The sequence below is a fragment of the Clytia hemisphaerica genome, unplaced genomic scaffold (genome assembly GCF_902728285.1).
Source record: "Clytia hemisphaerica strain Z4C2 unplaced genomic scaffold, Clytia hemisphaerica genome assembly, whole genome shotgun sequence".
In the NCBI taxonomy this organism is placed as follows: Eukaryota; Metazoa; Cnidaria; class Hydrozoa; order Leptothecata; family Clytiidae; genus Clytia; species Clytia hemisphaerica.
In genome coordinates this window covers 12,169-84,257 of record NW_027103938.1, presented here as the reverse complement: position 1 = coordinate 84,257, position 72,089 = coordinate 12,169, and the positions used below count along the sequence as shown (strand labels likewise).

General features: G+C 35.6%; 3 protein-coding genes across 3 annotated transcripts in view; 2 read left to right on the top strand and 1 right to left on the bottom strand.

The window, feature by feature from the left end:
- The window catches only part of LOC136809848 (uncharacterized), a 5,059-nt gene extending 4,002 nt beyond the window's left edge, over positions 1-1,057 (bottom strand). The window contains exon 1 of the mRNA XM_067066403.1: positions 106-1,057. Within this exon, the coding sequence (XP_066922504.1) occupies positions 106-727 (622 nt within the window). The 5' untranslated portion in view covers positions 728-1,057. The remainder of the gene's footprint in view (positions 1-105) is intronic.
- Positions 1,058-4,618: 3,561 nt separating this feature from the next.
- On the top strand, positions 4,619-6,260 carry LOC136809846 (uncharacterized). Its single transcript, XM_067066402.1, has one exon. It carries the CDS (start codon positions 4,643-4,645, stop codon positions 5,993-5,995), a length of 1,353 nt encoding a protein of 450 aa, XP_066922503.1. The 5' UTR covers positions 4,619-4,642; the 3' UTR covers positions 5,996-6,260.
- Positions 6,261-44,282: 38,022 nt separating this feature from the next.
- LOC136809845 (E3 ubiquitin-protein ligase HECTD1-like) lies at positions 44,283-67,808 on the top strand. The gene is made up of 39 exons (XM_067066401.1): positions 44,283-44,570; positions 44,858-45,092; positions 45,194-45,421; positions 45,625-45,885; positions 47,368-47,635; positions 47,776-47,855; positions 48,088-48,186; positions 48,380-48,503; positions 48,696-49,105; positions 49,363-49,542; positions 49,880-50,372; positions 50,572-50,774; positions 51,101-51,241; positions 51,411-51,514; positions 51,834-51,942; positions 52,598-52,732; positions 53,024-53,169; positions 54,218-54,361; positions 54,731-54,811; positions 54,934-55,032; positions 55,349-55,521; positions 55,735-55,902; positions 56,045-57,749; positions 58,050-58,188; positions 58,929-59,085; positions 59,442-59,649; positions 61,156-61,222; positions 61,470-61,652; positions 61,886-62,072; positions 62,196-62,275; positions 62,811-62,938; positions 63,213-63,351; positions 63,737-63,796; positions 63,943-64,065; positions 64,250-64,788; positions 65,148-65,226; positions 66,182-66,275; positions 66,649-66,857; positions 67,108-67,808. The coding sequence occupies exons 1-39, from the start codon at positions 44,431-44,433 to the stop codon at positions 67,330-67,332; spliced, it is 8,343 nt and encodes a 2,780-aa protein (XP_066922502.1). The 5' UTR covers positions 44,283-44,430; the 3' UTR covers positions 67,333-67,808.
- The last annotated feature ends 4,281 nt before the right edge of the window (positions 67,809-72,089 follow it).

The window sequence follows — 72,089 nt, the reverse complement described above, 5'->3', positions numbered from 1 at the left end:
ATTTTAAAAGTTCTCAGACGACTCTCCAGTGGCGCATATCACGAATTAGTAGTAGACTGAACGCTAAAGATAGATTCCCAGAAAATAAAACAGCCACGTGGTTACCTTTTCTAAACCAATCATCTGGAGGGTCGACATAACTACTACAAATAGACCCCTCCATGATTACTTTTATTTCATACACACCAGGGTCCAAAATCAAAAAGGTGCTCTCGTAAAGACCTCCACCGAGATCGTAAACGAACGCTTCTAGCGAAGATGTCCCGTTTACGAAAACCCGAAACGAATCTCCACCAAAAGTTTTCGGCATATTGTTATTATCAAATGTTTTGATTTTGAAAGAACTATATTCGCCCGTTTCTCTGATTTTCCTATCAATAATTTTCGTAAAGCCAGGACATGTTCTTAAATTTTCATCATAAATATGAGTCCCAAATTTCAAACTTTTTGAACATTGTTCTAACATCTTCTTATAATCCAAGCGATAAATTCGCTCACGACACATCTGTACTAAGAAATCGTCATTTTCGTTTTGCTGTTCCTTTAATGACATTAGCGGTGTGTCAAGCTCACCAAAACTCAGATTTTGTTGTTCGTTAAAAGCCATACTTTGTCCATAAATAAAAGCATCTAATATACAATGTACACTTAATAAGATTAATTTCAGTATGAAATTCTTCATTTTTATACATTCTGTCCATTTCAAATGAAATATTCGAAGACTCATGAAAACATTTTCTTTTAAATCAGTTCGTAGAAACCACCTTTCCAAACTACTCTCAATTCGTTAAACCTTGTTTCTGCGAACGACCATTAAATAAATTTATCTCAATCAGCTGTATGCTGAAGATAAAATATTTCTTTCTTGAACCACTCAAGCGTAACGATAATTTATTTGATTGCCTTGATTTTGTCGCCGCTATATTATATAAATAATCCAAAAAAGTTAAGTTTATATATTAATTCCTTCTTCATAGAAAATCGAGCAAGGGGTGTGAAATCAAAATGTTAGCTTTAAATAGGCGTTTTCATAAATTATTTTGAGTGCAAGGTCTCAAGTTTTCAAGTGTTACTTTTTCAAATAAACTTTTTACGGACTCATCCGGGAATCAATTACCATAGCAATATTTTGAAAACGAGGTAAGCGTTGCTTGTGACGCAATTTATGGAAAGGTGTATCTTTGTTTTTAAAATATAAAGAGAATCTACAGCACTGTATACATTTACATAATGATAAAAATTCTAGAGAAAAAACAACAATGTTTAAGCCAGGTTTTAAGGATTGGATTTCATTTTTTAAGATTCAGCAAAATCCACAGAAATTGCAGTGGTTTTGAAGCAGTAAATAAAGAGCACAGGTTCTTTGTTAAAAAAAGCAGATGTAAAAAAATAGAAATCCTAGTGTTCTCAGAGGCAGTTTAAAACAAATTTAATCAGTATAAAAGTTAAATTTAAAAAAAAGTTGTTCTCTTGCTCGTTCAGTATTATTGTCGTTCTTGAGCGGTATAATTCCGTTAATCCCTTCTCTTTTTAGGGCCTACATTGCTAAAGTTGTTTTGAGCCTCCAAACTACAGCATTTTACCCCAAACATTTATCTTTGTCGTCGTTTCTTAAAATATCAATGATCTACTCTTGGACACACCGTCTGATTTGAATCTTGTCCAAACAAAAACCATACGCCACACAGACAGCCAGCAAAGCCAGTGTTGCCAGAAACAGCAATAAGAATGAGTGTACGGACAACTTGCTACTGTAAACCGTCTCAACGCGACACTGTGTCGGATGTTGTAAAACAGGGATATCGAAAATCAATTCCTTATTCTTTATAGTCATGCACTCAAACAACTCTTTAGCGTCACGTGACATTGTAGCCTCGTTTTGAAACGCCATTAGGATAGGCTGCTCAACTTCGTACTCTTTAACAACGTGTAAGGGTTGTTCTTTGGCAATCTGTTTCCCCATAAATCTCTGATAGACTGAATACACATCGCTGTTCATCAACGCTGCATCCGCCTCAGAATTTTCCACCTTTTTAAATAATTTCCTATACGTTCCTGCATGAATAACCGTTGCACCTAGGTAATCTCTTGCATACCTCTCAGCTGTAGTGTTTGGCTGGACTGCAATCCGTTTTTCGAAAATTTCTGGTGGACTATCCACTGACATATAAACATTGCCACACATCACGGCGATTAACAGTAACCCGATCGTAATCCAAACCCACATAATCAGTTTCCCGATAAACGTTTTCGGGTAAACATCACCATAACCAATAGTCGTCATGGTAACAAAACAACACCAAACTGCATCTTGTATACCACTTGCAAAATTTTCACTTATGTCATCGTTTTGTTGGTGTTCAGAAAACCAGATTAAGGAACCAAAAATCAATGCGAAAATTACTGAAAGAAATATCGGTTCAGCACAATTTGAGATGCCGTGTAATATTTTGGTGACAGCTAGAATAGATTTTCGTGGCATTAAAAGAGCCAACTTTTCACTTGTGGTGTACCTGAATGTCGTTAAATTTTTCAACTGCAAATCAATCCATTCATCTGATTTATCCATGAAAAGAACTCCCCATATTTGCAGCAATGGTCGATCACAATCGATTCGGTACTGTGGTACTGGCTGTTGTAGTTTGCTCAGTCGATCAGGAGCAAAGACAACATCGTGAAATCTTTGATGTCCGATACCCACTTTGATGTATTCGATAAATTTTCTTGTTCTTAAATCCTGAGAATTTGTACTGATGTTTTGATGTAGACTTGAAGTATGCTTCCCTCTACTACTACAATTGTTTGCCGTATTGTAACTCGGTCGCCGGCAATGTAGAGCTGCCAATTTGAAACTATCTGCTATGGTACCTTTTATAATCACTTTTCCGCGTTTGACGTTGAGCGAGAAGAATGGATCTACGTTCCAATAGAAAAATTGGATGATTGGAGCTTGATCGGCTGCCGTAGGTTTGTTTTGTTTGAGCAATAGAAGTGGTGTAAAGTACAGGGCTGCTACAAACTTCATTCTTTAACTTCTGGTTCTGCTTCTTTCTGAAAATCAAACAAACCTCTGTCGCTCCAATGTAACATGAAAAAAACGATCAAGAACTTCATAATCTACTCGAATAACATTTTACTGAAACTTTTCCATCATCAAGCTTTTGTTTTAGCCCATCCCTATTTCACAGTTAAATTAAAAGAAAAACCATCAGGTGACCTTTCAGTTCGAATTACCTTAAGTTTAATCGATTATTTCGGCTTAAAAACTCGTAAATAAAAAGGCTGTTCAAATAGAAATAGAAATATATTTTAAAGCAAACAATGTAGGTTTTTCCGCTCATAGATTTCATTTCTGAAAGTCAATTTTACAGTAATTTACCGTAAGGTTCAAGCCGGGTTCGTAAATTATTGATTGATTTACTTCTTATTTTCTTTATTAATGTTATCACAACATGCAAGGGGGATAAATAACGGTTTCTTAACAAGTTTTTAATTCATTTTATTGTCTCCCATGGGACTATGTATTTTATTATCACAGCAAATTGGATTCTAAAAAATTAAAGATTCGTTGAAAATTTTGTTCCACAAATTTGAATTTGACTAAATTGGCTTGATAAATTGTAGAGGAGAAATTTATATGAAACTGAAAATTTCTAAATCCGATTTGTTTGAAGAAGATGAGATAAGAGATCGATATCTTTTTCATGTTTTGATCGAAATCACTTGGTTTATTTCATCCTTCAGAGAGAGAGAGAGAGAGAGAGAGAGAGAGAGAGAGAGAGAGAGAAAAGTCCATCTCATGATGATGAATTTATCGAATTTTTCGATCTCATTATGAGGCTATTTTATTCTCTCAATAGCTAAATTGGTCAACTTTCCAATCTCATTTTCTTTGAATCTTCATCTTCTGTCTCCATTTCCCTTTTAATACAAAGCTTTTCATATTCAAAACAATCTCAAAGTTAAACGTTCTCCCAGATGAAGTATGTATGTGTCCTCAAATCTGTTACTTTCTACCCGTACAAGGAGTAGTTAGTTGGTTTTTGTTTGCAGGAAGGTTTTAGCTGGTCAGAATTCATTTGATTGGCATAAACCCTTTCGGTTAAGGAATACACCTTTTCGACCGTAGCCGCCAATTGCTGCGAGGGCATTTATCTGTTTTACCACCCTAAAACCGTTCCAGTCTTTTTTTCCGCACCTGAAGACAATAGAAAGAAGTGTAAAAAAAGGATAAGATCGAGTTTAGGGTGGTAGATTAAATGATAAAGTGCACGCGCCTGACCGCGCGACTATGGGTGAAAAGTTCCTTGTATGTATTAATGAAGCATTTTCATAATACATCTATCAACCTTTTACACACAGGAGATTGGGTCTGAGTTTATCAAGATTCAAATGTTTGTATCTGTCAGTAATGCTAGACATTTGAGGCGATTCAATGCTGGTTAACTTGAATGAAAGTGAAATCGAATTAAAATAGATTAGAACTGAGAGTCGAGTCGAGTAAATAACACTAAATGTAAAACTCGTAAGTTATAACAATTACTTTCCATTTTTTCACGTTCAAACTTTAAATGATGATAATGATATAAAATTCAATTCAATTTCTTGTTTCAGAATTCAAAATATAAAATTTATTGCAAAAATGAAGCGGATTGTATGTTTTTTACTCAGTTGTTCTATTTCAATGGTGTATGCTAACGTGACAAGAACAGTAACCTCGATGCAAACTCCTCCCAATATTCTTAAAGAACCAGTCTACAGTATCATGTACTGGAACATACCACCGCTTATCTACCAAGACAAAAATACTGGACAAGCAGTTGGTATTATTCCGGAGATTTTTACAGAATTGCAATCACAATGTCTTGGTGAAAACGCAACTACCGGACAACAGTTTGCCCGGTATACGAGAATGCCGGACGAGGAAGCTGTTGTAGAACATATGGTCAATGAGACTTCAACTGCAGGGAAATTTTGGGGGCCCATTTTGACCAGAGCAACTGTCAAAGACGAAATTTCTGAAACTCTGTCCGAAAAAGGTCTAGTACCAAATCAGATTTTACAAATGGATGAATTAGCGATTATTGTGAATGAGAATCGTTTGTATTTGAGCAGTAAGGTGTCGAGTGCTCTTGTAGAGATGAGTTCTATGTATGCTTTCTTCGTCTCTACCTGTTTCATGGCTGGTCTTTTGTTTTGGCTTTTGGAAAAATCAAGAGATGAAGAACTCTCCTTTTGTCAGGGAATCATCCAAAGTATTTGGTGGGCTTTCGTTACTATGACAACAGTTGGTTATGGTGACGTCATCCCAAAGTCACGTGTCGGACGCTTGTTTGCTGTGGTGTGGATGTATTACGCGTTGATGGTGTTTTCTATTCTCATGGGAATGATCACAAGTCACGTGTTCGATGATACGCTATTTACTATCTACCAAAAGGATGTTGCTGTGTTGCAAGATTCGTATGAAGCGCAGTTTGGGAATAAGACTTTTTCAACGCGGAATCATCTTTTTAAGACATATGACGATTTGCTGACGTCAGTACAGTATGATGATGAAATTTTCGCTGGATTAATGCCCATTGATATTGCAGCATACGCGCATACCGATTTACATCGTCGAAAATTGCGGGCGGTCGCTAAATACACCCTACCCATCAACGTGTTTCTGATTGGTGAACGAGATTCACCTGTCAATCAAAGTGAATCAGAAATCGATCAAATCCGAGCCAAATGTGATAACTATGCACTCAATTATATTTATAAGTTGGAAATCCATGCTAGGTATGCGTCTAATATTTATCTAGAGGTTCTGATCGTGCATAAGTTTGGGGAAATGTTCACACTGGAGCATTTGTACATGGTTTTGGTCATGATAGGTTTCATGTTGATCGGAGGGATATATAGTTATGTTCGACATCGAAGACAAGAAAGAGGAAGTGGAGAGGAGAATGAAGTGTGCATGGCTGTTGTTGACTTCAATGAGAACAGGATGTAATGCGATGGAGATTTTATGATGTGTGACAGGTGGCCCCTTGTTCGTTCCACTTAAAAGTAACCCTTCTTACATATTTTAACATATCACGACGTTAAGATGTTCGCTAAATAGATTCAGTAAGACATTTGAAACAACCTCCATGTCTGGTCCTATTTTCTGAAAATGTATATCGCCAGAAAACAACTCCTCCATGCTTGATCTCACTTAATTGATATCAATGACACAATTTGAACATTTTCGTTACTACAAATTGTGAATTCCACCTCCATATTTTAATAGAAATATGTTGAATTAACGTTATGCTGTGTCATTCTGATATTGCGTATTTAATGCCTGCATACACTTAATGACCTGGTAAAATGCTTTTAAGGCAACTAAGGCAAAGCCTTGATTCCGAATTTTAATTCATATAATGAAAATTTGAATTTCCTAAAGTGTTGTTAATGTGCTCATAAGTTTATTGTGCTTAAAGTTTTGAATGTGCAGAGGCTATAGCTAAGATATAGTCGACGGTTAGAGATGAATCTTCCATTTCAAACTCTCTAGGTCCGAATGTCCTGACATGGGAAATGAAGCTACTTAATTCAAATCCAGATCAAATGATCCGTGTGGTTTTATACAAGATTTCTCAGTGCGGGGCAAATCTAGAGCCTTCACTTTTTCTTGCTTGAGAAAGGTTAAAGTTTCAATTCTAGCCCCTTCGGGGCTTCAAACTCAATGAAATCTTCAACCCTTTCTGGGGTAAAGAAGCAAAAATGAGATTTGCGCTTTTTACCTTTTTCGCACCTTTTTGTATTCTGGCGGTAAATGTTACCATTAATCCAGCGATTGTATGAAAATCGCACGGCCGCTTAACTAATTCAGAAAATAACTAATACCCTATATAGGAGAATCCTCCCTAGCCTTCGATCATATTTTATTTGGTACAGGCTCAAAATTATTTTTGTCATTTCTAAAATCAGTTTGTCCTTAAACTGTTCTTGAGTTTTGGACGCGAAGAGGCTTGTGTTGTCCGAACTCGGCCTTGAAGCTAGGAAGGGAAACGATTTTGTCATCTCTAATTTCAAAGAGGCGATAGGTTTTAATTTGAATGCGGAAATTCATACACCCCTGTATCAGTGACCGGTCAGATCCGTGTCTTCCCAATCACTGGATTAGCCTATGCTCTTCTTCCCGATATATGCCCACTTTTTCTTTTAGAACTGAGAATGTAAGCAGATACTGGAAAACGCCATTCTTTAGCTTGAAATTAAATAGAAAATCAAACCACACTCTCAGATGCTTAAAAGTGAAAGCTTTGTCCCTGCCCCGGTGAAAATCGAGGAAGTTGTCACCCGGTGAAATTTTACTGTTTTCAAAACCAACCCGGTGGATTTTGAAACGCCACCGGGTCACTGAGACAGGGATGTATTCGATAGTTTTGTTGACAAACTTCTAGCCTAGAAATCTAAGCTACTTTGACTCAGTCACTAGGATAAATCTGATGGTAAGTTGTGACTGAATAACTAACATTATTCCAAGGCAAACTTAAAATCCATAAATATAAAAGATCTTTAAAGCGCCGAAAACGCTTTACTGCCACAGGCCGTGTGTCCTAGCCTTGTGAATACGGGTTAAAATAAGCTAACAAACTTCTACATATATAATTAATAAAGTGACTAAAATTTTGGTTGGACTAGCAGTACACGCTTTTTTAAAAGAATGGTTTTTTTCGAATTTCATCATGTATATTCTTAACTTTTTTGGAGAAAATCATTCTGAGATATTCTTACGGTATTCTGAGGTTATGATCGAAATCCAACCTAAATTTAACATGTAATACACATGTGAAGCATAAAATGGAATTTATATGAAAGTATTAAGCCCCACAGAGATATAATTAGAAATTTACAGCTGATAGTGATCCAAAAATGGCATTCTTAAGTGTTTTTGCCAAATCCCATGATGGTTTTATTCTTAACATATTCTTAATTTTTTGGCCATCTTGAATATTCTTATAAAAAGAAAAGCGTGTACTGTACAAAAAAACTAAAAAATCGTTTTGTTTTTAATGTCGAGATGTCACTTTTGTATGATAAGTAGTTTTGATGACGTCACGACAGTTCAGAAAACGTCATTTGACAATTTAATGATTTTTTGTTGATGTCAGGAAATTTGAAACAAACAAATCTGTTGTAATCAGCTTTTGTGATTTTTTTTCGTCATAATGATATGGAATAGAAGTTTTTTTACAGGACAGCAGTTGTTGGTGTCCATCAACAAACTTCGAAAATAACCATAAACTCATTCAGTAAATATATAATTTCTAATTTCCAGGTAAGGGGGTAGAAACAGTTAAAGATTTTGCGAAAAAAGTCTAGAGACTTGAAAGATCGTCCCTTTTGTTTTACTTCTTCCTTTTGTTATATTCTTGGCCAAATTTCTATTTCTTCATCTGTTATCCAATGTCTATAACTTTGTTTGAACAAATTGGCCTACAGTACACGTTTTTTTATAAGAACATCCAAATTTTTTGAAGCCTTCAGATGTTCTTATCTTTTTGAGTTTTAAGTCTAAAATTGTTCTCAACATGTTGTTATTTTCACCATTTTGTGAGTATTTTTGTCCATTTTTTTAAGAAATCGGGTGTTTTAGAGTCATCAAAGCCTTAAAATGTTCTTAACTTGTTCTTGATATTCTGGCCATCGAAGCTTTATGATTTTATATATTTTGTTCCTAAAAAAAACATGTAGAGTGTGATTTTCAAAATCAAATTCAGCTAGTATGAACAGAGTCACATTGTTGAACGAACAGTATGTATGCTTACTTTGTACGTCTTTCAAGTAAGTAACAAGCAACAAATTATAAAACCTAATTCGCAATTGACTGATAAAATCATTATAAAAGATGATCTAAAAATAAATGACAGGGCTAAAAATAGGATAGTTTCGTAATCATCGACTTTAAAGTCAAAACTAAGTTAATTTCAAGATTAAAAAGTTTTAAAAGGGGAGTCAGAATATTTAAGCTACCATTTTTAATCTATAGGTCTTCATGTTCTAATCATCGGCTGAAGGGTATCAATTTTTGCCAAAAGAAAAGTTCCACCGGGATTTATCGGTCTGCAGAGACAGGGGTGTTATTGTGTCTTTGTTCAAAGCAATATAATGTCATTGCTAAACCTAGTAGAAGGATGTTGCACTTTGTAAAATGACTTGACATATTTTGCAATAAAGTGCTGTTAAATAAGTTCTATACAAGAGAGTGGTGCAAACCCTGACATATTACATCATTACGTTATTCTTAGCACCCTTACTAACTAAACAAGAGAAATGGCGAAATCATTTCATTTCTTTTCACCACAGATTTTTTTCCTCGAAACTGAAAGAAAGAAACGACAAGAAAAAAACAATCGATTCAGGGAATCTCCTTCTTATTCTCCATTTAAGGAAGTTGTCGGTATTCATAAAGGAATCCTCATTAAAGTATGATAATTGATCACTTTTCTCTTTGTTGTGAGTTTCCCCCATCAACAAGCAATGTTCTCTTTGCCCACCTATTTTTTTAGGATATCTAAAACATGCCCCCTCATCGAAAACAAAGTTAATTTCGAAGAAAAAATAAGTTTACTTGCTGTTTTTTCCTGTTAGGTAGGAAAAATCCCAAACTGATTTTCTCTGAATTTCCCCTTGGTAATTTTTTAGGGAAGAAAAAAAGTTCATCACCCTTGCTGTGAAACAAACAAGGGGAAATTTTAGGTGAATTCTCTTTTTCGAGGTTTTTCTCAGGTTCTGGTATCATTTTTAAAAGCCGCAAAAAGAAATTTAGTCAGGGAAATCTTTCAAAAGAGAGAAAAAAGTCCAGAAAAATAACAACAAGTTTCTTGGTTGAGTGCGTTCCCTACTCGTTTATCTTCGTCATTAAAATGAAAAGTAGCTTCTCAAAAATTTCTTTCTGTGTCTGTACTGTCAAATTCTTACGAAAGGTTTTTTTAACTAGTGATTTATTTCCTTGCCAAGGCGCTTTCACTCTAAAGCCTTCAGAGATTATATACATGTTTGTTTTCAATGGATTAAGAATAGCCTACATCCTACTTTAAAAAAGCTCAGGCTAAAAGTAGAAGTTAGATGTGAGGTCACGATAACTTCTCAGAGCTCTAAATAACGAATAATCTACCCACATGTTTTCTCCAAGTGAAAATACTAAACAATAATATTTATCTGGCAGATTTTTGGCAACTAATTGGTCACTTTTGATAACTCCCCTGTCTCATTGATCTTGATCAGAAGTTCAGAAATCAAATTTAACTGTGTACCCCTTTATTCCTTTCTAGCAACATAAAAAGATAATATGGCTTTCTTATTATATTGTCCTTGTCAAGCAAGCGAGTGCCTTTTTGTCTTTATTATTGTGGTATTACTTAATTAGTTCCGCATCTCTTAAATCGATTGATCAAAATTTCCTTCTTCTTGATTGACTGAAACATGTTTTTTATTGAGTTCCGTCGTGAATAACGCCCCGCGGGGTTAAAATTTTCTTCCATACGCTTGCGAAGACAAGGCTTGTGTCGAAAATCCCCAACATCATCAACATCATCCCCAATTCTTTTTTTTGTTATATTTTTTCTGAGAAATTCTGATAAATGATATGAGAACCCGGTGCAATTCATCGTCTATTACACGTTTTTTTTTTTATTAGAACACCTAAAATTTGGCTGAGCCTGGATGTGCTTATTTTTTTAGCAATTTTCAGCCTAAAATGTTCTTAAATGCGTTCTTAATTTTTCAGACTACTCTAAATCGACAATATCATGCAAAATAAAGAGCACTTAAAATTTGGACAATATTTGACTCTCGATTTTAGAAAATCCATCCCTAAGTTCGGTTAAAACTGCTTGAAAAGAGGAAAAAATTGTAGTTTCTTGTCATTATTTTCCAAACTGAGGCTTTGCATGTTCTTGCGATGTTCTTAATTTTTCGACGAATTTAAGCCTGAATGTTCTTATAAACTGGGTTCTAATAAAAAAAAAACGTGTAAAACCCTAAAACTTTGGAATTCGACACCACTTTTCACTGCACCCCTGTATGGTGTAATCTCCATACAGTTAAATCAAACTGCTGAGAAAAGGGTTAAGTATCCACTTTATTCTGGGTTTATGGGGTCACTTTACTCTACTTGGTTGAATCGCCTTTTGAAAGGTCTCGCTATTTTACACAAAAGTCGCTGTATAATAACAGCATTTTTGGTCAGTATTTGGATTGAGTACGCTGAGTATGTTGAACTTTTCGAATCTGCGTTAATTGCTTTTCCATTTTACAGTTCAACCATAAGCACTGACTACCTATTCAAGTTTAAAGCCGGAAAAGTTCGAAAAAAGGAGGCCCAAATTTCTATGACAGTTGAATATTCTGTCTTATATTTTAGTCGGTCAGCTAGACAGATTTTTCGGCTCCGGAGAGGGAGTAAGCCTATGGTGGTTTTTTGGCATCCTTAGATATCCTAGTTATGGAAAAAGTTGGTCGGCCTGTTCAAATCGGTAGCTTTTTATGAATTTCAGGGTCAAATATAACATTGGTTGATCAAAAATATTTGAAAATTTTTCGCAATTTTTGGGGGTCGGGCAAACTTGTGAATGGCATAACTCTTGATCAAATAGTGCTAATTACTTCAAATTTGAAGGAAATCTTCATTTTATAATGTGGAATTGGAGTGTAAAAAAGAGAATTTAAAAAGAAGCCTTTGGGACCCTTGACTGGCCCCAGAAGGCCGACTCTGGTCAAAAAATGAAATTTTCGAGTGTTGATCAATTCGTTGGGGGTACACCCACATCAGAACACTGAATGATATTGAAAACACGTTGAAATAGTATACAATAAGGTACTAAAGTATAATAAAGTGAAAAAAATGACAATCTTGTCCCTAAATTGAATTGTTTGCTTTTTGCCCCTTTTTGTGCTATTGGCTAATCACTACGGCCCGTTGTGTCGATGATGTTTCAAATTTTAAAACTTAAGATTGCATGTTACTACATGTTAGGATAAGTGACCCAATTAGTATGATCTTTTCAATTAACGATTCCATAGTATTATAATTGGTATAAAGAGCAAGAAAATTGAAGATGATTAGCTAAAGGTTAATGAGCTGTAGCACAGACAATACTGCATACTTCGTGTAGGTAATACTCTACTAGCCTCTGCCAGTCTCAAAGATATTGGAAACATAATTTTCAGCCTACATGAGATAAAGCGCAGTTTGTTTTGACAGCTTTTTACTTCTTTTACGCAAGTTGACAGGGAAATTATTGAAGACTAAAATAATACACCGTAGCTTTTTGGCTGAGGAATAATGAAAAAAGTCTAGCATTTCACCGTGAATTATGGAAAGATAGGAAATTGTCTCCATGAATTCGCGGAAAAAGGCCGCCGTGATTTTTCCTGTGAACATTATTGTCTTTTTATGCTTCGATGTAATTTGGGATTCTGCAAAGGTCCTGTTCGATAGGACATGCCATTCATTACAATTTGAATTAATCCGTAGTACTACCTTCCAGGTTGAACTAACTCCGAATTTCCAAGAGCATACACGTTTTTTTTATATAAGGAACACGTTTATAAGGAACTCGAGGCTCACTGCTCAAAATGGTCCAAAAAATAAGGAATTGTTTAGGAACTGCTCAGGCTGAGAAAAAGAAAACAAGTTTTAAGGAACAGTAAGAGATGGTTATCCAAACTTGGCAGCTATGTAAATAAGGAACTCGACAAGGAACTTTGAGGCTGAAATTCTCTGTAAAAATAAGGAACTCCAGGCTCAGAGCAAAGTTAAGGTTCCTTATAAAAAAAAACGTGTATAGTTATCAGTGACTTCCTAATACTGAAGCAAAACTTGTGTTTTCAACGATAATCCTTGGAGAATTCTCGTTATCTTTTGTAGAAGTAATTTTGAGATTGATTTTTCTCTAAAAAATATCCCAATATGGATTATTAGATGACGTAAGCATGCTTGCTTGTTTTCAAAAACAAAATTGAAAATTGTGCCAAACATCAAATATGGACTGAAAGGAATGTGTTTTAATTTTCCCGTTATAAATTCATCGCACCTGCTTATTTTGGGATGCTATGTTGGGACAAATATCACCGTTTAAAGATCAGCAAGTAGTGTTAGATCTAAATTTTCAAGGGCCGAACAATGTTAATCTGAAAACCGTTATTCTTTGCAAGCAAGGTCTAGAGCAAGATATTTTGGTGTCCTTTGATATCACAAATACTAAAAAACAAGTGTTTATTGCACTGAACTTTATAATTCTCCCCATTTCATCTTGCGTCAACATGTTTTCGTTTCTTTTTCTCGCTCAAAAACATGTTTTTGTTCCTTTCAGTGCAACAATATACTATAATGGTATGATCTCCACATTTCAACACTCTATAACTTAATCTCGTCTTATGTAACAATCTGACCCGTTTGACGTGCATTGTAGTAAATATTTCGGTGGGGAAAGGGGAAATGTTAGAGGCTATTTATTTGACAAGTTTGATCGCCTTTTGGATGGAAAGGGGCAGGCCTACTTTCTTCTGCCAGCTTCGTTGGCTCACTCTATATTTTGAACGCTACGTCATGTGGGCCATATTTCACCATGATCGCTAGCTAAGACATGCCTTGTTGTTTAAAATGTTATGTACTCTGTTTCTTTCCTCCGCTGGTTATTTTCCGTCGAGTTTGACTTAAGATTTATGTGGTAATTTGATGAATGTATTTGAGATTCTGGTGATAAATTCATTTGATTTCGATTAAGAAAATCTATACTTTCGGAAAGTTGTTCATTTTTCCTTTTCTGTGATATGTAATATTGCCAGCCTAAAACCTGCGAATAAGAATTTTGCGGAACCTTAACGTGTTAAATTCCATTAAACTTAAATCATTGTATAACCTTTTAGATTTAGATCCATAGTTTGCTTTTTGATTGATATTGTTGACATCTCCCTTAAAAATAGAACAGAATGACAATAGTACAGTTTAAGTGCTCTCATCAACATTCTAAATATACTGCATATATTTTGGCTTTACTTTCACTCTCTCAAGACTCTCAAGCCCTGTCACATTGAAACTTTATCGTACCAAATTATAGCATTTTGCGAGAATATCGTATTCTGGCTTTTTTTAATACACTTGTTTCGAATTATCTCTATTTATGGTTCTGTGTAATTTGCACGAAAAGATTTCATTATGATTGGATGATATGCTAATTTGCACAGTTTTTAGCCAATTAGAGTTTTTTTTTTCGAAAACTAATTCGAAAACCATGTAAAGTACTACAAACCTTTCATTCTATTTATGCAAAAAAATTATCTACGATCTTGTCATATCACTCATGAAAATATTTGTCAATACTGAGGTTAAGCATACCAGGATAATCACGACGACAGACGAAAAATGTAATAGGCTAGTGAAAATACGAAATTTGATTTGTTGACCCTCACTAGCCTGTTAAATTTTCGTTCGTCTTCGTGATTTTACCGATTTACTTAATTTCACTGATGAGGCCAAGAGTCGAGATATGATCACCCAGTAAAGTACCCACTATGTTCAAAATCGAGCGTCAGTTGATTTTAATGGACGGCAAGATCTGTCTGATCTGATCGTCTGCTTTCAATCCATTTTTTTTTCACGGGACTCAAATTGTTGTCTTTTCTTGAATTTTATTTTTCATCATTTGAAACCCTTTACAGATTCATACCATCTGCTGAGTAAATACTGGAAGATTTTGGAAATCATTCTACTGTAAACCTTATCAGAAACCTTTTTTATATCATCGCCATGTTGGACATGATAGACATTCAAATGAAAAATACAACAAACACTTCGACGCTTGAACTTGATTTCAATCAAACATAATGTAACAATCCCCCTTAGATATCCGGTATTGATTGCAGGGCGTCTGTAAACTGTTTATCTGTCATCTATTTTATCATAGCGGTATGCTAGCATGAAAGGATTGATATGGGCTTTATGGGAAATGAAAAGGGTGATTCCTTTATTTCCTTTCCGAAGTAGACACTTAGTAGACAACGGCGAAAGAAAAAAATTAATTCGAAATACTTGAAGTTGAGAATATTACAATTGGCAATTAATAAAAATCACAGATTGCAGAATATCCTACCTTCAAATGCTTCAACGAAAGAAAACCTTCTCTTCTTATAAAGCTATAGTAACTTCAACATCAAGTCTTGCTTTAGTTTCATCAAGAAGTGATTCAACACTTTTTGAATTCCCAAAATAGTTGATACTGCCTTTTGATAACTCTCGAATTTAAAGAATTTTCTAAGAATGCTTATTTCACCACCAGGAGAACTGCTAGGAGACAATCTCGGCAAGTTCAAGAGAATCTCGGTAGTGACAATATCTACTGAACGAGGAAGGATGAGACGGTGTATATGTTGTAGGCTTGCTTTATCTAAAGACCTGATTCAGTTCCTCTAACAAGGAAGTAATGTAAAATTAACAATTCAACTTAAATGAGATCAATTATGTGAGTCATTTCTGAATGTAGTTCCAATTATGATTGATCTAAAACCTTTTTATTCCTTGGTTTTATAGTCACAGACCCTTCGCTGATTAGTTTATGCTTTGAGTAATTGAGACGTAGGATTAATTGACTGACCTTTTCTATACTGGTATTAAAGAGACTCGTGGATGTAATAATGATATGGAGTTGCTCAATTTTTGATCAGAGCCTTCCTTGACTCTGGTGGTTCGATGTAGTTTTCCAATTATCTTTATTCTAATTGGTCCGATTGTGGATTGCAAGTAAAACAAAATCCACTCAACGCCTATGGATTTATAGACATATGACACGTTCTAGCCGGGATGTAATATACTAGTAACACAGATTACCCGTTATATCCTATGTTCATTCTTGACAATTAGCCTCCGTCTCAGAACGCGGTCAGAAAATTTTGCGGATAATTTCACAGCGAAAATGCATCCAGTGAAATGTGAGTAATGTATCATGATTCAAGTCGACTGACATAATTATACATATAATACATGTTACAAGTTCTGCGTAGGGATTCTCAAGCTCGGCTATAATAAAACTATTACATGTTAGTAGCAGACCCGACTGACCAATGTTATGTAGCAGGTTGAAACATGAGTTTCTGCTGGAAAGATGCAGTTTGTTTTCAAGTTAAATCTTCAAAATAAAACAAACTGTATGGGTTTCTTTACTTCCAAACAACCTACCAATAGTTTTGGAACACTCCATAATAAAGGAAGATGGCTCTTCTTGTGGATTGGCTTTCTGATACCCCATATAAACACGATGTGACATGAAAGTGAAGAGACATGATTTGTTGGTTTTTGTTTGATTTGTTGACTCATATATCTCATGGCAAATGGGATAGCAAATGACTTTTCATGTATTGCTTGGCTCTACATATGATACCTCTAACTTTGAACACCTCCATAATGTTGAAAAAAGCATTTTACGAGATAAGTTTCAATTATAATTTTCATCATTATTCATGGAAATTTTTAATCGACAGATTTGGCTTGGCGTCAGTTTTGTTTGGTTGATGTTTGGTATAATGATCATTAAAAGCAATGAAATGCCACACAGTCACTCTACACATGATGCCTCCAGCCATGATTGGTATCAGAATGTTGGAAAAAAACATTTTACGAGAAATTGTTGATAGAAATTATATTGACTTATTTTTACAATTTTGGCGGTGTGGGTTTAGTTGGTTGATAATGTTTACACTGTGGGATGGTTTCCAAAAAACTGTTATATTGATTGTTGTTTGTTGGAATTGATTACCAAAAAAAAGAGAACCTTTTTTTGATAAATACTTTATTTTTTTCATGAATCGAAAAAACCGTGTGGATGGTTGACATCTTTCTCTAGTCTTGTAAACCAATGCAGTGTCTGTTTTCAAATTTTGAAAGCTCTTTACCTACTGAATTGAAGCTCTGACTAGCTCTGTTTTTAAAACTTTGAGCCATGATTTTTTCTTTGCTGCTATTAAAGATAGATTTTTAAATTGTCGTAGTGTAAATTTATGGTAAAATTTTAGTTTTTGAGTTTAGTTCATCTACAGTAGTATTTTTTCAGTAATCCTTTCTTGTAAATATAGTAACATTTAACCAGACTCATTGCCCTCATTATTTTCAAATTTGTATTTTTTTAGGACTGATAAGTACATATTTTTAAATACCAAAACAAAGCAAACAACATGCCAGTTCTTTCTGGACAAATATATATGTATACTTTATTGTGTGCTTTGATTTCTATTTTAATCAACCCTCTCAACTGCTGATCTTTCAACTATCATTTAGGAGTATAGAATGGGCTTCCATAGTACCATTTTCTCTAAGTATTTTGTGCAAATTTTCAACAAAGTAGACTTCTTGACTGTCCTTGTCCCTTATGTTAAAGTTGTTCTGATGGAGGACATTGCTATTTTTGGTAGCTTTCACATATCAATAAGGAGCTTTGGTGTAAATGTTTTTTTCTGATGAAATCATACTAATCGGAAACTATTAGGCCTTTATGAACTTTCTAGAACAATAATCTTGCTCCAATCTTGAGAAACACTGGAAAAATAGGTTAGCATTCCCTGCCATAATTTCACAGATTTCCTCTGCTTTCTGCCTGAAAACGCTGTCGTATAGCCGAAAACGAAAGTGAAACTGTGAAAACGTCCGCAAATTCGGGCCCAGTCCTCTTCCGAGACGGAGGCTAATTCATGACGCAATTTTTCACATAGAAACACTCAAAACATCGGGAGTTTATACTACCATAGCTAAAAAACTGAACCGGTAAAAAGATTACGTCATTAATATCAGGAATTGCTGTCACAAGCATAAGCGTACTTTGCTAGCGCTATCCGTTACTTCTAAATCAAACGAGAGTTGTCATTCAAGCAAGCTGATCCATCTATGTACCTTACACGTTTACCAATTACAAAGATGTTAGCTTGTTCTAACGACGACGCGCGCAACCGCAATAGAGAAATCAATGTCGAGTGTCTATTTCAACCGCACTTCATGTTGATAACCAACTGAATACACTGTTTGTCATCTAATGTTAAGATCATAACATAACTAATACTAATGTCCTTTACATGATAATAACAGCACTAGCTCATCCTGTCAATCTGTTCAAATACATTTTTGATTGTTATCATTGATAACGTAACTGTGTATTTATTGTACACGAATTTTAACTTCATCATTCAAACTAACAATTCGAACTCAAACGGGAAGTCTGATTGCTTCAAATTACAAAGAGTTTTTACGAAGATTTTCTCTTGACAGGAACTGAGAATTTGTTCGAATTATAGATAGATTCGAATAATAGAAGCTCGAATTAGCGCATTTAAATCCTTCATATTCACACTAGTACTTAGAGTTGAACACCCCTGTTTCAGTGGTCCGGTGAATATTTTCAAATCATAATCAAGGATTAAAAGGACTAGACTGAATGTTAATGGGAATGGAAAATCTCTTGTTCGGAATTTAAATTTTAGCCTTCTTAGCTAAATAATCCAGTGGAAATTCACTGCAGTCACTGTGATCCAAACTAGAACCCAGCTACCTCGATTCGCTTTATTAAAATTCAGCGCTTGAAAGGTTTTATCGCGCCCATCAGTAAAATCAAAAAGTGGTGCAAGTGGCTCTTGGATTTGGTCTAAGTTTAAAGTTTAAGACATTGACAGATTTTTCCGGCGTATGAAAATGTTATCAAAAGGGACTGAAAAATTGCCCTCACTGATTTGGCCCGTACGTCAGTTAGGTACAGTTACAAGGAAAATTTATTTGAGTTAGCAAGCTATCGCAAAGTTCCCTACTGACATAATCGTTCCGCCTTTCATGTTAAATTTAGGGAATCTTCAAACAGCGGGGCCCCTACGGGTCAGTGAGATGGGTTGAAACTTGACAGCTTCTGATTATGAAATGTAATTCTTTCGTAGAGACCGGTCGAGACGGATGGAATCGTACACCAGATACTATGATGTCAAATTCTAAGAATATCGTTCGAAAAGTCACAAGACAAATGGGGTTTTACCAAATGAATATCAACAGTAGTGATCATCTTGTTGGTGAGAAATTTTTCCATCGTTGTAATTAGGGGTATTCCCTCTCCAATGATGATTTATTGATGATGATGCTCCACAGTGACTGTGAATTCTCAAGTAAATACCAGAAGAACATTATGATTGGTTATACCTTTGGTGTATTTCATTGGGTAGCTCGTTTCTCGATGATTCAATAGCAACTTTATTGACATTTATCGACAAAAAAAATTGAAAAAAGTTCCTTAATTGTACTGAACTTACATCAATTAGCCCCATATTATCCCCATATTATATTTGTGGAATCTGGAGTTTGAGCCTGTTGAATCATTTGCATTTGTTCTAGTTATATGGAACGACCCAATGATGACATCATTATAATTTGTAAAGCTCTTAACAAGTCAACGCTAAACACAAAATGATAGCCATGGTGATTGACAGTGAATGTTCTTGACGACATGCTGGCCTGTTGACATCATCACATGGCTTGACTTGTGACTTCTGATCAAATAAGGTCATCAGCTAGGTGAGGGCTCTAGTCCTAGTACTAGTTGCTGCTGCTTCAGTAATATTGTCTTTATTACTTTAGCAATTTTCAAAATAGTCACGCACATGCCACTTAGGACTATCTAGACGATCTAGAAAGCTAAGACGGGGATCGCTAGCATGAAATGATAGGAAGTAGGTCATTTTGAATTTTAAAGCATTTTATCAAATTGTTAAGATATTAAAATGTCTGAAATGTACACATATGATTGAAAACAAAATACCGAAACAAACTTTTCTCACGTCAACTTAATAAATGACAACCTCTATGTGCGAGTTGCTAGATGACAGCTTTTTTTATATTGTTGATATTACACTGGTCCTGAGATTTCTCAATCATGTCAAACACTGTATCCCTCTGAAGTTATTTATAAGCGATGTCGTGCTCCTCGTCCCTTAAGGGAGATAGGAAAGATACTCAAGGAAATTATTTTAGTCAGCGTGAAACATAGTTGCACATATATGAGAGAAGGTACGCGGACTGACAATTATGAAAATTATGAAATTCAAGTTATAAAATTCAACTTTTTGCATGTATGAAATATATCTAAGAGCTAAAGAAACTCTCTATACATGAATTATGTTTATCAGCAGCGCGGTGGCAGAGGGTAGGGGGCATTGCTCCTTTACACCTTAGTTAGATAATGGCAGCTTTCGGCCAAAAAGAGAAAATACCCCACAATTTTTTCAAAGATATTTATTATTCATAGGGGCCTAAATCAAAATCTTCTAAAATTGTCTCCCCAGATTACGCGAAAATTAGTCGACCCACCTACCACGCTACTGGTGTTTATGAGCACTCTTCGGAAATGATTTAACCTTGATTGATAATCCACGTGATGGAGATGATCAGTCTTCCCCTATCCAGTCCGTTCGTTCCTGTTTACTACATTAAATTATTTTCTGTTTTGTATTTTTAAATTATTCATCAAAGATTTTTATATTTTTTGTATAAGCTGGTAATTTTAGGTTTTGTAAATTCCAAGTTTCTAGCATTGTACTATGATAGAGAATACTGAGTGATGATGGTATTATAAATGCACCTTTTTCCCCCATTCCCTCTTGTTTCATTTGGTTTGCCAATGCTATTGAAGTAAGATCATACAATAAACTCAGGTGCCTAATAAGCAATACACAGGTTGCGCAATACACAGGTCGCAAAATTAAAGTCTAAAGACAAACCACGCTTTTACTTACTATTTTTATGTGCATGTTACATGACATTTATTTCTGATTGGTTCAAATTATTGACACTAATAAAGTTATCAGCTCTAAGTTGACCAAGTAACATGGGAATAAAATCACGTGAACTATTTCGAGTAATCACATGTTTTGACTGCATTGATATCATTTTTCAACCCGTTTTTTCAACATTTTATTGTGGGCTCTTGAGACAGGGGTGTGTTTTTTTTCTCTGAGCAAGAGCTTCTTGAAATTGGTAATACCTGAATGAACGTTTTCTTTGATAATTTTGAAACAAGTGTGCCTTCTTTCTTTGAACACCCCTGTCTCGCAGCCCTGGTTGAACTTCTTCCCATACACTATAGAAATCTCAATGGGGATAGAAAATCTATTGTTCTTAGGTCAAAAAATCTAGTGGGGACGGTTTTGGAGTGCAATTTTTTTCCATTGAATTTTCAAATTGGGATGAAAACAAAGTCATTTTTCCAGTGGGGCTGAAATCGTAGGGTATTTTTCACCCCAGGGACGAAATTTTAGCCAAGTTTTCCAGTGGATAGGGGGTCGCACCGAGTCTGTGATACAGGGGTGTCTCTGACTATGTGCAATGAGAAAAGGTAAAGCCAATTCAATAGAGGATCATAGAGGGCTTTCTTACTCAGTGACGATAAAAAATTTCAATGGTTGCTCATTCCCGCAAAATCTATGGTTAAAAATTTCGATGGTTTAAAATCATTATGGAATTTCAAAAAGAAACCATAGAGTATTTTTCAACTAGGGATGATCTTTAAGGTATAGATATATTTCACGCTTTCCACTACAGTGGAAAGTCTTGTGTATTTCCCCCAAGGGGGGGGGGGTAACTTAGGCAAAAGGAGGGTATGTGTACTATTTATGAAAAATCGAGTTTTTCCTTTATTTCAGTCCCTCTAAGGATCAGTTTTAGTCCCTCCAAGGGCCTTACTGCCAAAAGTTGGGTGACACATACCTGTCATCTCGCAAACATAGTACCTAGTACTTTTCAAATGTCACTTGAAAGACAAGATAAAGTTGCCCCTAAAAATGAGCGGTGGTACATGATGCAAAGATTTCTTCAAGCAGAATTTTGATTGCTGTTTTGCTGTTAGCCTTTTACGTTGAATAGTTTAGCAATTCGAAAGTTGATTACAAAATGCTTAATTAGTTAGAATGATGTTAATAACTTTAATTACCTAATTTACAATTACATTTTATAATTGATTTTCTTTTAACTTTATTTGTAAGAACAATAAAATTTTTTTATCCGTACTGTTAAACTAATCAGGACCAAAAGCCTTAGAATCATTAAAGTTGCGTACCTAAACCTTGCATTTCTTTTTACTAACTAAACCTGAACACAACGAGTTTGAAATTTTGGCACTGACCTAAATCCATCAATTAATCAAAACTTATTTTTTATGACACACATCACCAATATTGCTTTTGTATCACAACTGTGAAAATTGTTCAGAATGAAGTGTTTTTAATGTCTAGGACTACTGTAAACTTTAAGCTCTTAAAGTTAGTATCTCTGGTTTTTCATGAAAAGTCAAAATCAAATTAGAGATATGTTTATATTCAGAGCTATCATATCTCATTGTCATTTTGAGGCCTATTATTTTTTGTTCTTAGACTTCTTACGTTTAAAACAATAGAAAAAAAAAATTCGCGATGACGTCAGCATGTTACGTTACTACAAGAATGTATTACTTTTCGAAGTGTAATATCTTGTTGCATGATACAATCATATACAATAATATGTATCATGTTAGAATCTTGCTTATAAGTGCTTTGTAAAACCTAACGCTCTCAATGTCCTTAATACTTGTCGACTTTTTTAAAAATGTTTCCAGCCTACCTATGTATCTCAAACAGTAAATGGCTGGCTGTTTAAACTTATTTGTAAAGTTTCATGCTACTGTTTGAAAAAAAACCTTTGAATTTCCCAATAAACTCAAATTTCAAATCAGATGATATAATTTACAACTCAGCAGGCCAATGAGAAGTAGACAAAACTTTTTTATAGGAGTTCTATACGATTTCTTTTGCGCTTTGAGAGTTTTAAGCCTCAGTTTGAATGAGAATACTTTTACTAATATTAAGATGACACGAGTCTACTGTCTTATTAATTGTCTTTTTATAGGATGAATTGATTTGTGTTAAATAAAATAATTTTTCTGTGATTAAAGAAAAAATCTCCAACAGAAAAAAGCAACAATCTATTAAAATGTCAATGTCCTGTTCAAAAAAATCAGTAAACCTTAAGGTCAAATATTGTCTGGTAATTTTAGAAAAACAAAACAGTAACATCCATGTTGTTTACGTTTTAGTATATGAAATTCGAATAAATCTCCAAAAAAAGATTGAAATATGGAAATGAGGAGGACATTGAAAAAAATTAAAGCACAGGATCATTTTTTGACTCTTTTTATATGGTTTTAAGGGTATTAACGTTCAAAACAACATCAAGTTTTGTTTTTCAAAATACAGGAGGAATAACTAAAAAATAAATAATTTTTCACCCAAAGAAAAAATATATTGAAAAAAATTTAGGGTTTGTTGTTAACGTAATTATAATAAACAAATACATGAATTATTGAGATGCCGCCAATTATGCAGTAATATTCGATTTGTTAATAATACCTAATGCTTACAAACAAACATGTCAAAAATATTATATTCAGGGTAATTTTGTTTGAATAAAAAAAAATCTGACTTCGGTTTGATGCAGGTAATTAAGTATTAAAATCAACAAATCTTCACAGGAGTTGCAAATAATCTTTTCAGGAAATGACAATTTAAAGATTGTTTACAAAATATCTTTTCAAATTGGTAGAAATTCAGAGGGAACAAAAGTTTATTAAAACAGTATCACTGTCTTTTTTTATTATATCTTTTTCAAAACGAAAAGAGTTCTATTTCGACAAGTTATGCAGTTAATTACTTTTTTTCTCTATTTTGATAAAAAAACATTTTTTTCGAGTTATGATCAATAAAAATGCTATTTACATACATATTCATTGGTTCAAAAAAAATAATAGTAAAAAGAATAACATTTGAAATGTTAGATATTTTAAGAAGTTTTAGATGATGATATTTCATATAATATAAAAATAAACACCAAAGGTTTTTCATTTTTTTGTTTAAAAAACTCAACTATTGTTGGATTAATATTATATTTTATTAACAGCCTTTTTAAACGATTTTTTCTCTATCCCAACATTTCGGATAAAAAATCTATTTATACCTATCTTTAACAATAAATGGCTGTTCAGAGATTTTGAAAACTAGGAACTAGAAAAGCAGGTGAAAAATTCTGTTACAATAAAACTTAAAAAGCATAATTATAAATGAAAAAAAAAACGAAATGTTTTATTAAAGCTCTATATTCAGATAGTAGGAACAACTTTACAACAAAATGTATTGATAACCCTATAGAGACAAAATGATAGAATTCATAGATAATTTTTTTTCAAAAAGTAAAGTCACCTTATTTCACTCTTTAAAAAAAACTTGTGAATAACAAGACTAATAATAAATGTCTTGCAAAACTTTTGCAGCCCAGAAAAAGAAAACTTTTACAGTCTTAAAAAGACTTTGGTGATTTTTGAATGTTTATTTATTTATGTTAAGAAAACAATCAGAATTTTTAACTCTAAAAGTATTATTTTGATATTTATAATTCATAAAAAACTACACTATGAAAAAGATTTTAAAACTAAAACTGACATTCCCAATGGAATAAAATATAATTAATTTAAAATATGAAAACCTCCAGTTCTTGGAATTTCCTAAATAAAACTAAAAAAGTAATGGCTATAATAATAAATTAACAATTTATTTACAGTAACTAATTAATCCAAAAATAAACAAATTTCAACCAAAATTTTCTTGATTATAAGCTGTATGGAAACTCAAGAATTAAAGAGTCTTTTTAAAGTCTGTTTAAAATTCTCAAGACTTAGAGAAGCATTACTTGTAAAACTAAAGCAATATTGAAATGCATTTGGAAAGTGCAGGTTTATTTGTCTGTTTTTATTTGCATTCATTGGGTTTTCGAAGGCACCTTTTTGGAGTTTCAACAAAAATTCTAAAAATCATCCACTAAAAATAATTGCAATATATACACAATAATTTTTCAATTGCCAAAGATCTAATTATCTAATAAATTACAAATTTTGTCTAAGAAAGCTTCAAATTTAACTACGAGCAAGTTGTTTCTGTCTGTCTGTAACTATCAACACCGATGAAATTTTGAAATAGTTCTTTGTAAATATTGTCAAACTCGATTGTGAATGAGCCAACATCATAATTAGGATTATAGGCCGGTAAATCTGATGACAATTCATCAACAGAGTCTAGGAATGTATCACCAAAATCTATCGCAGTGCAAGTTCCGTCGACAGTTCCACTTGATTTCATTATGTCCTTATTCAAACATTTGTTATTATTTATTGAGTCTTCATTGCAAGGTGAGTTTTCACATTTGCTACTACTATCACCATGTCCATGTGCGGAAACCTTTTTGAAAAAGTCCTCCACTTGCTCGGGATCATCCCAGAGCGCTTTCGACGAAAGTTCTTTATTATTGATCATGGTACATGTATCAAAACATGACTCCATTTCTTCTTCTTCGGTTCCATCATTGAAATCAAATTCATCAATATCATAATTGTCTAATTTCATTTTCTTATTGGAAGGTTCAAGAAAATCATCTTCTTCACTACATTCACGTTCTCTCCTCCATTCAGATCTAATTCGAGTTAGAGCAGCCTCTAACAGGGCTTCAGTTCTCATACAACATGGCTCTCCTTTGTTTTTATTCAGTGATTTCTTCCTCTGAGCAGTCTTCAAAAAACGTTCCCTGCTCATTGCTTTTCCTTGAGTGCTGGTGTTTGCTGACATACCGGTACAGCACATTTTATTTTCCAAAACAATAATTTGTGATCAATAATTACTTGCTACCACTTTGTAACAAATATTTTATCTTGATGATCAGTTTATTTTCTTTACATTACTTTAATTAGTAAATGATATATTAATATGATTTTGTAAAGATTTTGAAATAAGTTATAATCTTTATTTAGCAGCTTCTTAGGTTCAGATCACATAAAAAATGAATGGGTCAAAATTAATCGAGCTTCACTTCAAAAAGTTTTTTAAATCAGCTCTTAACATACTAAAACAATTATTGATACCGATTGCTGTATCTTATTCTTAGTGAGTAGGGCCAATGAATAACAGCATAAAAAGAAAAGAAAATTTATTATACTAACCTGATTGGTTTAAGATAGTCACGTGGTACAAAATGTAAACAACCGAGAATTGTCGGAGATTATATTTTTACTTAATCCAGGGAATCCCCTTTCCCTTTTTCTCTCGTTGCCTCTTGCAAGATTGTGAAATGATGATAGATATCAGGGGGGATCGGGTTCAATAATCCGAAATGATAAGCCGTCGTCGAACATAGAGGTCATCGTCGCCGCGCATAGAGGCCGTGGTCGGACATAGAGGTCGTTGCCGGACATAGAGGTCGTGGTCGGACATAGAAGTCGTCGTCGTTCATAGAGGTCTCAGCCCAATTTTTTTTGGTCTTTATTTTATAAGTTCTGGTCTGGAAATTTGAAAACACAGTCTTCAAAATAACACCTTATCGTCTTCGATAACATAGAGGTCTTGGCCGGACATAGAGGTCGTCGTCGAACATAGAGGTCTTGGCCGGACATAGAGGTCGTCGTCGAACATAGAGGTCTTGGCCGGACATAGAGGTCTTGGCCGGACATAGAGGTCGTCGTCGAACATAGAGGTCTTGGCCGGGCATAGAGGTCGTCGTCGAACATAGAGGTCTTGGCCGGACATAGAGGTCTTGGCCGGACATAGGGACATAGAGGTCGTCGTCGAACATAGAATTCGCCGGGGCGGTTCGCATCAACGAAGGCGGTTTATCTGGCGGGGTGGTTCTTGCTCAGGGTGGTTTTTGCGAAGCGAATATTACCCAGTTTCCCGTGGCGCGGTCAGAGATCCTTGGAAATTCTTGGGGGGGAAAAATTTCAAAATGGTAGCTAAAATGTAAACAAATCGGTAGCGACAGCCAAATACAAAAGCGAAAGTAAATAAAAAATATAGGAAGGTAGAAAGAGCGCGAAGAAGTTAGTTGAAAATGTATCTAAATTTACCAAAGAAGAAGCATTAGAGTGGTTAAAAGACATTGGTCTTTCTTCAACAGGTTCCAAAGATGAGCTGATCAATCGAATCAAACGTTTTATTCGCTACCCAAAACTTGTAAAAAAGCTGAAGAATAAAGCTAAGAGACATTACAAGCTTTCGTCCAGTTTGAACCCTTTGGAAATTCCTCCTTTCTACTGCAAAGTGGTCCAGTAATCATGATTCATATCCAAACATCACCAGTGAACAATTCAAATCTTATGCTTCGCAAAAATCAGAAGGAAGTCAAGGGCAGCAGATGAAGGCAGTTAGAATGTTTTAAAGTAGGAAGATAGTTTCAGTAAGGACAATCCAAGGACTTGAAGAAGGTGATTGGTTTGTAAAAGCCATTATCTTGGTTCTTACTTCGCGCTCGATGGCAATTTCAAGACATCGAGTAAGAAGCATTAGCGAGCGTCGAGCTTGCTTGGCTAAAAACGAAGCGAAGAACCAACAGAAATGCCTACAATAACTTATATTGAAAAAACAATCATCACCCCATTCATTGATCATTGATTAATTTCCAAAACATCTGAAATCTTCCAGACGACTTTAGAGTCTGGCTGGACAGAATAAAAATCAGAATGGCCACTTATCTGCGTCATCCAGTCTATCAAAAAAGCTCTAAGTGACCTCCAGGCTAATGATCCCGTTGTTCGACGGCGACTTCTATGTCCGGCCAAGACCTCTATGTTCGACGACGACCTCTATGTCCGGCCAAGACCTCTATGTTCGACGACGACCTCTATGTCCGGCCGCCAAGACCTCTATGTTCCGGCCAAGACCCTCTATGTTCGACGACGACCTCTGTGTCCGGCCAAGACCTCTATGTTCGACGACCCTCTATGTCCGGCCAAGACCTCTATGTTATCGAAGAAGACGACGTTCTGCCGTGACTTTGCTATACACAAATACGATAAGGTGTTATTTTGAAGACTGTGTTGTCAAATTTCCAGACCAGAACTTATAAAATAAAGACCGAAAAAAATTGGGCTGAGACCTCTATGAACGACGACGACTTCTATGTCCGACCACGACCTCTATGTCCGGCGACGACCTCTATGTCCGACCACGGCCTCTATGCGCGGCGACGACGACCTCTATGTTCGACGACGGCTTATCATTTCGGATTATTGAACCCGATCCCCCCTGATAGATAGATTGTGTGACTGTGAGTGTGTATGTAAAAAACGAAGAAAATTTTTTTTTAAATTAGTGAAAAAAGGTGTGTACAAACCGGTATACTCGTGTGTCTTGTCAATGGCCTCTTATTACTTGACCCCGGGGGCATCTGGCATCTGGCCCACGTCGAGCCCACGTCATGTGCCGCGCTTAACCTTAAGGGTGGGGTTTTTCAGCATCCCAAAATGCACTGTAAGGGTGTGTTTCTGTGAGATTGCACTGCAAGGGTCGAATTTTAAAACAAATTCAAAATAATTGTTTAAAAAAAAGATTTTGAAAAGCAGATTTTGCGCGACACACACATACCGTCGTTTCTAAATCGAAAGCCCCGCTCCCCCCCCCCGGTACTTGACTTGAAACTATACTTCGTACTTCAGACAGCCAAGACAGCACCCAAGAGACTAAGAGACTGCTCGTCTAACGAGGCCCCCCGGGGGGGGGGTACTAGGGTTGCGAGCTGTCCGAGCTGACAGGGGGTGCCGCCCGACTTTCGACCTTTGGACCCTTACCGCGCCGGGACGAAAAAGGAGAAAACAAAGGAAAATTTTGGGAATTTTAAGCCCTTAGCGGGACAAATTTGACCAAATTTGACCAAATTTTGATCCGTCAGGGGCATTGAGTTTAAAGCCCGATGGGATAGATAGCGAGTTCAATCTCAAAACTAACCTTTCTCAGGCAAGAAAAAGTGAAGCCTTAAAAAATGCGCCGCATTTTTGACGGTAAATTTTAGTTTCAATCTGTCATTTGTGTAAAAACCATGCGAGCAACCTCGTTCCCTGTGTATTATCAGCTTTTTGATGTTTACTTGATAGGCGCTAGATAATACCCTGGCATCATTAGCTGGTTTTCGAACGCGTAAGATTACGTAATTCAAAAACAAAATGTCATATTTCATTCGTTCCTCTCCTGGTTTGAAACCATTGCGTATTGAAGTGTAACTTTGTAACGTCAGATTTTCTTATGACGTATTGTTTTGCGAAGTTCCCCCTCTGAGAAGGGGAACTCGCATCAGCCAACACCAGGGTATTCTGCGAGGTTGCCAGGCGAGCCGCTCAAATGCTGCGCAACTTCTTAAACAACTTAAAATCCCCCCCCCCCGGGCGCATAACTAACTGATTTGCGTGATCCTGGATGTTTCTTATTCAAGCCATTGATAGTCTCTACTGTTGGTGGTAGCACTCCTTTTGAAGATTTTGATGTTTTCGTCGCATCTTTGCGAATCGATTGACTGTGTTGTTGCAGATGCCGCTGTATACTTTTAGCTTCTTTCAGGAGTACAAGCCTCCTGTTACCATCTTTCCAAAGTTGCATTCTTCTTTTGATGTGATCCCGGGGATTTCCAAAGTCCCGCTAAGGGTCGGAAAAATCAGAAAACCAAATTTCAGTTTTACTAAGGGTTAGGAGAAATATGAAAATTTCAACTTTTTACCGCCTGAAAGATCAAAATTTGGTCAGAATTGGTCAGAAGGGTCGTAAAATTCACAAAATGTTCCTTTGTTTTCTCCTTTTTAGTCCCCCGGCGGTAAGTAAGGGTCCGCCGAGCGAGGGTCGAAAGTCGGGCGGCGCACATCACATCGTGGGTGTGTGTACTGCAAGTGTCCGGCCACACTATATGCGGTATAGTGGGAAAGCGGAATTCCGTGATTTTTGACGGCTGAGAATATTTTCTGCCGATGTCAGCGTTATTTCACTTTGTGTTTTTGGCAAGGTTTACTTTCTCGTTTTTTGTCATGTCATCTGGTCATGCCAAATTCAAAATTCCTTCATCACATCAGCCTTTCACAGAAGCAATACACTTGATTATGATTGGATAAGTTTTTGAAAAGCTAGGAGCAGGTGGTAGGTAAGCAGGATTATTATTACTTTACTTTTGATACTTTTTTGATTACAGTATATGGCCCCCAAAACGGAGACGGCCCCCAAAACGGAGGTTTTCATTAAAATGAAGATTCTGACTTGTAGATTTATCAGAATTAAACGATTTTTGTTTATTTTGAAAGAATGATGGTTATACTAAAAAATGAGCATGTTTTTGATGGTCTGAGACAGATTCAAAATAACATATTTGCGTCTAAAGGAAATATTTTAACACCAAAATTAGATAAAAATTGCTTATAACTCACTCTAGCTCCTTGGATATTGAAAATAAGTTATGAAAACGGGGTATAGGAAACTTTCTACACCTAATGCCGTTCAGAAAATGCAAATACATCTGTGACTTTAGAGGCTGGGTAAAAGATATATATAGCATCTTGAAGGTCAACCAGTATTTTGGAGCCCTAGAATCAGCATTGTCCATTGACAAAACCGAAATTTCTAAATATGAGAAAAAGCAAAAAATCTTGGAATTCTATTCCTACCACTTTGAGTTAATAGTTTATAACAAAAAATTAACATTATATATAAAAATTTTCGCTGAATCAGCAAAAACGGCAAATTCTGTCATTTTTTTGCAAAATATCAGTTAGGGAAACCATCCAGGATCCTGCCATTCTATAAACCAGCAAAAACTAAATGACACTTGTAAACTTTTAAGTTTCTTACCATTTCCCATCGAAAACAACCAAAAACATTGCTACTTCCCAAAGCTGGAGACCAAAACAAATCATCTTCCAAGATTATGGCGCCCTTTTAGATCTATTGTTATGGCCATCTAAAATGGTGGAAAGAGTTGCGGAAAGACAGGGGCGCCCGCTAGCTCCGAGGGTGGCAACGCCAAAACGCCCAATACGATCTTCCAACAAAAGGCGAGTTATTTACCGCGCGAGTTACGTCATACACTCCACCGCAGCACACAACAAACGGTGTTTCAGTGAATATCAATAATTATAAGAATATCTCATGTGCTTAAATTCAGTAAACTTTGAGTTCTTCATTGAAGATTAAGAAGATAAGAAGATAAAAAATGCGCTGGATAATTTTCATTGTAACAGTTTGGTCAATCATAGCTGAAAGTTTGAAAAAGTTTTTCCGACGCAAAAAAAAATTTCAGCCAATTAAAAGCACATTGTGCTTTATTTACTGTGTTTGCTACATCGTCTAGGCTAGAAAAAGTGAGAAAAGACACGAACGCCTTATTTTAATGAGTGTTGTTATGATTTTTTTTATTGCGGCCGCGTACAGGAACTCGCCAAATGTTCCTAACTGAATATAGGAGAAAAATATCTTTATTAATATTTTCAGTTTCAGTTAAGCTTTTTTTCTAAAATTTTCACAGCTTATTCCATACATGACTGGAACTATTTTCAAAAGAGATTTGTTTTCAAAAACTTAATTAAGACGTTGTTAAATCAAAATTGTCATTTTGAAAATTTCTAATTTTTCAGTTTGGACTTTGCAATATCGAAAATCTTGAAATATTTCATAAAAATCATAAATTTTACATCCATTGGGTCGTAAATTTAAGGGAAAACACAAATATGTTCATAGTTTTTCCCCCTATTACCACTGGGCTTAATAATTTGATTTTAACTACACCTCCGTTTTGGGGGCCCCAAACCTGCATTTTGACAACCAGGGGTATACTGTAAAAATTTTATCAAATAAATTTATGCCCAAAACCCTCTAAATCATATTTCAAAACTATGGTCAAAATTTTGTATTCATATCTCAAAGATATCTCGAGAAATCGCTAAAATTTCAAACCTCCGTTTTGGGGGCCATTAGAAAAAAGCTACCTATCTTTAAGCGATTGAAAAATATTGTTGAAATTGAAAATTTTGAAAAAGAATTTCCAGGAAATAAAGTAGAGATGTTTAAAGGTTTTCATGCAGCAAAAATTTTTGTAAAATCTCTTTTCCCCCGCCGTTTTGGGGGCCACATACTGTATATTAAATTTACCATGCCATGGCAATCAAAATTTTCATCAGAATAAAAAAGTGAAGGTTTGATTTGAGGCTGCTAAGAATAAGACACCTTCACCCTACCAACTTCCAGTCCTAACCACATACCGATAAAAAAACAAGTATTGGGACGAAAATCTTTTCAGCCAATTTCTTTCTGATTTCGTCCACAAACTCCACTGGTCTGGAAGCATACAATTTCACTTGCTTCACCTTTGTGCACAAATTTGCTACTTTAAAAGTACTCTTAGGTTCCAAATAAACGGGTGGGGGGGGGTGAGGTTGGAAAATTTTCTAAATTTTAATAAAAGGGGGGACCTAATTGCCGGGGAGGTTGGAAATTGTAACCCAAAAATAAGGTGAAAATAGGCTAAAATCAGGCTATTTAGAGCAAAATAAGGGGCCTTCTCTTTGACAGCTGAAAATATTCTTAGAGATTAATAAATGGGGGGGGGTCCTAATAAGGTCCGAGGGGGTTGGAAAATTTTGGAAAAATTAACAAGCAGGGGGGGGGGCGTTTATTTGGGGAACAAACAGTTTCAGAAATTTTAAAGGGGGGTTTTGTGACATTTTTTGACTTTCTTATTTGATCCACATTTTTTTTAATAATTTTTTGTCAAGGTGGGTTACATTTTTCAAATAACTTTAGAAAGAGAGCCTGATTGTTGAGCTTTCCAATGATATAATTATTAAATTTTTTTTGGTAACTAGGTATGATTTTATTTGAGTTTTTCACAGGTAAAGTGTTGTGGGTTACAATAGCATGTGGGTTACAACACGGCCTGGTTTGTATTACATGTTGTACATTATAGGAACAAGATATTTGGAAAAAAATTGCTGGTATTGTTAGAGAATGCCTCAAATATGATTTAAACAAGTTTTGTGGGTAACATTCTTCCAAATAGAAGCAAGAAATGCGGGTTACATTTCTGAATAAGGGATCCATTGGTTTCACATTGGGCCATTCCAGAAAAAAAGAATTACCCCCTAATGGATGACATCAATTTTTGAAATAAATTTTGGCACGGAATTCCAGGCAAACTTTAAAGAGAAAGTATCGGAATTCCATGAATTTAATTTTGCATTAAAGTATTGGAATTCCATGATTTTTTTAGGTTACAGTAACGGAATTCCAGGGTTTTGATAGGTAATTTGTAAATTTGTTACGGAAATTCCGGACTTTCTTGAAAGCAATTTGCTACGGAAATTCCATGTCGTCCATTGGGGGGGGGGTTACGAATAAAAACTGGAATGACCCATTGATATTTGAGCGTAATTTTTTGTACAGACATTTTCCAACCTATTCATAGCTTCCTCAAATAAAAAAAATTGCTCTTTGTCAAAGTTTGTGGGTTACATTTTCGACTTCATCTTATAATATATTAGTTGTGTTTGCCAAACGTCTTCCTTGCTTATATAGTCAACTCAAGGTAATCGTTACGCACTCCTAATTCTTACGCACTTTTTGAATCGCCAATATTTCAAGATATACTTGGTTTCTAACCTTGAAGTAAAATTATTATGAAAGCCAAAACATTTCCCTACCTTTTGTACCAATAATTTGTTTCAGTTTTGATTTCGCGCTCGCCAAAATTCGCTTCAAAGAAAATGTGCTGTGGCGATACCATTTTGATATTTTAGAAGGATGAAGTAACTTTTGAACTGAGGAGATCTGGGTACAAGATAGCGCGCAAATGGTTGTTGCTAAGAAGCAGCCTATTCAAGTACGTTTTATCCCACCAAATGTTTTTTCTTGAATGTTCAGTGATAAATAACAAGAACCGCGAATCAATTAGGTGCGTAAAATTTACGAGGGTAGCCCAATCATTACGCACTTTTCAAGTTACCATTCAAGCTTAAAGTTGCCAATACAATGTTTCAAGTAATATCTTTTCAACACAGTTTAATAGCCAATTGGTTTTCTTAACAGTTTTCCAATCCACGGAATCGATAGGGAAAAATGCGGAATAATTGCAGATTTGGCACCTAATCATTACACAGTTGAAAAATGTTGTTTGATGAATTTTGGCTTATCGAAGATAGCTTATATGAATGAAAAAGGTTGGAAAATGCTTTAGCTATCTAAAAAGAGCTCAACTAGCCTTTAATCGCAAGAATTAGCATGCGCGGAATCGATAGGGAAAAATGCGGGATAATTGCAGATTTGGCACCTAATCATTACACAGTTGAAAAATGTTGTTTGATGAATTTTGGCTTATCGAAGATAGCTTATATGAATGAAAAAGGTTGGAAATGCTTTAGCTATCTAAAAAGAGCTCAACTAGCCTTTAATCGCAAGAATTAGCAGCGAAATCAACCTTTCTCTGAAAAGTGCGTAACGATTACCTGAGTTGACTATAATACATAACTACTAAGAAATTTTTGTACAAATTGTTCTAGAAACAGTTCTTAGAAATAGTGTTTACCTTAAGCAAATGCATTTTATCTTTTAGAGAATTAAGGCAAGAATTGTGGGTAACTTATCCCTTTTAATACACTGAAGCTAAGTTTTGAATGCTTTGCCAGTGACCTAATTTTTTTATTTTTTTATTTTTTTCTCCAAATTGTTTTTTAGTGTTCTTTTTCTCTCCAAGTAAAATATTGAATTAAATGAAGACATATATAATAATGTTTCGTTGAAGAATTGTGGGTTACATTCAAGGTTACAAAGTTACCTTTCTTCATATTCTTATCACAGAGGACATTGTATTGCATAGCGTTTTTAGAAATAAGAATGTTTAGAATTTTTTTGAAGGAGTTTTTACTAAACTTTTGAGAAAGTTTTGTTTTACAAATGAATCAGTAGTGAGAAAGGTTTTGTGGGTTACAGTCCAACAGTGGAACAGTTGTTTTCAATTCTTGTTGCCGAAGACATTGCATTGTAGTTTTAACATTTGTTACAAAAACATTTCCTTTTTTTAACCATTCTTCTGTGTAACCCACAAAAGTTGCTCAGAAGATAGTGTTGTATGAATATTATGAGCATTATTATTATTATGATGAAAAAGCTAGAAAGAAAGATATCAGGCTTTTAGAAACCTGTCCTTTTGATAATTTTCATTAATTACCAATTCATCCTTTATGCTATGATGGTTTTCATCGAATTTAGGCTCTGGCTGATGTAAATCTTGTAACCCACACTATTTATAATGAAAAGTTCTTATTTATAATGAAAAGTTCTTATTTTTAGTTAAAGTTTTGTACAGTTGTTATTAGGGTTTCTAGGTTATTGAAAGAGTTATAGATTTCTATTTCATGAAATAAAATGACACAGGGTTACATCCTGTAAAATCTTCTTTTTTAAGGCGTGTAACCCATAAAAATTGCTCGGAAGTAATTTTAACTTATATATGATGAAATTAAAACCACCGTAGAATAACCCCAGTGAGTTTCAACAACATTGAACAATGTAACCCACACTTATCTAAGATTTTCAATAACACATATACAATAAATATTACTCGAGTTTGACCCACAATATTTGCCAAGAACGTTATCCGATTACTTTCCTTTTCCTTACTGATGTCCGTCAAGCTATTTTGAACTAATTCTATATAATTGTTAAAATGAATCTTGTTTTCAAAAACTTGTGGGTTACGTTAATGAAGAGGACTTATATTTTAATGTAACCCACAAAATTTGACTTAAAACAAAAATAAAAGTTACCCACACTGTTAAGCACATTGTAACCCACCTTTCTACAAATTTTTATCAATTTTCGACAGATATTGCAATTTTCCTAATTCTAAGAAAAATAGAAACTTTTTTTAATGTTACACTATTTTTGAACCTGTTCGATAAAGAGTACAGTTTTGAATTAGCTTTGATAAAAAAACCATTTTTTTCATTGGCCAGCGTGCTGCCGTTTCTTTCGAAATGTTGCGACTTCATCGCATCTCAGGCAAAAACGGGTTTATTTACCTCCAGAGACCAAACAGTAGAGAGCATCAAAATAATGCGCGCGCATTAGTTTCACGAAATACAGGAAAGGTGTATTCAATAGACCTTTTCGCCTTTTCATCCGCCATATTGAACTGTACAGGGCTCGAAATAACGGTCGGACATCGGACATTGTCCGACCCAAATGGCTTCATGTCTGACCCAAAAATCATAATTTTCAAGCTAAAGCAACCCTGATCGGACATTTTGTCCGACCCACTTGAAATCGTTATTTCGAGCCTTGACTGTATGCAAAAATTATGGTGGCTGAATTGCCTTGGTGAAATTCCCTTAGAAAGTATGCAAAACATATGCAAAAAGAAAGTATTTAATATAAAACTTACATGCATAAAAATTGGCATTATATTAAAGTGTAATCTTGTCGAAGAAAGATTAAATTTGCTTCTTTTGAAAACTAGAAATAATCAAATTCGCTCATCTCTTAGAACAAGCACTTCAAAAGACCATAACATTAGATATAAACTCCAGCTGAAAAATCACCTGCGAAGGTACAAAAAAATCCTTATTAGACTGACGGTAAATTAAATCCCCTGGGAATAGAACCGCTAAACGATCAAATCAAAACATTGATCTGAACCCGCTGAATGTGTGACGTCATAATTACTGCTTTCAGTTTGCATGTTTTGAAAGTTTGATATGTGTACTCCGTTTTGGTGGAATTTTTAATGGTATGAAAATAGAATACCGTGAGTGGTCCTAAATCCGACAGCCCTGCCTAAATTCGACCCCCCAAATAACTGCTATGAAAAAAGTGCTATGTTTACAAACATTCCCTCTCCAAGTTGAACAATAAAGTATTGCAAGGACTCTCTAAATAAAACATCTATAAAACAAGATGACTATAATGTCAAGATGTCAATTAATGTGATTAAAAAGTTGTAAAAATGATTACCTCTATGAATCCGTTGCTCGTGTTTAAAACATTAACAATTTTGTAATAAAAAATTACGTTTTGTTTATTTAAGAAGCAATTATATATTGTTAAATTTGGTTCAATTGGTTCAGTGTATCAAATCTTTCAGTTTAGTTGACACTTTGGTATCTTCATTGCGTCACAGCAAAAGTTTTGTTTTTACTGTCAACTGCTCCAACTTGGGACTATCTTACGCAACATGGGACGGCCATTCCACCACCATTTCACCGAACCTCCAAAGTTCTCTTTCGCACCAAGTAGTCGAAATATGAAAAATCCGTAGTGGAAAACGCGCGAATGTGAGCGTTTGACATCACTTGCGCGGCAAGTTACACACTCACTATTTGTTAATCTCATCGGGCGGTAGGCGGTTAGGCGGCGGGCGTTCTCTAATTCTCCATTTGGCATCCAGTCATTTTAAATGAAAACAAAAGTTAAAAAGGGCGCGCTATCAGTGAAAGTTATTGTGACATGTTTTGACAGAAAGTAACTATGATTGATGAACTTGCTAGAGTTATCAAAACGAATTTGTTGTCAAAGAGATTTAACAGTAAATGAAAATACAGGCCAGATATCAACAAGTCCCATGTTGCGTACACTCGTCCTAAGTTGGAGCAGTTGACGGTATTTTAGTTTGTATCTTTGGATTATCTTTGGAGCTTGTATCCCATTGGATTTAGGCAAAGCTGTCGGGTTTAGGACCACTCACGATATGTAATTGTCTTTAAGAACAAATTTCTAGAAGGCTTTTGATTAAAAAATGGCGTTTGTGTCTTTTCGGACTTTTTTTAGCCTAGACGATTTAGCAAACATAGTAAGTGTACGCACACTACACTGCTAACCCATTATCCGTCGCTCGGGGACATTTGCCATTGTTTAGTCGTTGTTCATCGACGGTAGACGTCGAAACCCCGTTGTTACCCGTCGATGATCAACGGATACAAAGTTCACTTTTTGCAATCAACACTAAATCGATGGGTTAGTGTTGGTGAACAACGGTCTTTCTCAAAGCTTTTCTTAGTCTGTCGTTCACCCGTTGTTCGAGCGTTGGTGAACAACGCTATTCTCGATGCTTTTCCCCTCTGTCGTTCACCTGTTGATTGAGCGTCGGTGAACAACGGCTATTCTCAAAGCTTTTCTCAGTCTGTCGTTCACCCGTTGTTCGAGCGTCAGTGAACAACGGTCTTTTTTAAAATGATTTTTAGCGTTGTTCACTCGTTGTTTGTGGTGCCGATGAACAACGGGCAATTTAAAATTTTTTCCCCACCGTTGTTCATCCGTTGTTTGAATGTTGGTGAGCAACGGGACTTTCTATGTTAATTTTTTCACATTATTCAATCGTTGTTTGACTGTTGGTGATGAAAGGGTTTTTCCAAAACTCCTTCGTTCGTCAAAAATATTCGAAAATAATCGAGTTTTTTTGTTTCTCTACATTTCATGAAGTGGTTGAAACTTAATCTTCATAAAACTCAAAATTATTATATGGATATATCATTTGGAGTGCAAGACTTCCAGGACTTGGGATGATCATCTACAAGATTTTAAATAATTCAATAGTAAAATGAAAAAGTAGTAGAAGGAATTTCGTAAAATTTGTACCCAATGAGGCAAAATTTTTAAATCAGAAAACATATGCCTAGACTAAATCTTTTTCTACTCATTATTCGCTTCTTTTGAGTACTAAATGAATTTCTAAAAATTATTTGTAACCTTACAATCATTTTGACCATGCGTTAATCCCCTTGAGTTTCGCTGACTTCAGCATGGGTATTGTGTATAAAATTCCCGTTCGAGAGTTTTTCTCTATGTTTTTGAGTTTTAAAAACGCTAACGCTAAAGCAAGGTGTCTAGCTCGTTTGAATTGTTGGTTAATGGTGGTTTAAATGACCAAAATTAGATGATGTTTGATTCTCTCTTTTATTTGAATTTGCGTATTTCATTACATAATATTCGATACTTTGCACTTATATCTCCCAGTTCTGCTCTCTACGAAGAAAAAGAAGACAATGCAGCATCATCAAATCAAAAAGATCAAATACGCCGCTACTATGAGCAACTTTTTTCTTTTCTTTTTTGCAACATTTAAAAGAAAAAGAAAACATTCCAATACAGTCAAATACGTAATACTACTAGAAATTTCCCACGCTCTAAGAAAAGCGTTTCTCGATCTTTCACTGATTATCGTTTTTACTATAGTATGTGTAGCGTTTTCGAAGGGTTGAAATTCCACTTTGACCCTATTTTTTGCTTAGAATTTTTCCTGTAACTTTTTTAAATGTTTGACTAATCGTTAATCTAACGCTGCTCACAACGTCCATATAACGTTAAAACAAAGTTGTGTGCCAGCTGGGTAGTTTATCAAATGGCTTTCTTCGTAACTTTTACGACCGTCTCTAATGTCTCTTATGCTTAGTTTATCAAAAGGCTTTCTTCGTAACTTTTACGAGCGTCTCTAATGCTTAGTTTATCAACTTGCTTTCTTCATAATTTTTACAAGCGTCTCTAATGCTTAGTCTATCAACTTGCTTTCTTCTTAACAATTACGAGCGTCTCTAATGCTTAGTTTATCAACTTGCTTTCTTCGTAACATTTACGAACGTCTCACAAATTTATCAACTCGCTTTTATCGTAACCTTCACGAGCGTCTCCCATGCTTAGTTTATCAACTCGCTTCTTTGTAATTTCCACAAGTCTTTCTAAGGCTAATTTTGGAAAGGGTTCATTCTGTGCTAACTAATTAAATAGAAACTATTCCAGCATTGTGATCAATTTCATCGATAAAGCCTATATTAACTATAAAACGTTATCGATAAAGACTTTCCAACGATAAATTTTATTGCCATCCTATAGCGATATAATTATCGATAAAATCGATCAAGCTATCGATAATTTTACTATCGATACACCTTTCTGTAGAAAACGAAAGAGATCCTTTTCCCAGGGAAGGCCACATAATTTTTAAGTCAAACATGAGTTATGTCAAAAAGGATCTTGGTTTTGAACATCGTTAGATAATTTACCTCTTTCGATTAAATGTGCATTTTAATTACACCCCTACGGTTTCAGTGACACGTCGAGAACTCACTGTCACGTGACTTGTAGGGATAAACTGGGGTGCTAAACCTGATGTGATGAGGGCAAACTTTAAAATAGGATTTCCGATATTTCCGAAGACAAATTCTAAATTTTATTATTAATAGCTTGAATGCTTTCCTCCATGAAAAATGAAACTTTATGAACGTTTCTCAGTCGAGACGATTTTTTCTGTGATTTTAAGGGCTCTGATCATAGTCGGAAAATTTTTTGAGGAATTTGAAGATAGGGCTCCTTGACACTTGTTGTTTCTGATAATTTCGTGAAGGGTAATTTATTCTGTCAAGAGTTATTAAGAAATTAGTTACAAAAATGACGTTAAGAACTTTAAAGAGACAGTAATAAATTGTTATAATACCCTCTTCATAAAAAAGTGCTAAGTTTCGATGCTAATAGGTAATTAACCTTTTTGTTTTAAACTTCTTTTAAATTGGCCGCAAAGAATAATGAGCTATTTGAAAATTTTCTAACTTATATAATGTATCAAAGATTATGACTGTTTTTCTATGAATAATTGGGATGAAAAATTTATCAAAAAGCACTTTTTTCAAGATTTCGAGACAAAGAAGCTTTTACAAAAATTTTCCGAAAATACACCATCTAACGCAAAAAAAAATTCAAAATATTTTTTCTTGGTCAAAAACAAGGTCCTCAAAGGTTGTGTATAAATGTGTAATAGTTTATTTCAAGTTCATTTCAAGGTTGAAACACTCTTCTTCGCAAAAGTCTTCATTTTGTTCTTCATCAAACTTTTCTATTACGATTTTTTAATTTTCAGATTCAGGAATAGTTGGGCCTAACAGAAAGAGCCATTTAAGGGATGTGCAACTCAAACAAAATTAGATTTCCCATTCGCTTTCGAGTTGAAGAAATCGGCGATAAAAAAATTAAGAATTTTAAAACAACACATGAACAAAGGTTTAAAAGAAGTTTTGGAAAAACCCTTTCCTCACCAACAGTCAAACAACAATTGAATAATGTGAAAAAATTAACATAGAAAGTCCCGTTGCTCACCAACATTCAAACAACGGATGAATAACGGTGGGGAAAAACTTTAAATTGCCCGTTGTTCATCGACACCACAAACAACGAACGTGAACAACGCTAAAAATCATTTTAAAAAAGACCGTTGTCCAGCAATGGGTGAACGACAGGCTTAGAAAAGCTTTGAGAATAGCCGTTGTTCACCGAAGCTCAATCAACAGGTGAACGACAGAGGGGAAAGCATCGAGAATAGCGTTGTTCACCGACACTCGAACAACGGGTGAACGACAGACTAAGAAAAGCTTTGAGAAAGACCGTTGTTCACCAACACTAACCCATCGATTTAGTGTTGATTGCAAAAAGTGAACTTTGTATCCGTTGATCATCGATGGGTAACAACGGGCTTACGACGTCTACCGTCGATGAACAACGACTAAACAATGCAAATGTCCCGGAGCGACGGATAATGGGTTAGCAGTGACTATGCTTTTAATTGCCTGAAATGTTTTTTTGCGTCGAAAAAACTTTTTCAAACTTTCAGCGATGATTAACCACCAAACTGTTGCAATGAAAATTATCCAGCGCATTTAATTTTTTATCTTCTTACCTAAATTACGGCCAGTATAGACCTAACTCTTCATACAAAAATTACAGGAAACACATGTTTGGACTTTGTACCCTATGCTGCACGCAAGCACTTTAAAGCCAAAGTCCCGCAAGGGCGGGACAAAAATCAGTTTTTTGAACACACGCAAATGTCTGGAACAAAGAAGACCAAATTAATGGCAAAACGATGGAGCATTTGATGTCAATCTCGCGGCAAGTTACACACTCGTTATTTGTTAATCCCATTGGGCGATAGGTGGTTAGGCGGCGGGCGTTCTCTAATTCTCCAATCTGCGTCATTTTGAATGAAAACAAAAAGTTAAAAAGAGCGCGCTAACAGTGAAAGTTATCGTGACATGTTATGGCAGAAAGTATGATTGATAAACTTGTTGGAGTTATCAACACAATTTTTTTCAGGCCAATCTCGCACTTATTTCTACCATATGTGTAGATATGTAAAAATCGTAAATCTACCATATGTGTAGATATTAGATCCGTAAATCTACTATGTGTAGATATTGTAAATCTACCATATATGTGTATTTATTAGAATCCGTAAATCTACCATAATGTGTAGATATGTAAAAATCCATAAATCTACCATATTAGTAGTTAATAAGGTATTTAAATACTATCCAGACAATCTAAAAAGAATGACAAATAACTATTAAAAAGCAACAAAAAGAACGACAAACCCTAACTAAAACCCTAAACCCTTAACCCTAACTATCAAAGGACGACATATTTCGCTATCCACAACCCCGACCGAAAGTGGCTGTACCACCCCTACCGATTCATTCTTCATTGTTAGTGGTTTAAAAGAACGATAAATTACGCATGCCCATAAGTCTTTATGTTAGCATTTACCGTATCTACACATCTATGGTAGATTTACAATATCTACACATATAGTAGTTTTACGGATTCTAATATCTAAAAATATGGTAGATTTACGATTTTTACTTATCTACACATAATGGTGGTAGAAATAAGTGTGAGGATGTGTTGATTTGTTGTCAAAGAGATTTAACAGTAAGTGAAAATACAGGCCAGATTGTCAACAGTCCCATGTTTCGACCAATCGTCCCAAATTAGATGCAATAATTATGTCTTGTTACTTTAATCGTAGAAATTTTAGCGAGACTAATTTTAGCGTATAATAGCGAGTCAGGAAAATCTTGATTTTTTTTGGATTTATTTTAGCGAATCACGATTTCAAAAAATTTCGCGTGAATAAATTTTAGCGAATACTTGTATTATCATTATTGATTGAATTCTTTTTCTAGCATTTTTTCACACTGAAACCCTTCCTATTGATAAAAATGTATCAAGGCAATATAACCAGAAATTTCGCGCGGATAAATTTTAGCGATCTGTCGATTCGGCGTGTTTTAGCGAGATTTATTTTAGCGAAAATAGGGAAAACACGCTAAAACGCTAAAATTAGTCTCGCTAAAATTTCTACGATTAAAGTAGATGTTTTGTTTCGAGAAACCTTGCAATAATTTATCATTCAACTTGGAAAAGGAATGTTTGTAAACATATAATTTTTTTCATATCAGTTATTTTGGGTGAAGATGAAGCTGATGAAAATGTGCTGGTTTCTTTGACAAATTTTTCAATTGTAAGATTGATATCCTCGAGTAGGTCTGCTATTGGGATTGTTGCAGTACAATGACAAGCTCTTGAAAGATAAGTATAAATAGAAACTGGCTTCTTAGATACTCTCCACTTAATAAATTGTTTCTACAACACCTGGAATACGATCAAAAGGTATAAAATAATTCAGAAATTGATTGATGGGTCATTCTGAGGAAATTTTAACGACAATTTGAATTGGAGAGTCTATGCTCTAGATTATTTGACTCTATGGGTGCTATCAAAACAGTGTATCTGTTACACTACTCCTAGGTCCCTTACTGGTGCGTGGTATCCAGGTACGCAAGTAGAACTTGCTTGACTTAATGTACCCCTTCCTCTGCAACAGCCACAATTCATTGTGACTGGTACTTTTTGTTTAACATTCATTTTTTCATGATTTTTCCATGACAACTTTTTGGACTTGAAACATAGGTTTGATATAATTTTAAAGTACTCAGTAATTACACAATTCATGCTTCCATACTTATCTTTTGACAGAGAAATTGAAGATCATATGCTTTATCACATCACTTATAAAAACGTGTTACATAATGTCAGCTATATTGATGTATTCAATATGTATAATCAACAATTAATTGACATCATTCTGTCTCTTTTTTACAAAATGTGCTTAACAAATTAACATTCAAAACATCTTTGATAGATTTCCTGTTAAGACTTAATGCTTTATTTTGATGCTTTTGGATTTCTCACTTCTGACATTTTTCTTAATGGCCAAGTCAACAAAAGAGAAAGTTATTGAATATAAATGTTAAGTGTTTTTTAAAGTAGCTTTTTTTCCTTTTAGAAATCCAATTAGGTTATGTCTTAACTCAACAGTTTGTTTTGTTACAGATAGACATTGACGTTTACTAACTTTTTTATGTACTTCTTGTCCCACTGAATGTTTTTATTTTGATATCAAACTGATATACTCATTAATATTTTCTTTGGTTAGACGTCACTTCATCACATGTAGTTTGTATACATTTTTATTATAAAAGATTATCATATTCTCTGCATGACTTGATATGTTGTTATATTTTATCCTATACTTTCTATATTTTTAGAAGAGATAAGAAAAAGATACTCAGTTAAAAGACACTTTCATAAATCAAATCTAATTTTTTTGGAATGTGTTAAAATTATTTTACTGGAAAACTTTATCAAAATTCTTGCTGTTTTGCTCAATTTTTGAGCAAAGTTTGCAATCCAACCATGGCGGATATAGATCCAGACACATTGCTGGAGTGGCTTACAATGGGTGCCGGAGATGAAAGAGACATGCAAGTGATTGCCCTTGAACAACTTTGCATGTTGCTCTTGATGTCTGATAACGTTGATCGCTGTTTTGAAAGGTATGAATGTTTTGGTTTAACTATTACTTACTATGATTTTTATTTATTTTATACAATATAACATTTTAGCCAGCTGACTATTGCTTGCACGATGTTCATTCTGCAATCTAGGGAAACATTTTCAGTGAAAACAACATGTTGTCACTTCTAGTACCTAAAGTACATCAACAAAAAAAGATTATATGACGCATGATATAATTGCAGCATGTGAAAAGATCAGAAATGCTTTAGATTCCAAGTTTCACAAATTTGTTTCTCTAATTTAAACCTCTTTTGTTTTTATTTAGTTGTCCACCTAGATCATTTTTGCCAGCATTATGTCATATTTTCATGGATGAAACAGCTCCAGACAGTATCCTTGAGGTCACTGCAAGAGCCATTACCTATTATCTTGATGTTTCTGCTGAATGCTCCAGGCGAATTGTCACTGTAGATGGGGCTGTTAAGGCTCTGTGCACACGATTGGTTGTTGTTGATATTACTTCACGAACAAGCAAAGATTTGGCTGAACAATGTGTTAAAGTGAGAATGATATTTGAATTATTTAGCAGTGCAATAGTTTATTTTGGACTTAAGATTCGAAATAGTAAAAAAAAAATTAAAATTAAAAATCTTCTATTAAGGTCCTTGAATTGATGTGTACAAGAGAAGCTGGTTCAATTTACGAAGCTGGTGGGTTGAACTGTATGGTTACTTTCATACGAGAATATGGTTCACAAATTCATAAAGACACATTACACTCTGCAATGTCTGTCGTTGCTCGCTTATGCAGCAAGATTGAGCCGACAGATGAAACACTTGAAGATTGTATGGATTCTCTGTCGAAACTTTTACAACACCAAGACAACAATGTAAGGGCTTGTTTTTTTTCATTGAACTTGAACTTATTTCCTAACATGTTTGTATTTGTTCTCTTTCATAAAATTTACTTGGTGGATCCTTTGTTTTGTTTTTTTATGTCAAAAAATAATATACATATATAATACCTATACTTCACAAGCCTACCTAAAGCATTGAAGATAAGACTATTGAAAAAATTATTTCTTATTTTTAGGTTGCAGATACAGCACTGAAATGCTTTGCATGTGTTGCAGATCGGTTTACCAGAAGAGGTGTCGACCCTGCTCCGCTTGCCAAACATGGTCTGACTGATGAACTTTTGAAAAAACTTGTCAGCTCAGCAATGGCTTGTGGTAATAATGCATCTACAAGCATGAATGCCAGTTTGAATGAATCTCGCTCAAGTTCAGGAAATGTTTCAATCATTGTCAGTGTCTTATCAATGCTTTGTCGTGGCTCCCCAACCATCACACATGTAAGTCCTATTTACTGCAATCTTTTGGTTGGAATATTTTTTCCTGATGTTAATTAAAAACGCTACTTTTCATCAATCAGGATTTCATTTGTAACTTTAGCCAAATAAAGTGTTTATTGAAACCATTCCTAGGATCCACCCCCCCAGATATTTGGGGGTACCTAAAAAAAAAGTGCTAGAAAAGCCAGGTACCTAGAAGTATTCATAAATTTAGGGGGTACCTGATATGTTTGGGGGTACCTGCATTTTCATTAGTGGGGCGGGGGCTGTTGTTTTTGTATGAAGTCATCACCCTTGAATTCCTTGAAACCCTTGGAACACCCTTGAAAAGTCAATACCGAGTTTATGTATGTGTGTTTTTCAGCGACGGAGACGGTAAGGTTCTAATTTGACTAGATCATGACCAACTGAGGACAACAGTAAATCAGCACTTTTACCGTCCTCGATTTTGCGGGGCGGAACTGCGGGTTTTTCCAAATCGCTTCAGTCACTCTACCGTCCTCAAAAGTGCAAATACATAAAGTCCGTAATATTATTTTGGGGACCCTTGAAATGCAAGATTTATACCAATGAAACCCTTGAAATGCCAAATTTTGTGGCCATTTTCAGCCATTTAAACTTTCAGAAATACAAAAGTTTTTCCCATTGCGTGGGATACAAACATCGCAGTGACTTAAAAATGATAAAACATACTTTTGGACCCCTGAGACTCAAGGGGATATTCCACGCTCATTCTTAGGGGGTTTACCTTTTAACCTGTTAAGTGCCACTGGAATTATGAGATTTGCAGGTCTGGGTGATAGAATGGGTGGTTGTAAAATTATCAATTATCAGCCAATTTAAGGGCCCTCCTTTACACAAAAATTGAAAATTCAACCTTTCTTCTTTTGTCGACAGATTTCCTTGAAATCTTTGAAAACTAGCAAAGATCAACTAAAAACCCTAGAAACCCTAGAAACCCTTGAAAGTTTGTGGTATATAAAAATCTCTTGAAACCCTGGAAAATTATAGTAAAAAATGACACCCTTGAATTTGTTGAAAAAGAAGTGCTGGCCGCCATGGAAGTATTTTCCAAGGAATGACAAAATAGCAAAAAATTCCTTTTTGTATTTTTAACAATAACAAAAATTAAAAAGGGGGTAACTCAAAGTTGGGGGGGTTACTTTAGAATTCTAAAAGTTTTGGGGGTAACAAAATGATTGGGGGTACCTAAATTTTTTGGGGGTACCTAAATTTTTTGGGGGTACCTGAACCCTGGAGGACCCTATGGCCTTTCATCTTTAAAGTCTGGTTCAATTGACCAGTTAAGATAAAAACATCAAGGCTCGAACATATCTGATTTATTATCAAACGCTGTGGGACAAGACTATATTTAAGGATAGGCTTATTTTTCTTCTTCTAATAATCTATTAGTAGAAGCATGTTTATCGCTCAAAAAAAAATCAATGGACATTTTTATTTTTATTTTTATTTCCCCTTTAGGATCTTTTACGATCAAATTTACCAGATGCTATTGAGACTGCCATGAATGGAGATGAAAGATGTGTATTGGACACAATGCGACTCGTTGATCTTCTGCTCATATTGCTCTTTGAAGGACGTGGAGCCTTACCGAAATCTGCTTCTTCAAGTCGTGCATCTTTGGGAAACCTAAGGAAGCTAGATAGTACTGGAGATAAATCACACAGACAGTTGATAGACTGTATTAGAAGTAAAGACACTGATGCTCTCATTGAAGCAGTTGATTCAAGTATGTCTTTTTATATTTTTTTCAAATTTTGTATTACTCTTCTCTTGTATTTCAAAAGAGTGAAGCTGTATCAGAAAATCTCCTATGACCTTAGTCAGAATAATTTTAATCAGAGATTTAAAAGAAATTCTTTCTTCTAGGTCAATTTGATGTAAATTTCATGGATGATGTTGGGCAGACTCTGTTGAATTGGGCATCAGCTTTTGGAACTCTTGAAATGGTATGCATGGCCTTCTGTAAACAGGGGAAAAGGATTTTATTTAAGAAAGATAATTTAAAAGGGACAAGGAAAATGCGTAGTGGTTAGAATATTTAGAAAAAAGAGCACTGTTTTCCATGATCTTGGCAATGTATCATAGTTACGCACATCTCATGTGTCTTATCTCAAGAAGGTGATTATCTTCCTTTCTCCCTATTTGAGCACCTTTCTGAATGATCATTTTGATATTTAGGTGGAGTTCTTGTGTGACCGTGGTGCAGATGTGAATCGTGGTCAGAGGTCATCTTCATTGCACTATGCTGCTTGTTTTGGTAGACCAGCCGTAGCCAAGGTAAATTATTCATATTTTGATCTTAGCAACTTATTCAAGACATCAATATTAATGATTTAAACTCTTTGTGTTTGAAACGTGATAGGAGTTAAAGAAGCAGTACACTCATTTTGGTGAGCACTCTATAGAATATTACTCATCCTGATTTTAAACTTACATAATAATAAACAAAGAAAGATAAATTCTTTTTAAGGTTCTACTGAGACATGGTGCAAACCCAGAGCTGAGAGATGAGGATGGTAAAACACCTTTGGATAAAGCCAGAGAACGAAATGATGAGGGTCATAAAGAAGTTGTCCGGATCTTGCAATCACCTGGTAAGTTTGAAATATTTGGATCTTTAAATCGAAGCCTTTTGAAGGCACCTAACACTTACAGTTAAGGGTCTACAAAAATTTTTTGGCCTATCCAAAGGGATCTTTGTTTACACTCAATTCTCAAATTACAATCTTTTAGGCGATAAGACACAGCTGATAAAAGACTTTATATATACTTATATTATTTTGCAGGCGAGTGGTTGACAATTGTTGCTATGGACACAACAGACACTGAAGCCTCAAATACTGAACAAGAAACCAAACCAGATGATACAACTACTACTGACCAACCAGAAGAAGGTTCAACTGAAACACCAACAGAAAGTGAGATTGGAGATCAAGATCAAGATAAAGAAATAACAGAATCACCAGAAAAAGCTGTCAAAGGTGATCCTGAAGTGGCTCCAATCTACATCAAACGTTTAGTACCAGTATTTGCCAATACTTTCCAAAGCTCGTTGATACCATCAGTGAAAAAAGCGACTTTGTCGATCTTGAAGAAAATGATTCATTCCATTCCTGCACAGATGATGGAGGAAGTCATCTCTGGGACAGTCGCTTCACAGCTGGTTGATGTTATTGCTGTTGCTCTGAATGTTGAGGTACTGTTCGATTGACATTGCATCCTTGCATTCACAGAGAACGTGTATAAAGACTGCAAAGTATCTAAGTGCTATCGAGGTCTAAAAGATATCATTTAATTTATGCTGAGACAGATATCTTTTGTACGTATAATTGGTATGCTGACATATCAGGAGATACAAGGTTAAAAACTAGAGGCATTCCCCTTGTTTAAATTTCAGTTCACTTTCTACTTTCTTTTTGTATTTCCTTCAAATGCATTTTTCTTCAATATCAGGATGATGATGAAGGTCATCTAGCCGTTTTCAATTGCGTTCAAGACATGATGACCAAAGGACCCAATATTTTTCTCATCCACTTCATCAGGCTTGGTGTCTTACAAAAGATCAGCGAAATGGCAAGCCAATTTGAAATCGTTGATCAAGATGTCATTATTGACGGCAAAATCCAAGAAAAGGTATTTCTGACATATTTTTCGTGTAGACATCAAAGTGGCAATAATCATGCATTAATGTCACTTTCATTTCAACAGTTTTTCAATGAAGATCAAGTTGAAGACCACGTCCATATTCTACTGTTCCGTTTTGCTCCATTACAAAATGAAGCCTTTCTTATTGGTTAAAAACTATTTTGATTAAAAATTCTATGTATTGGTTGAAAATGCAGCTTTTACGTCACTCCTAACTAGTAGAATGGCTTCATTTTGTTTCGGAGCGAAATAGACTGAAACAGAACCGTTACCGGAAATGGTCTAATAATTTGAATAACCATACGATTTGATTGTTGAATTTTAGGAGGAACAGACTATTCCTTTGGAAGATGCGACCAAGGTGCTAGCAGGACTTCCATACCACTGGCACGACTGGTGTCTTGTACGAGGGCGTGATTGTTTGTACTTGTGGAGTGATTTTTGCGCCATTGAGTTATCAAACGGCTCAAACGGATGGTTCCGTTTTGTACTTGATGGTAAATTACTGACCATGTATTCAAGTGGGAGTCCTGAAGGAGGTTCCAGTTCCAACGAAAGTCGTACTGAATTTTTGGAGAAGTTACAAAGAGCGAGAGCGTCCGTGCCGTCTTCGGCTGTTAGCCAGCCCATTCTTTCAGCTCTCGGTGGTGAAACTCTCATTGTCGGTAACTGGACGTTGAGTTGCAAACAAGAACATCAACTTCACGTTATTAATACAGACGGACAACAAGCAACCATCTTGAAAGAAGATCTTCCTGGATTCCTGTTCGAGTCAAACCGTGGAACCAAACATACTTTTACTGCTGAAATCTCTTTGGGTAAGATGCTTTTAGGATGTCACACAGCGTTAAAAGTCTTCTAGATGGTCGTTGATATAGCTAATTGTGTTTCAGTTGTGATTACTTTTAGGATTGTTCAGAGATTGTACAATTAACTGCTTTTCACAGAGTCTAATGCTCGAGATATTTAGATCAAAGACACAACAGGTGTTTCGAACCATCTTCATCTCCATTTCAGGGCCAGATTTTGCATTTTCATGGAGTGGAAAACAAGGCAAGAAATTCCAATCAAGGAAAGATCAAGTTCGCCAGAAGCTTTCAAGTTTAGCGAATAGTATTTATTGCAAATATTTCAAGGATGCCGATCTGACTCCACATGGCTCCATGGCAACGCTCATACAAATCAGTAAAACGCTCAACGACTGTGTCAATCCTAACGAGGTTTTTACTTAAAACTATTTTTTCTTTTTAATGAAACGGTCTGAAAAAGGCATCTACAGTAGAACTTTCTTATTCGATAATTTTCCTCCAAAATGGAAAGATTTGAATTATGGTGAGCATGTTGAGACTTTCCAGACGAATGGGCTCATTACAGAGAATCGAATAATGAGCTTCGATTCGGACAGAGTTGACTGTATATAAAATTAAACAGGAATTATTTTTAAAGGTGTTAGATAACTAAGGAAAATTTGTATTTAGCTGCAGAATAATATTCCAAGCTCTTAAGCCAAAATATAATACATTACTTTTCCTTACTTATATTTTAGCCATTGTTACCAGAAAACAAGGATAAACTATACAGTGCATTAACAGAATTATGCAACATTGTCACAAATGAAACCATGCTATCTTCGTATGAAATACAGACTAGTGGTCTAGTCACTGCTCTCAACAATTGTCTGAACAAGGTTTGTTGATAAATCCTCACGAGCTTTGAAACTCAAGCTACCTAGCTACCTATTATGCGCAAGAGCTTTAATAAATCAGTCTAAGTCTTATCGGAAAACTGGTTCATGTTGATTTATTGGTTAATATTGCACCATTTTTATACCAATTGTTTTCCCTTTTCCATTATAGACTTTACCGCTTTCATCCAGTTTAACGCTGTCAAAAGAACAAAATTATCCTAAAGAAGCCTTCAAGAAGGTTTTCGGAGATCAATCCAAAATCGATGCTGAAAGGTTAGTGTGGATTTTCTACACCTTAAATACTGAGAAGAATTTATATGGAATAAAAAATCTTTCATGATGACAAAACTTGACCGAATGGTCCCTCTTAGTTCTTGACATGCTCATTATTATCAAGTTACGAGCTTTGAAACTCCCTTCAACTTTTTTTTTGCTCGCGTGAAACTTTTTTATGACGTAATCTTTTCTTCAGGCAAAAAATGTTAAGAAAAAAACTGTCGCCCATTTCGCGCGAAAGTGGAGAAACCGGCCTTAAAACGGTTATGTGACTACTTAGATTATTTTAACAAGCGAATATTTTTCATCATTTCAGTGGTGGACCAGCGATCACCTTGGTTCGTAAGTTGATCATGGTGTTGGAATCCAGCGAGAAGCTTCCCGTCCTTGCTTACGAATCCTCCGGCACTGGTACTGGACTACAGGTACGAACCGTTAATATGGGCAACTTTCATAAGTTAGTCTGAGGCAACTTTCATTGCCTTCAAATCGCATTTTTTGTGTCCTTGATACTCTAGGCTCTACTTTAGACGGTCAACTTTTCGCCCTGCCTATTCTAATTGGGCCCTAATTGTGAATTAAAGTAGACAGATATTTGGCTGTCTAAAGTCAATGCATTGCCATCTTTTGACGCCAAGGCAATGTCTTCTTTCAATCTTTTCCAAGCAAAGATTTTTTAACTACCACAAGCAAAGATTTTTTAACTACCAACTTTGCGTCGACTTTTCGCCTACTGAAAAAATAAGATTAGGCAGGGCAGAAAGTCGATTGTTTAAACTAGAGCTAATACACTCTTCTCGAGATGCATAAATTTATTGATGTCCTCGTTTTCAAACAGATTTCATTGCTATAAAATTACATATTCACAATGATAATTGTATTGTTTACACCTCATGAGACATTTTGAATTTCAAGTACTTTTGTTTTAGAGTTAATTTTTGCCTTTTGGGAATTTAAATTGGTTTAAATGTATAATTTCATAGCAATGAAATATGTTTGAAAACGAGGACAACAATAAATTATTATGCATCTCGAAAAGAGTGTATTCGACGTTCTATTATCATAACTTTTGTTTTGCAGGTATTATTGAAAAGGTTACGATTCAAATTGGAGAGAGGAGGCCGATCATCTGACTTTATCAATCGCTCAGGAAAAAACCTTAAAATGGAGCCCCTTACGACTGTTGGGGAAATAGAAGCGTACCTTTTGAAAATGGTAAGAGGAAAATCTAGCTATATTCAAAAATGGCTTCTATTTTCAAAGAACTTTTGATGCTAAAGTCTTGATCTGATTGGTTTGCGTTTAAATGAAAATAAACCAAAGGTTCATCTATTATAGTCGCTATACTTTTTCTATGTGGTCAAAACATCTGGTGTTTTGTATCTAGTAAGTTTTATGGTGCTTTTGAATGTCCATAATACGAGATTACGGATCTATGAATCGTTAAAGCGTTTAAGTTTCACTTCAATCTTATATTAATCTCAAATCACTTTTTCAACACCACAGGTTGAAAAGAAGTGGTACGACTATGAACGTTCTTCTTTCAAATTCGTCAAACATTTCAAAGAAAATGCAGACCAACACAAAACATTCGAACACCAATCAGATTTTGACCAAAATGGCATCATCTATTGGCTTGGAACCAACGCTAAGTATGAACTGTTCACACAATTTGATATCCTAAACGATTAGGTCAACCAAGCTGGACTGTGATCGACGTTTTTGAGATACAGCATTATGTTTCGACTCTTTCAAAGCAACTAATTTTCAATAATTATATTTTCATACAGTGAACCTTCACACGCCATAATATAAACGTAGATATAGACTGGAGTCGTTCATAATGCGTGTAATACAATAATATAGACCTTATACGATAATACAATTAGACTAGTAAACTAGTCAGTTATTACTTATAACCTTATAATAAAACTGTCAATCAAATAATGTAAACACTAATTAAATATTCAGTGCGCGTGAGAGAAAAGGAAAATAACCGACTAGAAGCTACTTCCAACGCCTTTTTTTCTTCACCTAAAATCGTAAGGAGAGACATACAGATTTCTGTATGTCTAACCCGTGCGGGATTGAATTTATTTTTCTTTCTGTTTATTGTGTTTTTGGAAATACTCATTTATTTATATGTTCCCATGTTTAATGTTACTATGGAATATCATTTAGTCAAAAAAGTTGGATGGATTCTCAAAAACCTAAAAAAGATTGTAAAATTAAACAACGTTTTTTGAGGGAAGAAGCTTCTAGTCGTTGAAATTCAGAAAAGACACGCAACCTCATCTCTTCGATTCTTATTTTTTTGGACCTTTTGGGTCTGTTTTCAACGACTAGTTTACTAGTCTATAATACAATTATTGTTACGGGATTTAGTTTGTATGAATATTCCCTCCTTTACTTTTTTGTTTATTTCTACTATGTCTGAATTAGTCGTCTAATTGTTGCTAGACTAACGTAGATGGGAATTCCAAACAATAGGAGTCCCATTAGTTGAATCGTATAAAGAAAGTTTTGAATGACTACAAGTATTTGGTATTAATGGAAAAGTGATTGTAATTCACAGAAATACCTATATTTTCAAGTATACTAAGAAGATACTACGCCGTTTACATTGAATTTCTTTTGCTTTTAGTACAGAAATTTCGATGTATCGTTTAATTATTTTGTGTGTGTGTTTTTTCCTTACAGTGAGACAACAGACTGGATCAACCCTGCGCGCCATAATGTTGTTTTGATCAGTTCATCAGAGGGCCGTTCTTTACCATACGGTCGATTAGAGGATATCATCAATCGAGACTCGGCACCGGTTAATTGTCACACCAATGATAACAAGTTTGTTTATTTATTCATTTGTTCTTTGGATTTCACTAATTAGATAATAGACATCAATACAATAAATGTAAGAGTGTAATTCTTAGTCTATATCAGCCGATCATTGTGCCGCTTTTTTGTGTACTGACCAATAATTCTTTTTGGTAAATCTTTTGGCAAATTTTGGTAATTCTTCCGAAATTTTTAACTTAAATTTAGATTCAAAAATTTAATACAAAATTTGTTTGATATTAGATTTGTTCTAAATTCAGCTAAATTAGCCATTTTCTTAGCCTGTTTTCCTTTATTTGACTTGACTTGGCTTTATTAAAAGCCGATCATTTGTTTGAGCCATCAGGTTCTGATTGATTATATTTCCAATTTTTCTAGGTCAGCCTGGTTTACACTAGATATTGGTGTGAACGTTATTCCATCAGCGTATACACTGAGACATGCACGCGGCTATGGAAGGTATTGTTTTCACTATTTACGCCAAGAATGTATCTCTGAATCCTCATTCAGAGAGTTGTACACTTTTTTTTATCCGGTATATTTAAAAATAATTAATCATGATTGATAATCCTTTTATGTAGGTCTGCCATCCGCAACTGGTTGTTCCAAGCATCTAAAGATGCCACCACCTGGACTACCCTCAAAACACATGAAAATGATGAAAGCCTTCAAGATCCAGGGTAATTATTTCAGTTCTTCGAAGGATGAAGGGAGTTCATTTCGTTGCTTTTAGCGCTGTGAACCCTACGTTAAGTTAGGGCCTATTCCCTGTGCCAAGGGAAGGTTCACCTCCTCCTCCTGAAGGGAGATCTTTTCGTCTAAAATTCTGCATTATTCACCAAAATTTCAACAATTATGTGCTAAATTGCTGTGCAAAATCTATTTTCTGTTTATCAGACTAAAAGCTTTGATCACTGATTTTTTGTCTCTTATTCACAAATGGTTTTCAATTCGATATTATGGAAGAGCTAAAGTAGTATATTTCTCTTCATACAGCTCAACTCACACGTGGAAATTTAGCACAGAAGAGATTGGTGAAGAAACAGAAGGATGGCATTATTTCCGTATTCAACAAAACGGAACCAACGCAAGCGGACAGACATATTATCTCTCCTTATCCGGTTTCGAAATTTACGGAAAAGTCACAAGCGCCGTGGAACAAATGAAACGTAAGACTTTCTTCATTTCCGTCTAGTTTTATTCTGAATATTTATGGAATGATAGTTTGGATGCTTGCTTGACTCCTGACCGGAATGTTATGCTTAAACCCTACGCAAAAAACTTACTCTGACCTTGTATTTCATTCATAGTATTTTAAGATTTTGCTTGCAAAAGAATTCTTTTTAAAAGGCTATGATCTCGAATTGATTTTCCGTAAACAGCTTTAGCCACACCAGAAGCAGACAACACACAGAAGAAACAACGTCGTATTTTCCGTTCACAAATTTTACGTCACATGGCATTGAGTGCCAAAGAAGGGTCTGATTGGAAGTTGTTGCACAACCAATCACGCGCCAAAGCAGCAAATACTACAGATGCAAAGAATGACAGTGAGTTTCTTTCATCTCATATTAAGATTTTGAGTTTTATTTAGAGTTTTTAGGTCCACATTTAGAATTTCTCAAGTCGATAATAAAATGGTATCTTGTGTTAAATTCCTTATTGTACAATTTTCACTCATCTTCTTTTCAGCATGGGTCGATGTTTCATGGGCTCAAAATATGGCATCAAAAACGAATGAAGACGGAGATAGCTCTAATGTCAAAGTGGTCAACATTGCTGATCCGTCCGTGGCTGAAGTCATGTTGAAAGCTGAGCGCATGGATAAGAATGCCAGCAACAAGAGTCACGATGCTCCTTCGCCTGCTCTTGATAATAATTTGAAACAGGTCGTCATGTCTTTCGGTAAGAAGAAAGACGGTGAGAAAAGTGATTCAGAAAATAACAAAGACAATACAAATGAAGCTGATAAGCAAGGTGAAACGAGAATCGATCTCGCTAATCTCCAATTCTTAATGGCGGTGGAAGATCTTTTAGATAATTCTGAGCTCGTCGCCAACGCTTTAGCTGAAGCAGCTAGCATACGTGTCGATCAAGTCCGTATGGCTACACAGAGTTTTAAGAACACACTTGTAGCTTCGAATGGAAAGAACAGACCAACACCAAGCGCTCAAGGATCCCGAGAAAGCCAATCGCCACCCAACGAGTTAAGCGTACCAGTGACAAGTGAACCAACACTTGCTGTTTCGGTGGAAAGCAAAGACGAAGATAAAGACCAGGATGGTTCAGAATCACCACAACCTGATACCGAATCAACGCCTCTTACCAAAGAAGAATGCTTGGATACAATGCAGAAGATCTCATCCTCAATGTCTGATGTCTTGGACACTATGAACATAGAACCTTCTACTAAAGAGACTGCACAACAAGAGAACGAAGATACTCAAGAGGGCGAACTAAGTGATGATAGCCAATCATCGGCTGCCGTGAATGTAGCAGAGAACAATTTCTTGAACGATAACCACAGTGCTGGGTTACAAGCTTCCTACATCGCCATGATGAAAGAAGCAAACGATCGCCATGACAACGAGCCGATGGACGAAGATGATGACGATGATGATTACGATGAAGACGAATTCGAGGACTATGATGACGTCACCGCTGATGTCACTAAAGTTGAAGAATGTGTGATTGATACGACAGTTGCTACTGAGCAATCAACTTCAGCTCAAAACAAAGATAACTCCTCTACAGATACTAAAGAGAGTAGTGAAAAGACATCTGATTCTGTCTCTAATGTTGTTGACACTGCTTCTGGAAATACAACCACTCAGGCAGGTATTTCTCGTGATGTGTTAGCTTCCATGCTTCAAGTTCTAACAGGTAACAACGATTCTGTCGAAAATATCGACGATATTACCCAACAAGCATTGCGGTTATTGTCAGGAGGTACTCCGTCTGAGAATAAAAAAGATGAGACTAAGGAAGAGGACTCCACTGAGAAATCTGACAGGGAATCTCCTGTTTCGAAAACACCCGAAAATGTCGAAAGTGACGTCAAAGACACCTCTGCTGAAACATCAAAAGATGATTCCTCTGTAAAAAAAGGTTCCTCGACAACCGACGTGCCGTCCACGTCCATAGAAGGAGAATCTTCAGAAGGTGATTCCCTGAGTACCATGAAAACACCTGAAAGAATTATAGACGACGAGGGGGATTCCGATATGTATACATTAGAAGAGATCCTACAATTTCATAAACTTTCTAAACTTGTTGCGGAGAAAGAGAAGAAATTGGTGACAAAGGAAGGCGAAGAAGGAAACTCAACCGAAGAAGGATCGAACAAGAAAGAAAGCGTGGATGAACCAAGCTCGTCTACTAAAAAACAATCTATCAGGTATGAGTGTTTTGTCATTTTGTTACCCTGATTTAACTCAAACAGTAAAATTTTCTAATCGTTTAAATGTCCTGAGCTTGTCACTCCACACATAAAAGAGTTGTGACACGAAAAGTGGGTAAACTGATTCGCTTCGGTTACCCAATGAGCACATCGTCCAAAATTTGTGCTTTGTCCAAAATTTGCATTATATTAACACCAATTTGCCCTTCTATATGGTACTATAAGTATTGAACCATTGAGAGGTACATACTAAGTGTGTATTCCTAATATTAAAAATTTGCCAACTCCTTCGTTAAGTGAAACGACAACAACGTCGACACCAATGTACGACGACGACGATGATGACGAAGATGACGATGACGACGACGACGATTATGACGACATTGAGAATGAAGAAGAAGATCATGATCCTGATGAAATGTATGAACCTCTCCAAGTAAGTTGTCAGCGTATACTTTGCTTAACTGTCCTTTTCGTGTTAAGTGCCAATGGGTATTTCCAGAAAAAGATTTTACCCCCACTGTTGAGGATATTGATTTTTCGAAATATCGAACCCCCTGGATATCCACTCTTAAAAATATGCTCAACCCCCTGGATATCCTCTCTTATAAAGATGCTTGCCCCTGGATATCGTATTTTTTACTTGAAAAGACACTTTGACCCCCTGGATATCCGCTCCCTTGTAGATATTAACCCCCTGGATACCCACTTTTGAATAAAAATCGTTAACTGGATATCCGATATCCTCGACAGGGGGGAGGGGCACGGACTATTTCTGGAAAAGCCCAATTTTATGGTTGCGTTTTTAGATCATTAAGTTCCATTTTTACGGGATCTTGACCAAGTGCCAATTTTATGGTTGCGCTCTCAACTCAATAAGTTTCGAAGTGTCATCTCCAACCCTTTTTTATGATTTTCATTTTAACCATTAAGTGCCAAAAATGACATATTTTTTTGTATGCACCGTTCCTTCACTGTAAATTAATGCATTAGCGGGTGTGATGTATTACATCAGTGTTTTTCTTCGACGGGGACGGCCAGGGTTAGATTTGATCAACTGAGGCAGTAAATCAGCGCTTTTACTGTCCTCGAATTTGCGGTTTTTTTTCCCAATCGCTTCAGTCACTGCGTCGGCCTCAAAAGTACAAACACATAATACTCGCTATTGAATTACAGGTGCACCGTCACGATTACCCTGGTGAACACCATCGGCGAATGTGGAACGATGAGCTTGTGTTGAAGTGTCAACATGATGCACTTGTACCCGCATTCGATCCACGACCAGGACGTACCAACGTTCAGCAAACACAAGACATCGAAATCCCTACTGCAGGTATGGCTCTCTAACAATGTTCAAATAATTCTTAAATATTAATAATTTGTGTGTGGAATTTGTATAGGGGTAATGACTGGTTTTATAAACCTCGGTAAGTGACCGAAGTATAAAAGTAAAGCATGTAGCTACGGTGTGAGTAAGATAGGTAATAAGCTCAATCCCTTCCCGGGTCCTCTAAAGGACTTTTCTCTCAGCTCAATGCTTAGAAATTAAAGCCAATGGTAATTTTCATATAAAGTGTGGTGCCCAGTTCCTAATTACTTAATGTTGATAGCTATCTAAAGAGAAGCCCTCGGATTACTTCCAACTGTGGTGGCAAACATTACCGTTATTTTCTATTATCTTTCCCACAGGAACACAAAAGGAAAACAAGAAAGAGAAGGTTGAACGAAAGATTCGTTTATTCTTACGCGGAACACCATACGTCGGTGCGAAGGAGATTGAAATTCCATTGGACAACACTGAATCCACCATATTCTCTTATGTCCAATCATTGGTGTTGTACAACAGCTCATCCAATCAGTCTGATAGATTGAGAAGAGTCTGGGATCCCAATTTTGTGTAAATATCTTTTATTATCTGTGTGATACTTTCTTGGTAAACGGGGTCAAAACTTGGCATTTTTGTTGATGTATAACAATCAATCTTATTCAGTTCGGGATACTAATTTTGTGTAAGCATCCTCTGTTATTATGTGACCCTTTCTTGCTAAAATATGCTCATTCTTATTTAGTTTGCTCGGGGGGGGGGGGGGGTCAAGCAGTTAATACATGACACCTATGACACTTAGTACCGTGGTGGGTCCTTTTCTGAAATTTGCAAATTGCAGTTAATACACCAGTGTATTAACTGTCAAAAGGGGTGGTGTTAAGACAATTTTAGAGCTCAAAAAGTGTATTAACTGCCTACCAGACCATAGTTTGGCACTTCCTAATTTAAAACTAATCAACCATGCAACTGGAAAACCTCAAAATCTTTTTCTGCTTACCCAAAATCTAAAAATTTTAACCGTTGCATTGCTTAGGTAATTGTCTGGCAAGGGATCTGCACCCCGGCTTACAAAAACTTATTTAAATTTTCAAATTACATAAATCTATGACATACCGTATTACTTCGAATAAACGCCTGGGGCGTATATTTATTTTTTTCGATTTTGGGAGGGGCGTTTATTTGAGAAGGGGGTTTTTAAGAAGGGGGCGTTTAGAGCAAATCTGCTCTTTGTTTTTGTTCTATACTAGCCTGGTTAACCAAGCCAGTTTTTACAAGGCCAAGATACGGCTGAAGACAATATAGCGTTATCGGTGCTTTAATGATTTTTATGATGTACGGAATTTTAAGTTTGCCTTAAAAAACTGATATTCAGTCACAACTCACCATCAGGTTTTACTAAATGACTGAATCAATCTGGCTTAGATTTCTAGGCTAGTTCTATACCAGGATTTCAGTGCAAATTTCTTTGGGTCAGCGACTAAAATGGCATCAAAACTGATCTGGTTACAAAAAAGACTAAAATCTTCCTTTTCAATCCTAATCAAAACTTGTATCAAAGTATTTAAGTCACAAGTTTCTAATAAACGCCCCTCATCTAGAGGGGCGTTCATTCGAAGGGGCGTTTATTTGAGGGAGCGTTTGTTAAATAATTTTCCTTTTAGGAGGGGCGTTTATTCGAGAGGGGCGTTTAAAAGAAGGGGGCGTTTATTCGAAGTAATACGGCAAGTAGTCTCAAAACAGTTGAAACCCCTCGTATTGCATCAAATTAACGGGAAAATACACAGTGGACCTGCATGGGACAGTTTGTCGGCCGCTGCAAACTCACTTTAGGGGTGGTGTATATATTTAATGTATCAAAAACAGTTAATACACAGTGTACTAAGTGTCAATGGGTGGTGGTTCTTTTGAAAAATTCCAAAAAGCAGTTAATCCACATACTGTAGTGTTGTGTATTAACTGCTTGCCCCTCCCCTGGTTTGCTTCTTCTTTGGGCTTTTAAAATACTTTTTATGAATTGAACTGGAATGTATAAATAGAGTCCGTAACATAATCTATAATTTTGCTAACTTATTATAGCCTCGTGTACAAGTCAACGAAAGAATCTGGAGAAGAAGATTCAACTGTTCTCAGAGAGGAGGATGTGGTAAGAAAAAATTGGATTCTTTGAAAAAGTTCTTCGAAATTCATGATTGATGATCATTCCTCAATTCTTAACCCTTAAACATAATGTTTGTGAAATTATACATAGTATGGGTTGTTTTACCCAAACTAGTATGATGACTCTTTTACATCGGTGATATCATTGTTGACTTTTCCGGAACTTCTTTTTACCTAGGAAGAGGTCTTACAGTTGTTTTGAGACTTATGAATAATTTTTATATTTCTTCTAGGTGAAGTGGGGAGTTTCGTTTGTCAAAGATAACATTGGAACTGTAGACCTTCCAAAATCTGATCTCATCAATTACCTTCAACAAAATTGTAATGAAGAATTTTTAAAGAAATGGCGTCTCGTTGGAACGACCAGGAGCTGCCGTAAACAACGAAATTGTTCGTCTCTCTCCTCAGCTTACAAGGTTTGTTGATCCTTTTCCGCCCATCAAACTCAATTATTTTGAGTATCATTTGAATTTGTGTATGTCATTGTTGTATCTGAAACTATGATCATTTAAATGACGAAATGTGAGAACTAGTTTTTCAAACAATTGTTTCTAATTTAGAACGATATCGTTTTTGGAATATATGGTTGGTCTTATTTTAGAGAAATCATTACTCTCATATCTCAGACATAGAAAATATTGATTTATAGGAATTTACAAGTATGAAAATGGAGGAAGCTGCCAACAAACCAAAAGAAGTCAAAGAAAAAGTTGTAAAGATTGAAGAACCTTTACACCGCCATTTGGAGGGCGTAACGCCCATTCAACAAGTTCTTGAAGTCATCAATTCTCTACATCGTATTTCAGATGAAGTTGATGACACTGTCTCGTTTGATGGTATGTAAAAAGCTTTTTTGCTATATTTTTAAGTTCTTTTAAGAGGCGTAACCGAAGTTGCGTGTAACTTGCGTTGTTTATATTTTGATCTTACTCACTTTTAGTGTTTTTATATTTTCTTAGATGAGAAGGAAGTCTTTTACGTTCCAAACGACGAATTCTTGTGCAAGAAAATCACCAACAAGTTGGTCCAGCAAATACAGGTACGTAAAATGTTTCAATTCATGATATGCACCATTCCCGTTGGGGGGGGGGTGCACTCGATTTCTAAACGACGGTATGTGCCGCGCAAAATCTGCTTTTCAAAATCGTATCCTTACAGTGCAGTTCAATATGGCTGAAAGTTTTTTTTTCTTTTAATCACTTACTTTGAATTTGTTTTAAAATTTGATCCTTGCAGTGCAATCTCATAGAAACACAGCCTTACAGTGCATTTTGGGATGCTGAAAAACCCCGTCCTTAAGCGCGGCACATGACGTAGGCTAGATGATATGAGTGACAAACTTTCGAAGTTAGTTTCATAGATCACTAAATTACCTATGGACTCTTAAAGTTTATTACTGTACGTATCACCGAATCTCGTTTATACTGAATTACTTGTCCTCGAATATCCGGATCCAAGTTTTAAAGGAAGATCTATTACGAATGGGTCACACAATCAAACGTGATTTTTAGATCATTGTACTTTCTTTGGTTAGTGTTTCAACGAATTCATCAACGAATTTCCATATTTTTCAGGATCCATTGACCCTGGCATCAGGTTCTTTACCTTTATGGTGTGAATACTTGGTGATCAACTATCCAACATTATTCCCATTTGAAACCAGACAAATGTTCTTTAGAGCAACTGCCTTTGGTTTTTCAAGGTAAGCATTAAGATTGACTATGCTTTTAGCTTTGTAAATATCCATTTTGGCTTCTCTTTGTAATTTTAATTCACCAATTTGATGCAAATGTTCAGATTGTTGGGGAATTTTTCAAAATGACTTGCTAACTCTACCTAACTGGTAACCCCTGGCCCTTCAAAAATTCAAATGATCGAGCTTAAGTCGACAGAATTAGTTGAGTCACTTATTTTTCCCAAAAGATTCTAATGAAATCGTCAACGTATCAATTTTTTATGATATTTCCACCTTCCAGATCAATTGTGTGGCTTCAAGGAATCCAGGACGCAAATACTGAGAGATCACGTGTTCATCTCACTAGACGATTGGATACTCAAGAATTCCGAATCGGGCGATTGAAACATGAACGGGTTACTGTACCACGTGAGGACCAGGTAAATAGAGATTTAGTTTTTCCAGAAATAGTCTACCTCCTTTGTTGAGGAGGTGTGTTTCTATTTCTATTTGTTTGAGTTGCAGGAGAATTTGAGGCCTAAAAATCCAGAGGGTCAGTAAAATGAGAAAAATTGAAAACAAAATCCAATTTTTCGAAGTGTTTAATTTTTTTCCTGTCTTTACAAATAATTTAATCAGTAGTTAAATGTTTAGACTGAGTTGTCATAGGTTTTATTTTTAGAAAGATCTAAAAGGCTAGATGAAAACCAACGATTGTAAAACTGCCGAATCCATGAAACTAAAGTAGGCATTAAACTTAAGCACGTGGCATGGCGAGTTGATACTTTATTATCTTTTACAAATCACCTTTTTCTTTTTCTTCAGCTTTTAGAAACTGCTATCCAATTGATGAATTTCCACGCAGAAAGAAAAAGCGTTTTAGAGGTAACATTTTCAGCAAAGAAAATTTCAAATTCCCTGAAATATTAATCGATTATTTTCTTATTACTTTAATATATACTCTCTCTATTGTATTCCAATTCATTCACTGTCAATTTGATTATTGTCAAATTTTTTTTTGTAACTTCCAGATTGAATTCAAAGATGAAGAGGGTACAGGTCTGGGACCAAGTCTTGAGTTTTATGCATTGATCTCACTTGCCTTGCAAAGAAACGATTTGAAATTATGGGTATCTATGGATGATATGCAGAATGTAAGAGCTGACGTTTTTTCTCATATGTGCGACAGAAAACGATGACGATGACGATGACTGTTGTTAGCGCTTCATGATTTTTATAGATTATCAATTCATTTATCTAGTTCAATCAATCTTCTTGCCTTTCTAATTCCTAGCTATCAATTTCTTTTAATTATCTGAATATCTGTCTGTTTTTTAGGACGAACGAATTGGACCAGAGTACAGTCGTCATAACAACGGATTATTCCCGGCACCATTCCCTCAAGATTCACCGGACATGACACGGATCTGTCAATTATTTGCATTTTTGGGTATCTTTCTGGCAAAATGTTTACAAGATAATAGACTTGTTGATATCCCTCTCTCCTCGCCTTTCTTTAAAATGTTATGCGCTGGAAAAGGGAAGTATGCTAAACTTTCGAGAACCATGTCTCAAAATTCGGACGCAATCGGACAAGGACAATTTTCGGACGATGAGTCAGTTGATGACGTTTTTGACGTGACGGAATCGACAGAAAAGATGGATTCTCATTATTTCAGTGACGTCATTACTGATCACGATTTTGAACAGATTCATCCAAACAAAGCGAAATTCATTAAACAGTTGACTTTGTATGTTGAGAAACGTCAAAAGATTTTGTGTGATACAGAGTTGGATGAAAGTAAAAGGCGTACAATGCTGGATGAATTACCGTTTGTTACTGAAAGTGGTGTCGAATGCAAATTGGAAGATCTGGGGTGGGTAACAAAACTGTTTTCCTCTTTGTTACTCGCGAAATCATAAAGATGTACTTATTCTGAATCATAGACCTCTGATATACTTCCTACATAGGTACTATAAAAGAGTCTTTTCGCTAGACGATGACGAGCAGAAGCCAAATCTGTACTGTGAAGCAAAATAGTGGATATGATGATAGATTTCTCTACTTCATTTATATCGACGTTCAAGGGTAACTTTAAACGGTGTTTTTTTGGTTTGACTTTGCTTCGGCGGTTCTCTTTCATGTTGTTTGAATCCTTTAGTGTCAGTACCATTCTAAGATTTTAAATAATTTTGGAGCATATTCCATTTATTATAAAACTGTTCTCTTCGTTAGATTGACATTCCAATACGTTCCATCTTCGACTGTTTACGGTTTCGATGCTGTTGACCTGAAGCCGAATGGAGCCAACGAGGTAAGCTTTTTGCCATTTCAACACAAACTTCAAAAGTGTTTGCCTGAGAATGCTAGAGTAGCCTGGAGACCTCGTAAATTATCGGAGTTGATTAAAATTTGGCACACTTTGTCCGGTGGGTGAATATCTAGAGGTGTTTTCCCTTTTTAAAAAGTGTTTTGATTTTTGGTCGGTGAAGAGTTTTCCTACTAATACAGTTGAACTCCTGTAATTCGAATTCTCAAGGGACCGAGAATTTTGTTTGAATTACACGAGTTTCGAACTAGATGAGTTTTCGTATTTTTGACCTAATTCGATGAAAAAGTCTTTCTCAGGTTTACTTTTGAACAATTTTTTGTATTTTAGAGTTAAAGTAATGAAATACTAAATTCCTAATTTTCATTTTCTGCTCTCGTTTCTTGGAAATCTCTTCGAAGATCTTCTGAATCAGTGGGATGACGTTTGATGATTCAAAAAGGGTCATCTTTTTGAGAGTCTCGATCGCGTCGTCAATCTCATTTTGAGATGGGGGTGGAATTGGAATTGGTTCGATTGACAAAATGTCAAGTTTGTCAGCTTCAAAAACTCAAAAAATTCTCGAAAATTCGAATTACATGATTAAAATTTCTTGATGGGACCAGAAAATCTGTTCGATTTACATGATTTTTCGAATTACACGAGTTCGAATTACATGAGTTCGAATTATAGGAGTTTCCTTGTAAGGTTTTCAAGGTAAATTCTGAGGGGACCACAGAATCTGTTCGAATTAAGTGAGTTCTCGAATTATAGGAGTTCGAATTACATGAGTTCAACTGTAATTGGAAAACTACTGAAATTGAACCTATTGCATGGCGTACGTTCGGCTAAAAATGTTACGGTAAATTTTATTTTCCCGGTATCTGTCTCACGCCTTTGGACATGTGTTGCAAACTATTTCAGATACTGCAAATAAACATTTCGTTCTTCTTTCTTCCAGACGCTGACAGGCGAAAACGTTGAAGAATACATTGAACTTCTGAAAGATTTCACGATGCACAAAGGAATTGCAATGCAACTCGAAGCTTTCAGATGTAAGTAGATAGGTTTATATATGTAACATGTGAGAGCTTGAATGCAATGAATGAATGAGAAAACCTTGTTATTATAAACTAATCGATAGAACTATAACTAGAACTCACCAAATGCAGTCCTCGACTTCCTTCAAATATAATCTTTAGCTGTCATCAGTTTTACCTTTTGCATATTTTCGATGAATTCTCTATTTTATTATTCAGGAACAGAAACACCCGGAAAAGACCTGAATTTATAGCCCCCCCCCAAATTCGTTGCAAATTTCAGCCTTCTTTCGGATGCTACTGTTTATTTTTTGAATATCAAGAATGATGCGCATATTAAGCTTTACATCAAACTATGCTCTGATGTTAACCTTCTTTTAATTTTCAGCTGGTTTTAATCGTGTGTTCCCTATGGAGAGATTGCACGCATTCAAACCGAATGAAGTTCGCTTGATGTTATGCGGTGAACAGGCGCCTCAATGGACATATGAAGAACTAATGATGTACACGGAACCGAAATATGGCTACCATAAAGACAGCCCTGGGTTCTTAAGATTGATCAATGTTCTAGTTGCTATGGATGGACAAGAAAGAAAGGTTCGATTTTCTTTCATTTAAGACATAATAATAATAGAATGCCTTTTTGGATTGCCTTTTTTTACAATTTTTGGTACATGATCGAGTTTCTTTTTTTGATAATTTCTCTCTCAACTTGGCACTTAGGCTTCGTGTTAATCTTCTCTCAATAGCTAACAACACAGCAGTAACTATTTTGACCATTTTGAAGGCTTGTTGAAGTGAAAAGTGCGATTCTTGAAACTTAAAATTTGTTATATTTCTTTTCTAGGAATTTCTTCAATTTGCGACTGGTTGCTCGTCTCTACCACCAGGAGGTATCTCCAACCTTCTTCCACGTTTGACGGTAGTCAAGAAAGAGAGCGAAGGCGATGGATCCTACCCTTCAGTCAACACCTGTGTTCACTACCTCAAATTACCTGAATACTCATCAGAAGAAATCTTAAAAGAGAAACTTCGCGCGGCCACGCGAGAGAAAGGATTCCACTTGAATTAAACTTGGAGTTCTGACATTATGAAGGTGTGAAGTGTTCCTTATCAAGAGAACTGGCCAAGAGCTTTCTGCTCAGTACCTTAGTGACTACTTTATAGTAAAACTGTTATCTAGTAATTTCGTAGGATCCTGTAGAATCTCTGATGTGGATTTTTTTTATGTAGTAGATGAACCACGAGATACCAAGGCTCGCTTTTAAAGTCCGACGTCCTCTCAAACTTTTCGCTCACAAGAAGGGCAGGTCCCTTAAGAGAGCGTTTCTACTATCAACATAATCTCGAAGATTGTATTTTCAAATCTTTGCTTGGCGTTATATTCAATGTTTCTTTCAAGTTCTTCCAGACACAACATCGAGATTCTACGGGTGATTTTTTGTAGATATTTTTTGTCAATTCTATGCGGTGATTATGAAAAGGAATTGTTACAGTAGGTATCTTCTTAATTGATAGTAGAAAGTAAAGAAAACCTATTCAAATTAATCTTCTTTTTCTGTTTTTTTTTTGTATTTATAGCGTTCTCTATTTTTTTCAGTCCATGAAAATTTATGGCCAACCTTTTCCGTCAGTCACAAGTTTTTTGACAAAAGCAATTTTTGAGAAACTGATTGAATCTGAATGAAACTGATCGCCTTTACACTAGTTTGTGGTTTGATGACCCTATATTATGTCCTTGCATTTTAAGACCTAAATTGCGAACCGGAAAATCTCTGTGAGAATCCCCATAGAATGCAGATGGATGAGGGGTGTAAGTCCTGACATTTCTAGGAGTGAGATCTATCAGGCAGTGGGTAGTTTATATTCCGATGGTAGATGGGCAATTGGGCGGCCGCCCAAACTAAAGCTCTAGGAACGCGGCAATTTCCCATCGGGGATGAATGATGATACACGTTTTATTTTTTATTAGAACCCAGTTTATAAAATAAACATTGAGGCTGAAGCTTGTCGAAAAATTAAAAACATCGTAAGAACATGCCCAGCCTCAGTTTGGAAAAAAATAACAAGAAACTACAATTTTTTCCTCTTTTCAAGCAGTTTTAACCGAACTTAGGGATGGATTTTCTAAAATCGAGGGTCAAATCTCTAGCGATCCCCCGCCAACGAAAACCGCCCAAACGGCCCAAACCCGCCCACCGCTTTTAAATTTTTATAAAGATGGTAGAATCAGCTGTGTTGAAATTAAAAGCGTGCTTTTGGTATTCCCAGCTTCATCTCACATAAAGCGAACTTTTGATATTCTGTGATTTACTTTCCTTTCAGTCTACCCAGTTCATATCTGGTTTTACAATCGGTAGGGCGAGGCTTATTTTCATAAGCCTCTGGTTTTGTTTTAAAATTTTAATTTTTTTTGGTGAGTCCAATGTGGATAAACTTTTTGTCTACAAGTCTTTTTTTCAGGCTAGCCAGATCTGGAGCATTGAGTTTCAAGCCCGAAGGGCAAAGGGCTAGAGGGGCGAGACTCTGTGTTGTTTTCAGAGATTCATAGTTGGGTGTTAAAGCTTGCTTTTTATAAAAGTAGAGTTTTCTATAAGATATGAGAGTTAGAATTAGATTGTCAATGAAATGGCGCAAAAAATCCATGAATGGAAGAAGAATTTACCTTCATAAATATTTTCTTTTTGAAGAATTGGTGTGAGAAAAAACATGAAAAATGTTCCTCGAAATTTCAGTGCTGCAAATAACGGCCGGTGACCGGTAATTACCAGTCATTTCGTAGTTTCTACTGGCCATTCTGAAGCTTACTTTTTCACTTTGTCCGGTTAAAATTTATAGCTAGGCTTCTTTCGTAATTTTTAATCATTTTAATTACATTTCTTTATTCCTCATACCGGACGACCCTCGACATGGCCTGAGAATTCTCGGGCCTCTTCGGGCCATGTTCGGGGGCCGAGAGACTTTATCAATTCTTTTGGCCCGAACATGACCCGAGTCATTCGGGCCATGCTCGGGCCATGTTAAATGTTAAATTGATTCAGCATGTCCAGTCAAACAAAATAGTACAAAATAAGATTTGTCTGTTTTGTTTATAAATAGCTATCGCTCAAAAAAACTTTACGAGCTTCCCGTGGACACGCTTCAGTTTAAAACCAGGACCAGTTTACTAGCAAATATTTCCACCCTAAGTATATTTATAACTATGTTTTCATACCAATTAAGACATTTAATATTTATATGAATTTACAACATTCATATATTTAATATAATTAAGAGAAACCAAGTTTTTCTCAAAGAAAATGTTAAAAAAATTCAGTCCTGAAATTACATGCCTGTTTAAATCATGTTTTCAAAAATTGGCCCGAGTGTGGCCCGAGTGTGGCCCGAACACGGCCCGAATTCTCGGGCCAGCTCGGGCCATACTCGGGCTTTACGCAAATTCCAATAAAAGTTTTGGCCTGAGAATTCTCGGGCCATGTCGAGGGTCGTCATACCGGGAGTGGTCCTAAATCCGACAGCCCTGCCTAAATCTGCCCCCCCCAAATAACTGCTATGAAAAAAATTCTATGTTTTCAAACATTCCCTCTCCAAGTTGCCAGACGATCTCAATCGAACAGAATCGTCGATCGAACCAGTCGAACCAAATCGAACGCAATCGACCGATTGAAATTTGATTGTCGAACGCAATCGAATCTCAATCGAATATTACCACAATTTTCAAATTCGATTGATATTCGATTGCGTTCGATTGATGTTCGATTGCGTTCGATTGCCTTCGATCGTCGATTCATTGACCCCCGGATTGTTCATCGCATAATTTCTACGAGAATCGAAAGTAATTTCATTCGACTTATGATGTTTGAGAGCTTGGATGTTGGGAAGCTGCAAGAATAAAGCCAGACAATCTCAATCGAATGGAATCGACGATCGAACCAGTCGAACAACAATCGAACCAATCGAATATTACCCAGAATTATGACGTTCGATTGAGATTTGATTGCGTTCGACAATCGAATTTCAATCAGACGATTGCGTTCGATTTGGTTCGACTGGTTCTATCGTCAATTCCGTTCGATTGAGATCGTCTGGAAGTTGAACAATAAACTATATTGCAAGAACTCTCGAAACAAAACATCTAACAAGATGACTAAAATGTCAAGATGTCAATTAATGTGATAAAAAAGTGTGAGTTGTAAAAATAATTACCTCTATTAGGCGAACCCTAAAAATATTTTTGTTTCCGGTCCACCGGGTGACGAAAAAAACACTCACCCGGCCGGCCGCAAAAAATTTTTTTGTTGCTAAATTGCGATCCCAAAACTCGATTTTTTAAAGCACTCATAGAAGTTAAAATGATGGTCTTCTTTACCTTAAATCTGTAGTAACTTGACACCGCTACAGGCTTCGGCATAAGAAAAATTCACATGTGATCATCGCACGCCTAGATTTTGATTTATAGTGGTCTAGGCGTGCGATTATTCAAATACTTAATTTTCATCGTTTATATTTTCAATTGTGTTACAATATCTCTAAGAACTGGAAACTCTCTTTCATTTTGAATATTTATCTTCAATTGCTAAGGCTCCAAACTGTGGATTACGAAGTGAACTTTTTGAGAAAAAGTAGAGTGAGAGAAACATTTCCCAAATTTTTTTTAAATCCTCACTTTATGAATGTTCTTTTTATTTTACTCACAAGTCAGCATGATTCCTTTTATAAAAACAAAGCTGTTTACCTACTGAAAAGTCCCCACTTTGTGAATGCTTCTATTTATTTTACTCACAAATCAGCATGATTCTTTTATAAAAAACAAGTTGTATATAAAAAAACATTCTTAAAAGTTGAGTTGCAAGCAAGAATTAACAAAAACAGTGCAGGGTTTAGTTTGAGATGAATAAAATTTCATTTCTATAACAATGATCAGGATAAAACCTTCATTCCAAGTGATTTCTAGGCGTGCATTTTACAGTAGAATATAAAATATCACGTGCGATAAATCACACGCCTCAAAAACTGATTCACGAAAGTTTTCCAAACAAACAAACTAACCCTAACCCTTACCCTAACGATGATAACGATGATGTACGAAAAAAAAATGCGGCCGGGTGACGACGAAATAAATTTTCACCCGGCCGGTGGACCGGAAACAAAAAAATTTTTCGGGTTCGCCTTATTCTGAATCCGTTGCTCGTGTTTAAAACGTTAACAATTTTGTAATAAAAAATTTTGTTGTGTATAAGAAGCAATTATAAATGTTTTGGTTCAATTGGTTCATTGTATCAAATCTCTCAGTTTACTTGACACTTTCCCATCTTCATAGCGTCACAGCGAAAGGTTTGTTTTTATTTTGGTTCGAAAGACCCCATCGGATTTAGGCAGGGCTGTCGGATTTAGGACCACTCACGGTACTTACCAAACTATAATTATAAGAACTGCTCTATTTCTAGAAATTTCTATTTCTCTCCACCGTAGAGAACATCCAAATCGAGTCCTGATGTGGCTTTCAAATGAACCACTGAGTCACTAAAAATGACTTTTGACGTTAACAGTCATTTTCTAGACAAAGTGACACTTTTTGACAAAAATATTGACAGGGCAATTAAATGTTATGCCTGTAAACTTTATTACACCAAATAATTTAATTGTACCGAATGAGATGCCTTCAATATGAATATATAGAAATTGTCAGTATGAAAAAGCTTAGCCTGGGAATCCAAGCGTTAAACTTTGTTCACAGTCTAGTTTATGATATTTTTGCTGCTTGTTTAACGCTTGGCGCAGGTAACTCGCCTGCAGGGAGATTTTTCCCTGCAATGCAGGTTCGGCCTG

Coding starts and splice junctions, on each gene's coding strand:
- LOC136809846 (XM_067066402.1), top strand. CDS start 4,643: ATGAAGCGGATTGTATGTTTTTTACTCAGTTGTTCTATTTCAATGGTG.
- LOC136809845 (XM_067066401.1), top strand. CDS start 44,431: ATGGCGGATATAGATCCAGACACATTGCTGGAGTGGCTTACAATGGGT. Junction 47,636..47,775: donor CATTGAAGCAGTTGATTCAA/GTATGTCTTTTT, acceptor TCTTTCTTCTAG/GTCAATTTGATGTAAATTTC. Junction 55,522..55,734: donor CGCCGTGGAACAAATGAAAC/GTAAGACTTTCT, acceptor TTCCGTAAACAG/CTTTAGCCACACCAGAAGCA.